The sequence below is a fragment of the Lycium ferocissimum genome, chromosome 2, assembly GCF_029784015.1.
Source record: "Lycium ferocissimum isolate CSIRO_LF1 chromosome 2, AGI_CSIRO_Lferr_CH_V1, whole genome shotgun sequence".
NCBI lineage: Eukaryota > Viridiplantae > Streptophyta > Magnoliopsida > Solanales > Solanaceae > Lycium > Lycium ferocissimum.
The window spans coordinates 62458912-62511256 of NC_081343.1; the positions used below are offsets into that span (position 1 = coordinate 62458912).

At 34.5% G+C, this 52345-nt stretch overlaps 5 protein-coding genes across 6 annotated transcripts; 3 read left to right on the forward strand and 2 right to left on the reverse strand.

The window, feature by feature from the left end:
* Nucleotides 1–2120: 2120 nt before the first annotated feature.
* LOC132046640 (caffeoylshikimate esterase-like) lies at nt 2121–8094 on the forward strand. The gene is made up of 8 exons (XM_059437332.1): nt 2121–2818; nt 4638–4667; nt 5414–5537; nt 5645–5791; nt 6121–6251; nt 6336–6473; nt 6752–6850; nt 7663–8094. Exons 1-8 carry the CDS (start codon nt 2675–2677, stop codon nt 7876–7878), a joined length of 1029 nt encoding a protein of 342 aa, XP_059293315.1. The 5' UTR covers nt 2121–2674; the 3' UTR covers nt 7879–8094.
* A 798-nt stretch (nt 8095–8892) lies between these two features.
* LOC132046643 (protein ABA DEFICIENT 4, chloroplastic) lies at nt 8893–12230 on the forward strand. Its single transcript, XM_059437340.1, has 6 exons — nt 8893–9251; nt 10178–10409; nt 10869–10969; nt 11249–11377; nt 11461–11549; nt 11951–12230. Exons 1-6 carry the CDS (start codon nt 9201–9203, stop codon nt 12099–12101), a joined length of 753 nt encoding a protein of 250 aa, XP_059293323.1. The 5' UTR covers nt 8893–9200; the 3' UTR covers nt 12102–12230.
* Nucleotides 12231–13352: 1122 nt separating this feature from the next.
* LOC132046644 (uncharacterized) lies at nt 13353–21181 on the reverse strand. 2 transcript variants are annotated; one of them, XM_059437341.1, is made up of 11 exons: nt 20685–21176; nt 18920–19112; nt 18728–18813; nt 18379–18463; nt 17981–18059; nt 17723–17853; nt 17528–17614; nt 17213–17316; nt 16493–16623; nt 13999–14109; nt 13353–13695 (listed from the first exon to the last, which is right to left on the reverse strand). In XM_059437341.1, exons 1-10 carry the CDS (start codon nt 20741–20743, stop codon nt 14000–14002), a joined length of 1065 nt encoding a protein of 354 aa, XP_059293324.1. In that variant the 5' UTR covers nt 20744–21176; the 3' UTR covers nt 13353–13695; nt 13999. The 2 variants fall into 2 exon arrangements, with proteins under 2 accessions (XP_059293324.1, XP_059293325.1); XM_059437342.1 differs by lacking the exon at nt 13353–13695 and adding an exon at nt 13702–13836 and having other exon boundaries at nt 20685–21181.
* Nucleotides 21182–29607: 8426 nt separating this feature from the next.
* LOC132046646 (uncharacterized) lies at nt 29608–34473 on the forward strand. The gene is made up of 8 exons (XM_059437343.1): nt 29608–30155; nt 31018–31062; nt 31220–31349; nt 32597–32678; nt 32766–32814; nt 33111–33208; nt 33860–33998; nt 34131–34473. Exons 1-8 carry the CDS (start codon nt 29814–29816, stop codon nt 34290–34292), a joined length of 1047 nt encoding a protein of 348 aa, XP_059293326.1. The 5' UTR covers nt 29608–29813; the 3' UTR covers nt 34293–34473.
* A 531-nt stretch (nt 34474–35004) lies between these two features.
* LOC132046647 (mannose-6-phosphate isomerase 1-like) lies at nt 35005–38811 on the reverse strand. Its single transcript, XM_059437344.1, has 5 exons — nt 38147–38811; nt 37704–37871; nt 36749–36961; nt 35648–35914; nt 35005–35459 (listed from the first exon to the last, which is right to left on the reverse strand). The coding sequence occupies exons 1-5, from the start codon at nt 38516–38518 to the stop codon at nt 35151–35153; spliced, it is 1329 nt and encodes a 442-aa protein (XP_059293327.1). The 5' UTR covers nt 38519–38811; the 3' UTR covers nt 35005–35150.
* Nucleotides 38812–52345: the final 13534 nt, after the last annotated feature.

The window sequence follows — 52345 nt, forward strand, 5'->3', positions numbered from 1 at the left end:
TTCTATACTGTTCTTGCGCGTGTAAGATTGCATCTTGCTTGAAATCACAACCTTTGGCAGACAAAAGTGTTGATTTCCACATTGACAATTACTTAAAACTGCAACTATATCCCTCATACAACGTAGCAGAGCGGTTCCAAAACTCTCATTTCATCTACATTTCCCCTTCCACATGGAATGATAAACATTTGTTAGTCTACGAAAGAAACTTGACAAAGAGAGAGAGTAATCACCTGAAGGGAAGTTTCATAACCCATTCAGATATTGCAATTTAGTCGACCAGGTTTGGGACAAACAAGTTGAATCATAGGATTATCTGTGACACAATTCATCATCAAAATCATAAATTAATCGGCAACAAGGAAAAAGCAACGGTCCATGACTCTTGAAGGTGGTCAGTAGTAATGGGAAAAAGAGAAGGAAACAAAAATTAATTTTCCTTAAAACAAAATTTTAGCTAAGAGCATGTTTGGCCTAGCAGCCAAAAACTGTTTATTTTGAGAAGTACATTTCAAAAAAGTACTTTTGGTGAGAAGCAATTTGTGTTTGGCTAATTCATTTGAAAGATGCATTTGAAGCAAATTGTGTTTGGCTAATCTGCTTAACAAAGTGTTTTTGAGTATCAAATTACGAAAAAGGACAATTATCAATGAACATTTACTATCAAGATTATTTTACAGAGACAATTTATTTTAAATATCTTTTATGAAAGATTTAATTATGTTTATACTTTTTTTTAATCAAAATTTTCAATTAATATAATACATATATGAATCAAAAAAAATATTAAATATTGATATAACATCAACACGATGATTTAAATATACTAAAAATCTACAACCAAAATAAAATTCAAAATCATTCCACAAATTACAAAAGTCTATTACATACGTGAAAGCTAACTTTATACTACAAATAATTTTTATTTAAAAAAAAGAATTATTAATTAAAAATTAATGGATTAATGAGGGATATACTTGGTAACATGTATTTATGGTAGGGATATGGTTTTCTTGAAAAAAATTATTTTTTGCTTTTGCTTTTTTCGAGAAGCAGAAAAATTGCTTCTCTCCAACTGCAGAAAAATTGCTTCTGCTTCTACTTAAAAGCAGCTTTACTAATTGGCCAAACACCTCAAATATCCCAAAAAAAAGTATATATTTTTTTCCAAAAAAAGTATATATTTTTTCCGAAAAAATATTTGTGGCCTCAAAACCGCTAGGCCAAATAGGCTCTAAATATGCTTGCCTAGGATTAAGGTCCTTCTAAGAAAAAAAAAAATCTTCATTAATTAATTATAAATACTACTATAATTTTAGGAATCAACATTAATTAAATAATTAAAGATCAACGTTCTATGATTATAGTATTAAATAATGGAAAAAAATTTATGGGTCTGATTTGGAATTTTTCTTTTGGAAGTTTCGTGAGTTGATAAGCAATCTTTTATTATGGATTTCAAATTAATTACGATATTTTAATATTTGATTAAAATATGTAAGAATAGTGAAATATAGTATATATTTCTTAATTTAATTTTACTATTGGATGTGAGTAAATTTTTTATTTCTGTATTCTATATATTCCTCTTTATGATAATCTTGTATTGCTAATTTTTAGAAAAAGCCAATTACAATTTTACTAATTATATGAGAGTGTTTTTTTTTCTTTTTTTCATTTCTTCTAATAGTCAAGATTTTGGTTTATCTGGTCAAAGAAGGCATCCTTTTCCTATATATATATATTTTTTTTTTACGTTTTCATCTTGGAGTCTCAATTAATGAGGAAATTAGTTAAAAGGATCTTTACAAAAATGAATAGATATGAACGATTCTGACATAACACATAGGTAATTTGTTATATTTTATATAGGATCATTTAATTAATAATTAATTCCTATTGGGTGAAGTCTTTTATTTCCTTTGGAGTCCCAATTAATTCCTGTTCAGGAGAAGCTCTCTCTATCAAAAATATTTTATTGTTAAAATTAAATTCTGAGATCTTTGATTAAGTTAAAGAAATTCTATTCATCCCGACAATTAGTAGGCGAATCCTTTCCTATATTAAGCCCAGGCATGCCCGATCTTAGACTCCTTATCCTTCGCCAACCTCTGAATTGGTCAAAACACACGAGAATAGTGACAACGCGCATGCTTAATTGTTAAGATTATATATGCCAATTGGAGTAATGTTCCTTTTAGTACTTTAATACTACGATTCTTTAATCAAAGGGACATCATATATCAACCTGATGTGCGACCAATCACTTTTAATTTTCTTAATCTGTTTACTAATCACATGGGCTGAAAAGTAAACAAGAAATAAAGAAAAGACATCTGATCCCACACCCTTCAAACATTTTCTCGTCAAAGTTTTTTTTTTGGGGCGGGTATAATTCTCGTCAAAGTTGTAGTATATCCTAATACTTCTCTTTTTCTTCTAAATTGTACACCTTCTAGAAGTTTGTTACATGATACATTGTGTTGAATTGACTACTGTATTGTAGTAATATCTTAGCCATGAACCCATGAAAGCTTTATAAAGGCCACTTATCAGATTCTATGTGCATTAAAAATTCTTCCCCCCTTTATTCAGTTTCTTTCTGCGAATTCTTTTTTTTTTTTCTTTTGGGAAGCAGAAGGGCCATTTGAGTGGGGAGTGAGAGAGCTTTGTAATGGGGAATCAGGTGAAATTTCCAGGTATAAGTGAGGAGTTGCAGAAGATATTAGATGCAGATATGGACAACGTGGAGGCCAGGCGTCGTGCGAGGGAGGCATTTAAGGATATTCAGCTTTCAATTGATCATATCTTATTCAAGGTATGTCTTGATCTTGCTTTGTCATTGTTAATACAAGAGAAAAAAGATGTAGAATTTTAGCTTCAAAGTTTGAGTTTTGCTGCATATAACTGATTGATATTCATGTTTTCTCGATGGGTTTTTGTTGGGATCGAAATAATAATGCGCCATGCGGAATCTAACAATTACAAACCTTGAACGACGATAAACAACAAAGAGAACTATACTAAAAGAAGCATTTTATTTTAAAATGGTTTGGTCAATTGACCTAAATATAAGAAACTAATATAATAGAAAATATAAACTATGGAGAACTAATCTCCCCGTAAACAAGACTCTTTTAATAACTACATTGTGGATGCTATTGGGTGGTTGTTTGAGAAGGAAAAATCATCAATTTATACTTCTACTCCAAGAAAGGATAAATATAGAGAAATCCTTTTCCACCAAGAAAATTAATTCTAATTATGGTAGAAAATCAGGGCAAACCCCAACTGTTTTGTATATGGTGCAAACTGCAGAACTGCTAAGGGACTGAAGTATTTGCGTGGGACTAAATAAATAAAATGGTTCTTGTTCAATAGACTGCAAATATTATTTAACGTTCTACCTTTAAGGTGCGTTTGGCATGGAGTTTTATGCCGTGAATTATTTTACCCTGAAAAATCTTTTTTTAAAAGCATTTTCCAAGGCGGAACAAAGTTTTTGGTGATATATGGTAATTTTGCAGGGTGTAGGATAAGGTATGAGAATAGTGGCTTGACATAATTTCGAGTATTAAAGGCTGATAGAAAAAACCCTTAATCGAAGTAAGTGACATGGAGTAAGATCTAGGATATTTGTAAAGGAAAATTACTTCCGCCAATAAGCGCGTGAAGTCATTTCCACTCTTTTATTGGAAAATAATCTGCGGAGAATTTTTTTTCCAGAATTCAAGATAAGTGAACAATAAGGAAAACATTTTTGGACAAAAATGCTTTCAGGCTCCATACTGCACACACCACCTCATGTAATCCACTGGCGGATTTAACAATAGTGCAGTTGGAGTGCTAATAGCTTTTGTGGATTTGCTTATTCGGCGGGGAGTTATTGCTAGTAGATCATCTCAATGGAAGAGATTCAACAAGTTCACTATCACGTGTGAATTCACTTTGGACAACTGTTAGCAGTTCAAGGGCATTTCAAGATTGATAATTCCCTTTTTTGTCAATTAGTTGTCAATACATTAATGGCACATTTTCCCTAAATCCAGGCAGACACTTATTTGTTGCTTTAAGAAACTGAAAAGACCGTTAACAAAATTGGCTTTTTCCGTCCATCAGTTTGGATAGCTATTAATTCTGTTCATCAATCATCATACGGTTCCTGAAAAGGTGAAGGGACAATTTGTCATATTCTCGTAAAATAAGCATTTGTCCGGTTAAATTGTTTTATGTACGTCATCTTGCAAATGTTCCTTCTATTGTAAACTTGTTATGTCGTCTTCATAAAGATTGTTCTAGCTTTTGGAAGCATTGACAGTTGATACTTGTATAAATATTTTACCTTTGTCGTCTACTGTAATGGAGGAATGTGCCCAAACGGGCGTGATATTCTACATGGAAATAAGTTTTATGCGCTTCAACTTTGCAAACGTACCTTCTACCGTAAGCTTGTTATGTTGTCTTCGTAAAGATTGTTATAGCTTTTGGAAGTGTTGACAGTTCAGACTTGCATACATATTTTACCTTTGTCGTCTACAGTAATGGAGGAATGTGCCCAAATGGGAGTGATATCCTACGTGGAAGTTATGTGTTTCTTACTGATTTTTTAATGATTGCTCCTTCTATCTTTGCACCAGGTGCCACATGCTGGATTGAAGATGGAGGAGGTAAAGCTTGTGCCAATATTTCCTTTTTTCTAATGTTGTTGGAAACGTGTTGATGCCGTATTGCCTAATTTTCCTTGCTAAACCGTCAATGTTGTTAGCTTGTTCTGTACTTTGTAGTGCAGCAAGTTATGGCTTCTTCCTACTTTTCCTTTTCAAATGAGAGATGATTTTAATAGCTCATAAAAATAAATAAATAAATAAATAAATAAATAAATAAATAGAATCAAAAACAGGTGGGGCTAATGCAAATTTTGTATTGGCTCTGCGGTTTTAGTAAATGCTATTTGCTTTTCTTCTTATTTGATGAATTGGGATTTACCGTAGGAATGCTAGGATTCCATAAGAAGAATTGAATTGGGACTTAATTTCCTTATTTAACTTTCAACCTTCTATTTTGATTATGAGACAATTTCTTACTTATATTGGGAGGTGAAATGCTTGGTTCATAATATTATAAGCTCCAAAGTTTATTACATATTATCAGTAATGTAAACATTCTTATATATCATATTCATTAAATTTCCTGCACGTTACAAAGGGGTTAGTTTGAGAAAGATGACTTGTTCCCTCAACGATGCTTTGAGTATTAGTGCTTTTCCCTTTGCTTGTACTAAGACAAAACGAGAAGAGTCTAATTTAGCGTACAAGTTATTGACATTTGGATGTTATAGCCATAATATTGATGTGATTTTCCATAATATTGATGTGATTTACATTGTATAATTTTTCGACATTCCATGGCACAGTCTTATGAGGTTAATTCTCGAGGGCTAGAAATCTTCTCCAAAAGTTGGCTTCCAGAGACACCTACCAAAGCTGTTATCTACTTTTGTCATGGTTATGGGGATACATGCACTTTTTTAGCTGAAGGTTTGTCACTTGCAAAAGCATTTGAAGTCTTAGACAAGGGTCTTTGACAAGTTAATCTTTTCTTTCCTCAAAAGGAAACTAATTGTAACAACTGTCCTTATCTGTAGGCATCGCGAGGAAATTAGCATCTTTCGGTTATGGAGTAGTTGCGATGGATTACCCGGGATTTGGTCTTTCGGAAGGTCTTCATGGTTATATACCAAGCTTTGACAAGCTGGTTGACGATGTCATTGAGCATTACTCAAAAGTTAAAGGTATGATGACTCAATTGATAACCTACTTCATCATTAAATGGATTTTTCTGAGAGGTTCAAGACTAATAATATGTAGAAATTGGATTCAAATTATCTTACATGTGAAGGTGTAAATCATATGAACGTACATTTTCATTTCCTTGTTTGTCAATAGAGCCGATAGCTCAGCTGATACTGATAGTCAGCTGACCGTACAAATGTTGGTATTTTGACTAGCATCAAGCAAGAAAAACCTGAACATGATGACTTGGCATTGAATGTCATAGCATTTTCTTGTTCTTCTTGACACTCTACTGGAGAAAAAATTAACAGTTAATAGTTGGTTGCAGAAAAGCCAGAGTTCCGCAATCTACCAAGCTTCCTATTTGGGGAATCCATGGGTGGAGCAATAGCTTTAAAGGTGCACCAGAAGCAACCTAATGCTTGGAATGGTGCTGTTCTTGTTGCACCTATGTGCAAAGTATATCTCTGGAAATGCTTTTCAATTCTTACTGATGCTTCTGGTCTCTGATTCATATAGAGTGATTACTGGTTTGTCATATAGATTGCAGATAACATGGTTCCACCATGGTTAGTGACACAAATTTTAATTGGCGTCGCAAAGTTTCTTCCAACACAGAAGCTAGTTCCAACTCAGGATTTGGGGGAGTTGGCAGTCAGAGATGAAAAGAAGAGAGAAATGGTACGTATTTCTTTGTTTCTGTAATAAATCAGCTTTAGCAGATGATAGGTTTTTGGGAGATTAGGAAATTGATGGTTAGAGGCTTATAGTGCTTGTGCCATGAATGCCGCATTACCTATCTCATTATTCATTAAGTGATATTCAATAGCTTCTAGTAGGAATATCATATGAATTATTGGAAATAATAATGACATGCACACGCAAACACACCTGCTTGAACATGTATGTACTGTGCCCAGTCTCTCATATAAGATGCAATCTGTTTCTTTTGTGTGCAGATGGCCTATAATATCATCTCTTACAAACATAAACCCCGTTTACAGACCGCCCTGGAGTTACTGAATGCGACAAAAGAGATAGAGAGACTACTAGAAAAGGTCTGTCGGGTGTTTCAACATTTCTTTGAATTAGCGTAAAATTTCATCACTGTATTAACTGCTTAAAGGTTGATATCTGAATCTTTTGCATTTATGGAGTTGCTCCATGATCGTCCTGTGTTTCTATATTATGAGGTTCCTATTGTTTCTTGATATTAAAACTGTTTTTTTGACTTTATAATTCATTCTAGCTGTTGTATCACCTTTTGCTCTTGTAGTTTAGGAAACACTTGTACTCATTTAGCTTGACAAATATTGCCGACAGCGGTCCATAACTGCGATTAACTTGCAGAACTTCTCTTTCTGCCAAAAAAAAAAAAAAAAAAAAAAAAAAAAAAAAAACAGTACTTCGGATGGGAAGGGATGAGTAATAAGAGCAAGAGTGTACTCACCGGAACATTAACTTGAGCTAATCCTTCCCAAAAGGGTGTCAAATGCCTCATTTTAACTCCTTTTTGTGCCTCTTATTAATAGAGAATCAAAGCTTAGTTGAGTTTCTTGGTTACATAGTTGATAGTAAACTTTCTTTCCTAATGGTGATTGTTAGTGCCTGTGTCAAGGTGAATTGAAGCAGTGAATTTGATGTCTCTGTTACTCTGCAACTGCACAATAAAAATGTATATGTTTCTACAAAAAGCCAGTGCTTTTAATAATGAAAAAACATCTGTGTTTTATAGCCTCATTTATACTGCTTCTGCCAGGGTCTTGGTAATAAGCAAGCATGATCAAATTTCCAAATTTCGTGCAATTTTACTTTGTAATCTTTGTATATCAAAATGTAATCTACATATTGATAATGGTATTATTTACAGGTCTCTCTGCCATTGTTAATCTTGCACGGAAAGAATGATATAGTAACCGATCCATCAGTCAGCAAAACACTGCATGAGAGGTCAAGTAGTTCGGACAAGAAACTGTTCCTTTATGAGGACGCTTATCATGCCTTGCTCGAGGGCGAGCCAGATGAAATGATACTTCGAGTTTTTGGTGATATTATTTCATGGCTGGATGAGCATACCATGTCCTAGCCGTTTCTTCCCTTTCGTGTTTTCAATGTTTAGGGGGTTGAAGGGGGAGAGCTGAAAGCAAGTATAGCTAATTTATCTTGTAAGATTTGCATTGCCTTTTATGTGATTTAAAGATTAAGGGCTATGACCCTCCTTATTCCTCCTCAGCTTTGGTAAGGTCCTTTGTTTGAGTTGTACATGAAACAGAAAGCAATGCAGTCATTCTGGCTTTATTTATCATTTTATTTTCACTATATTTTACCAAGCTTAGGGAAAAGGATGATCCAGAGAAAGAAGTAGGATAAGCCTGTCAGAAGTTTGACGAATGGAATGGAAAATCCAGGATTATGTAATCCACAATGTGTCCTTATAAATGGTCCACATTTGTCTTCTTTATTGGTTTATTTTATTTTTCTCTTGTAAAACTCATGCCATATAAGTGGACATTTAATGGATTAATTATTTTTGAAAAAAGTAAGTGGGAGAAAATATTAGTTAGCTCTAAAAAGTCCCTTTTCATGTGTTTGGTTCGGACAAAGGAATAATAATCCCCCTGGCTTGATTTTTAAACCAAAAAAGAAATAAACAAAAAATTACTGCGACTTAATTTGAATACTAATATGAAAGATCAAATCAGTTTAAAAAATTCAAATTCTGAAATTTTGCAATTACATTTTAAAAAGCGGATACTTTCTGCCGTATTCGTATTGCTTTCATTTTCATATCCTCTTAGTAAAAAAAAAGCCAATAGACATAGAGGAATGACCCTTTAGTGCGACCAGACAACTGCTCCGACAAAACAACTTCTGCATGTGCGCCGCTGTATCCCAATTTATGTGTCACGATTCAATTTTAGTGAATTCAGACATGAAAATTCTTTAAGTTTCTTGAAATAAATTTATGTATTTTAAAATTACATAAAAAGTTATAAATTATAATAATTAATAATTTAAATTATTTAACAGGCTTATAAGAAATTTTAGTCAAAAAAAAATTATTTGACTTTCGAAATTTTAACTATGCCACGTGAATTGGGACAGAAGGGGTGGACAACTTTCTGTCAAAGGGAGTTGTGTGTTTGGATTTGTTGAAATCCAGTTAGATTTGAACTTTGCCACTTTTCACCATGTAAGAGTAGATTTCAGTAGTGGAAGACCAATTTAGACCCCATTTCTTTCTTTATTCAAACACACACTGTCTTTTTCAAAAAGATAGTATTGTTTTCCCCCTGCTAAAATTAAGCTCTCATTACTTGAATTATCTTTAATTTGTATTTCTACATCGAATGAGGTGGCCGTTATGTTTTAATTCTTCTTCTTGTTCAATTCCCATACCCATCAACCATGGCCTTGTCTTCTTCTACATGCTTTTGTCACTCCCAATTCTCACTTAAGGTATGCCCTTTCTGCTTTCCATATCTTACTCTGTTTTGATAGCTTGTAATATATCTTCTTTATAAACAAAAAATCTTCATTTGGATTGGTAAATTGGTGTGTATTGCTCTCAAAGTGTCTTAATTGGAAGCTTTCCCAATTGAATGTAAATACCTGGTCTATATGTTATTCTGAGACACACTATTTACTAGTAGTACTGTTTGGTTAGATCTGAAGTTGCTCCAGTGCAATATGACTACAATGAAAATAAATTTTTCACATTTGAGAGCAGTTAAAATGTTAGTGAAGATTTCAGGTAGATAGTCTTGAGCTAATAAGCAGTCAGAACCAGAGATTACATGAACATTTCTATCATCTGAAGATAATTTTGGTATTAGGGGGCAAGAGAAAACGGGGTTGGGGATTAGAGGTGCATCCAGGATTTAAGCACTACGGGTTCAATCTTTAAGATTCTACCATTGAACATATTATATTTTTAAAATTATGGGTTCATAATATAATAGGTTCATATCTACTATTCGTTGCAATTTTAACGAATTTGCATTCTACGTCAAAACTCAAAAGTACTAGGCTCATATGAACTCAGTAACTTAAAGCTGCATCCGCCCCTGGTGGGAATGGGGGTGTTTGTGAAGAAAAGACCTCTGAAGAATGAAGTGCTAGTGTTTGGAGGCTAAGGGAATTGACCAATCTGGTACTGTTCAATTCTTGTGTGTGCATAGACTTGGGGCTCAAAACATCTTCCGAAGAATTTATCTATACTTGGTGATGGTAACAAAGAAAGAAATGAGGCTTTCCTACTCACTACAGACAGCAAGTTTTTTTTAAAAAAAAAAAAAAAAAAAAAAAAAAAAAAGCTACAATGAAATGCCAACCGTGCTAAACGATTATATTATTAGATAATCAATGTTTACTACTTGTTGTAGACAGACCGCTGGGCACCTGCTTTAACATCAAATATCCTAAGTAATATCAGGAGGAATGAACCTGCATCCTCTGCACTGAAAAGAATAAACCCTGACATTTTAAGTCAACAAGTTCGGAAACGAGGAATCAAGCATGGCAATGGGTGCAGTTTCCTCAGAGGATCAAGAGTAATATGTCAGCCTAAACTCCAAAATCTTCTACAAAGAAGAAGTCACAGGGTGTCTGCTATAGGTAATCTTTTCCTCACCTGCTTTTTTAGTCTTTATCATTTATCTTTAGATCTCAATTCATGTTTTGCTACTCTCTTTTTTTAGAAAATTTTTGGGAAGCAGCTATTTGATGTCTGAAATCTGGTTGGTTATTCATCTTAATTAACAGTCATCACATAATGATGCGCTTTAGGAGTTTATGACACCTTTCTACCAACACATCTGTTAATAGAAATAGTTTTGAAACATGATAAATAACATCAGCTACACAAAACCAACCTACTTTTTTACGTATCAGGAAGTGTGGCAAAGGTGTAATAGCTTTTGGTTTGTAGCTTCTGAGTAAGGTTGATGGGATAAATTGTCATAACCTTTTTCCATTTTTATATTATGGATGTCACAGATATTGAATCGAACATTTCAGGCATGTCCTGATATCACTATTTGGACGTTCGGAACAACTGATGTCTTATTTTTACAGGGTTGCCTAGTTCACAAATAGCCAGTAGTGTCTTTACGCTAGGAACAGCAGCCGTTCTTCCGTTTTACACCTTCATGGTTGCAGCACCTAAAGCTGAACTTGTAAGTTATCTCAGTTCTGTAAGCAATATTCTATTTTTTTTCATTTTCTGGAGAGTAAGCTCTCTGGTTATATTATCAGCTTAAAAGCTCTCGTCTATTTTTTAAATTGAAAAACATAAAAAGTTATACTTGTGAAGTTCTCACTCCTTATGTCTTGCACGAAAGTAGAACTAATGGGGCATGATTGCAGTTGCATTGATTTGTCATCTTTTTGCAAGATACATTTTTGGGCCTTTGCAAGATATATTGTAATAGGGCATAATTAAATAATTAATGCAGACCAGAAAATTGATGGGAAGCACCATACCGTATGTTGTGCTCGGACTTCTGTACGCATATTTGTTGTACCTCTCTTGGACACCAGATACAATTCGGCTGATGTTTGCTAGTAAATACTGGCTTCCGGAGGTTTGTTCTTGTGCTTAACAAATGATAGTTATAATCTTGTGCTGATTCTGTGATTTGGATTGTTGACATTTCATTCTGTTCAGCTGCCTGGTATAGCAAAGATGTTCTCCAACGAGGTGACGCTAGCTTCTGCATGGATTCACCTGTTGGCCGTAGATCTTTTTGCTGCAAGGTCTCTCTCTCTCTCTCTCTCTTGCTCTTTCTGTCTCACACTTGATTGTCCGACTTGGTTGAGGAAATGGGCATTGTTCCTTATATTGGGCAATCATTACCTTATAAACTAGTGTCTGGGGTTGAGTTGGTAGGTCCATCTTTTTAAATATGGTATCAGAGAGTTTTCCCTATTCTTGATCATATTATATTATCCACGCTCCACGTGTACAATCTGAAGCGAAGGGTATTTGGTTATCCCACATTAGTTGAGGAATGGGTTGTTGTCTCTTCGTATTTTCTTGGTCATTTCTCAGCTCATGAGCTAGCTTTTAGGATTGAGTTAGATCATTTTCAAAACAGTGTGTTTGTGTGATCAGTATCTTGTTAAACTATTCTAATGCTGCTTTTTATTTGAAACAGGCAGATTTATCATGATGGTTTGCAAAATGATATTGAAATGCGCCATTCTGTTTCCTTTTGCTTGCTATTTTGCCCCATTGGAATTGTTATTCATCTCCTCACCAAAGCTGTACTAAGTAGTGTAGAAAGAGCAGAGCCTAGAACTCACTAAGAGAAATTTAACCATTTTTGCCTGTTTTTGGCTAATGTAACTGTGAACAAGGTGTAATTGTATTCTAAAATCCAAAATTGCTTGAAGCAATTGAAATCGACTTACTTTTCAGCAAATCTTAAAAAATAATTTAGAAGGTGGAATATCAGAATTTCTTTCTTGAGTCTCCCTCCTATAAGAAAACCATTTCTTCTCTCATCCAACAACATATAGGATTCAAGATAAGAACTTCACCTCATAAAGGTTACCTATCCATGTCATCTTCATTTTCTGAAATGGCGATGATTTTGCATCTATAACTTCTCTCACGCAATACTCATTACAGTATTTCTGTGTTTTATCAGTGCAAAATGTTTGCTGCATTTATATGGATTCAACTTACTTGAAATTTGTGCGGAGAAATTCAGATAGAAGAAAAACACAGAACTGAAAGTAAAAAGAAAATTGAGTTTGGTTAAACACTAACAAAATAGTTATAACGAAGAACTGTGTGACAGAGAAGGAGCCATAGGAAGACCTTTATGGATTGGCCATCAAGAATTTGTAGTTGCTGGGATCTAAGGTCTGAGTTGCGTCGCTTATTGGCTAGCGTTTTTCTGCATTTCCAGAAAAGATTTGAACTACATACACTGACAGTGTGAAATGTCATTGAGAACAACTCTTTTACAACATTGGTGTAATTTTAACTGTTGTAACAGGACATCTAGAGCTCGTTTGGATTGGCTTATAAGTTGCTTATAAGTTGGATTGGCTTATAAGTTGCTTATAAATGCTTTTTTTTTTTTTGAGTGTTTTATTTAAATTTTTAAAAGCCATTTTATGCTTAAAATAAGCCCAAGAAAATAATTGAGCCTGTTTGGCTTAGCTTATCTAAAGCAGCTTATAAGTTATTTTCAGCTTATAAGCTAAAAAATATAAGTTGGGCTACCCCAACTTTTTTTTTTTTTTGGGCTTATAAGCTGCTTTTTTTAAGCCCATCCAAACAGGCTCCTACTGTGTTTTGCATGTTACTAACTCATATTTGCTATAATCGTTACCTATAATTAATTCAAGTGATCTGAAAGTTGAAAATTGTTATATAATATCCGGGTATAGAAGTAACTCTTCATAATCATAAAAGTTGGGAGAGCTCTTTGTGGCCGCTGAAAAATTGCTTGGGTCTCCTCCTGGGTTCATACTCATGCTCACTACCTTCTTGTCTCACAACTAGTTGTCCTCATTTTTTCATTCAAAATAATCAAAAACTGCTGGAGAAGAAAAAAAATTGAAGTCCATAAAATATGGGAAGGTACATATACTGTTTGTACAAATATTTCGCTAACCCTGTTGGTCAAATAATCAAATCATAACACAAATTCAATGTAGATGCAACATGGCAACCATCAATGGGAACGGGCACAGAACGTTTTTTTATATATATTCCTGAGGTGCTTTCCACGACTCCAGGCACTCGATGTTTGGGCGTAACATGGAAAGCACTGACTTTGTAAATAGTTTCAGGCCAATTACCATGACATAATGAGGAGTATACTAGAAAACATGTTCTCCTCATTTGCATCTCTTGTCAGAGTCAAAAGAATGAATGATATTGCACCTGGACAAACAAAAACAATGAAAGTTCATAAGGAAGCACCAGTATTCTCGTGACCAAGAATTGAATCTCACTAGTGCTCAACGAGGCGAAGCCATCAGAACATCTTTTTGATTATAAATTCTGTAGCTTAACAAACATTTGCTGCAAGTCAAGAAAATTTTCTTTAACCTCATTGGCTAAGAATCCAGACCACATTAACTTATCCAAAACCAGATCCTTGTGACCATCTTTTAGAAAGACATGGCAATAGCTGAACAAAGGCGAAAATAAATTAACTAAATTCTTTGAGAAATGGTTACTCACATCAAGTAGGAAGTGGAGACATTTCAGGTTGATCGTCCAAGATGCCATTGGAGCTTGAGCCTTGGAAAGAATCTCTCCTAGAACGATCCAAGGACGTAGCTTCATATATGCCTACAAAATTAAGAAGTGAGATCAACTAACTACTCAATTAATGAATGAGGTAAAGCAAATATCATGCAATACCATATGTTGATTCGACGAAAGAATTTATGACTAATGGTGACTATAAAAGCAACAAAAAGTATTGCAGGTTTACAGTACCAGTTTCTCCAAAAACGAAAAAAAAAAAAAAAAAAGTATTGCAGGTTTGACTGAACATCTCGACATAAAAAAAAATGATTAATCCACTTGAATTCTTCAAATTTTTCTCCAATGACTCTATGTTATACTCATTCCTGTGAGCAAAAACTATCACCCTAGTCGCTAGAGAAGATTTTGAGTAAATACATTATGACAAACAATTTATTTTTTTATTTTTTTTGATAAGGTAACAGCTGGAAACAGCCTCTCTACCTCCCAAGGTAGAGGTAAGGTCTGCATACACATTACCCTCGAGGACCCCACTTTTGTGGGATTACAGTGTAATACTAGGTATGTTGTTGTTGTTGTTTTTGATAAGGTAAAGTAATTCATAATGAGACACAAATTAGAAGAGATTACATAATGAACATGTTATCATAGTTAGGTCAAACTTTTATTTTTTGATAAGGAGGTCAAACTCAATTTCAATGCCAAGTCGATACACTTTTTGAGAAGCGATATTGGGATGGAATATCTCACACATCTGAGTTGGAGAGCAACTCTAGGATAGGCATATTAAATGCAGTTAATAACTCCATCCTGAACTCTCGGGTGTCCACTTACAAGCCTTTGCATGTGCTTATAGTCAGTCCAGCTTGTGAACTCTAACATTACAATAGTCTGCATGGATCTTTCTTTTGATTGCGTGAGATGTCTCTAAGAACTTGAATTTAAAACAATGCTTCTTAACCGTATCTTAGTTTAACTTTTTGGTTAAATTACTATTTTTTCTTCCAGTTACTGTGATATTTCATTATCATGTAAAATCGAGCGAGTTACTTGGACCTGCCCTCTAGTTTAAAGAATATCTAACACCTTTGCTTCATCTTAAAGTTAAATTGCACGTAGTTTCCCCAGCATCGATTCTGTTGGTAGATATGTTTGACCTTGAGATTGTCGGCAGAGTTAGTGATATGTAGCCCCTTATACCCATTGAAGGGAAAGATGACTAGTCATGAATTCAAATTTTAGATAGTTCATCCACAGAACACCAAATTTAAGTTAGTCAATGCTGGAACACCAAGTCAGCATTTTGACTAATAAGTAAAAGTGACCCTACGCCATAATACACTAGATCCCCATCATCCCTTCCTATATTAATAATCCGACCAATCTCTCAGATCCTTCTATTTGTAGTAATACTGCCAAACTTTTATGATGAAATTGCATTAATTCACTCCAAAAGAGGCAAGACGGTGTTGGCAAGAGTAGATACTACAAGCTAGCTACCAACAGAAGCCAACAATCTGTGAATATGTATCTCCAAAAAATCCAACATCAGAGACCTCTTGCCATTCCAATTCTTCAAACTCAAGTTTAAGCAAAAGATATGGCAATACTTTTTAGCAATCATCTGAAGTTTTCATGGTTAGTTATTTTCCAATCACAAATAACAAAGACCAGCCCTAGTGGGGACAGAGTGATAGCCATGTTGCCATTCAAAGAGAAATTTTTTACTGATGTCCAAGCTAAAAGACTTTAAATCACCTTTGAAAGTACTGAGAATAAATTGAAAAAACAAACAGAAAAAACAAAGTTGGAAGTTAATGCCAAAAGTGAGAACCAAGGTGACATTAATGCAGCCTAATAGGCTATGAATGTGCTGTTTTTGCCCCACATACCGCAGACTTTCCTCCAGATTCTTAAAAGTGAAAAGAAATATAACTCTCTCAAGCATTAATAACACATACTTAAAGATAGCAGGAATTCAGAAGCTGCTGATATACTGATCGAGAAGACAAAATTCACTCTTTATTTTAGGATAACAAATTTAGATGCTATACAGTTACTAATTCATATCACTGTTAAGCACAGCTGACAGTACTTCAATTTCCAAACCTTTCAACTTCCTGGCAGTAAGAGAATAAATAACTTCTTTCTTTTTTTTCTTTCTTTCTTTTTTTTTTTTTTTCTTTTTTTTTTTTTAAGAAGAACAAATAACTTTTTTTGTGCAAAGGCATTTTTCAGTTTTTGGATAAATAAGCAGAAACATTATCCATTTATTCAGCATGTTTAGGAGATACCGATGATTAAACTGAGGTTACAGAACTTATTTATGTTCTAACAATTCATCATTTGACAGATTAGATTAGCAAAGCAATCGGACATGCAGAAACAGCTGCGCAGGAACAAATTGGAAAAGATGAACCCACCCCCATCCCCCAAAAAAGAAAAAGAGAAGATTGCATCATACCAATTCCCAAGATGGCAGCACAAACAAGAAAACCGAGTAACGAGAAGTCCATTTTATATACTATCTCCATGACAATGATGCATCCTCCCGCAACCATTAAGTGCCTTGGAGAAGAGAAAACCATATGCAACCTACAAACGGGCAATAATGTAGAATTTCCATCTGAGACTGTCGACTTGCAGGTCTAGTGAAGAAATCAAATGAAATCAAAGAGTATACAAAGGAGTCAGAACAGCTAAAGCTAACACTTCTGATGAAATGATCTAACATACCCAAAGACATAACAAAGACCACAATATATGCATCTCTGACTGGAGCTCCATCAAAGACGATAAAAGTAATTACAAGCAGGGTGGGAACTCATTTACTCAACCATAGTTGTTCTTACCTTGCAATAGTCCACGATATAAAAAGTAAAGATGGAAAAATGAAATGCTGGCAGAACAGAGGGAAAAATGCATGCAAAGTAAGAAGTTATGAAGCAATGCTGACAGTTAATGGTCAATAATGGGCGTACACCACCAAGATAAAAGTTATGGAGAAAATACAAAAAAAATTCATATTCCTTCCACGAATAGAGATCTTCAGACAATCAGGTAAAATCGCTAAATATTAATAAGGTCAGATGAGGACCTTTACAGTAATTGCAATAGCAATCAGTTAAAGGGTTAGTAAACTAAAATGTCTCACAAGGATTAGAAAGAGATCACAAAATGTTACCTCTCCTCTGCAATGCTATCAATGTAAAATATCAATACCATCCCAAATAAGATGGTGCTTGAAAAAGCCCAAGCAGAAAACGGCAGCTCTACATTGTTAGATCCCTGAATATCTCCACACAAAGAGAGAAAGCAATTTAAAAGAAAAGAAGCAGCAGAAGAAGAAGACAAGAAGAAGAGGAAAGAGAGAAGAAAAGAATTAGGTTCCGTAACACCCTTAGAGCAGGGTGGACCAAATGTTCCTAAATTATGTTGAAAACATTAAAACAGAAGACTCTTCACAACATAGCCACAGAAGGTATCAAACTGTACTCACTATAATCATGTCCCACATGGCAACAGGAAACAAAAAGCACGTCGCAGAAGTAAGGGTTATGGCATGGAGTCGCCTCTTCAGTTGATTCTGCGCAAGTGAGATGAAAAATATTCAAGGTTAGCGTTTACTTCCTCCTTTAAGTACCAGAGGATAGAAAGTGGAATGAATCAAACAGCTTGATGGGACTACACAAACCTTAAGTGAGACCCGCCTTGCGATGACCCTCCGAAGTGCTGACAAGATTCCAGCAAGAATGGGAACTAGCATTTCCTTCATTCCTACAAGCTGTTCGGTCCCTGTCTCATCATCAGTGGCATTGCTAAATGGTAATTGTTTGTTAAGTTGGTAACTACATAAGAGTCTGCTAGCGAGAAATAGAGAAGGAAGTTGAAGAACGGAATGCTACTATAAAATGAGTTTTCTAGAGAGAAGGGTTCAATATTGAAAGGATATGAAATGGAGAATATGTAGCCATCGCCCATCCTTGTGATAAAAAGTAGAAAGATGCCAGCATTGCAAGGAGTCCACCAATCTGATGATGAGGGGGAAATAGCAACAAATTATCCACCCAAGAAATGCAGAGTGAAGTAGAAAGTTTTCCAATTGCTTTTCTTTATAATAAGAAAGAGAATTCTCAATTGCTTAATTTCATTTTCTACTATGAACATAACCGTATAGCTACTAGATCATAAAAAGAAGAATTTAAGTTTCCTGCTGTGTCCAGTATGAAAGATATGATCTCAACAAGTTCATGCTTTCGATAATCTGAGAATTATGTCACATGAAAGTATGAGGCTTTTTTCTAATTTCAAAGCAAATAAATTAATACAGTAGTTTAACAAGAAGTACACCTTTTTCCAAACATGGCCCCTCCTTCCATACAGTACCCCAGATAATACTCCTAGAACAGCACCAGAATACTCGCCCAATATGGCCCTGATTGGATAAGAATCTTTAATAGCGGGTGGAGGTACTAGATAATTAACAGAAGAGAAAGCTAATTTAGACAGACGACAAGGGTAAGACATAATGACGATATGCCAAAGAGTTGCTTTACCAAAATAACCTACCACGGGATTATGTATTGTACACAAATAGGATTAGTGCCAGAGTTACCGAACAGAAAAGAGGGGACAATGCAAAAACCTAATCCAAGACAGGAAAAAGGGGACATAAAATATCGCTCATCCTTGAACTTACCGAACAGGACCACAAGATTTAAGGCCCTTTCCCCACAAGATGAAGAAAAGAGCTGTTATAGCACCATTTACAACTGAAGGTACTACCTGTTGTAAAAAAGATTATCAGCCAAAAAAGCATAAGTGACAATGAAATGACCTTTCATTACCTTTTGACAATTATTAAAGGAAGAAAATGATAGCTTTACTAGACCTGTGTATTAGAAAGCGCCCTGCCCTTCCAAGGCTTTTGCGCTACTAGAAACCAGATGCATGATGGAAGAAGACAGCAGAACATAAAAAGAACAACTGAAGCCCCCGTCTGAGACAAATAACGGTACATGGAGTAAACTGACCATATTCTCATAAAGTTCCCAGCAATATGGATTATCTGCAAGGGTGTTTGCCTACAGTGCGACAAGTATATCAGTAATAGCTTCTGAGGAAACACGGAGCAGGCCTCACAGTACAGGAAGCAATACTTCACACACGACTTAAAACTTCCAGTGATAAATTTTTTTCATCAGGGTGATAAATCCACTTTTTCATCCATTTCCATTTAAAGATCAACAATTGATAGCCTTATTTACATAGGAGTGTTGGAAAACTTGCTTCACTAAAATTTTAGAACTCAAAACTAATGGTATAACAAGATTAGCCATCAACGCTTCTGACTATTCATGAACTTAGCAAAATTCTTGGGAAGCCACAATGAGGCGAACCATGAGGTCTTAGGTTCAAATCCCAGCGGAGGCAAAAACACTAGGTGATTTCTTTCTATTTACATATGCTTTGGTGGTAGAATTATCGGTACCAGTGTTGGTGTGATCCGATGGAATAGTTGAGGTATGCACAAGTTGCCCCGACACCACCTTCATAAAAAAAAAAAATCTTGGAAAGCCACGATTGGATAAAAAGACAGTATGTTCATTATGAAAACAAAGGTTGCATCTATGAAAACATAATATTGGTGTGCGAGCTATTGTACAGACGCTGGGTTAACCTGTGCGCACCCGAAGGGTAGCGGCTGCAGGTTCCCATGCCATCACAAAATTAAAAAAAAAAAAAAAAAATTTGGTGGAAGCATCAGCTCAGACAATTTTAGATACACCGTAACACCAAATTCTCCACCTGCTGTTAGCAGGATGTATTCCAAGATTTTTGACTTACTCTCTAGCATGTTTAAACTCAATCAGCTGATGAAAACAATGGCCCTATTTTGGTATGACATAAATGAAAGAAAACATTTCTTGGTGAAATCATTTTGCAATGCTTGATTGCCAAAATTATCAAAATTTTGTACTTAAGGAAAATTATACATCTGTCATAGGCTAAGTCATTTCCGCTCCTAACCAAAATTTCGCAGTTTGGTTACCACTATCAACATGTAACCATTGTTTCTGCTCTTTCCTACAAAATTATTATTACGAAACAAAGATGCATCATCCCAAAACCCCGACCATCTACTACTATTAAAATTTACCATCTTTATGCCTAACCAAACGCTAGAAAATAACTTGGAGATAACTCTAAGATAAAAAAAATTACGCTAAACAGGGTTATAATGTGCATGCTTCCAGATTTTGTTTGCCTCTGTAAACATATAAATTAATACGTGAAAAATTCAAATAATTAATTAACTAGTTAATACAAGGCGTAAATTGCACCTTGAATAAGCACATTTCTTTGAAACCCTCGAAAACCCAAAAAGAAATATCCAACGAAAAAAAGTAGCCATATCTTCGAACCATAAGGGGGTTAATTACCTGAGTTTTAGGAGTAGGTAAATTTACATAAACTTCGAATACTTCTCACGGATATTAATTTAAACGAATAAAGCATCAATCAGTATTAGGAAATGCCAAATCAAAATAAGCAAAATGCAGTGACTTGGAAAAACAATCAGTTAGTATTAATTCTAGAGAAAAACTATAATAAGGATTAAAATGCGTGTTTTTTGCGAAGGCTATTGAACATACCGCATAGTAGCAGGGTTAGATGAACCTCGATTTTCTGGAAGTGGCTTTGGAGACATCATTTTTGCAAATAATTATTATTATGTTTAAGCTTTCAATGAAGCGATTGAGAATAAACTGAGTTAAGTGGTAAATGCAAACTGAAGAAGAAACTGAATGCGAAACGATGAATGGAGAAAATTCATTTGGTTCGTTGAGTCCATGAAAGCCGATGTTGATCTCGCTAGCGCCTCGATCTGCTCACGTGGAGATGTGGGCTCAATGTTGTTGGACTTGGATAATTGGGCCAAGCACATTAATGGCCCATCTCTCATGTGAACTTCGTCGTTGGCCGGGCAAGTTGCACAGATAGCCTCTTGAAGGACCACTGGTTAAGGCATGGCTGAATATTACAAACTTCTTAATATTTACCCGATTTAGAATCAGTTTAACCTTCCAGGACTGAATTTCGAAAATCCGATTCTAAAGGTCGGAACTATCAAGCCTTCTTCAAGACGTTATGAAGTTTTGATATATTGCCTATACAATTCGAACTTCAAATATTTAGATCTAAGCTAGATTTAGCAATTTCTGATTTCGAACCCGTATGTCTGAATTTGAACTATCAAGCCTAACTTCAACTCATATATCTGATTTTGATTTTCAGTTTGGATAAAGTCTAACTTCAAACATACATTCAAGCTCGAAGTTAGGCCCCGCAAAGCTTAACTTTAGACTTGAAAATTTAATGTTTGCAAGTATATTAATCTTCATTAAGATCTTATGTATTGCAATTCTTTTTCTTTTGAATGTATTCCTTTCCATATGATGATCCCTCTTTGTTCATATAAAGAGGTCAAATTAAATTGATTATTATAGTAAGAGGTAAAGTATGTAACGCTAGTAAATATACAGCCAAAAACTACATTAATCTCTGTCTCAATAACGATAAATTAAAAATAAAAATAAAAAGAGGAGGAGGGAGCAAGTTGTCGCCTGAAGTTTGTTAACGCTGAATACAAATTACGGAAAAGGGTCATATTTACCCCTCTACTTTCAAATAAGGTTCATATATACCCTTCGTTATACTATTAGGTCATATATGCCCCTGCGATTATACTTTCGTTCAACTATACCCTTTATCCGTTAAATGTCTGTTAAAGGACTCAGATTTCAACACTCAAAATAACCCATAATCCCACCCAAACGAAGCTTCAACAATGGAGCAATATCAAAGTTCTTTCTTCAAATCATTTTGAGTGTTTCAATACAATGGAATTCACCTAAGTTGATGATTATCAACACCTAAACACACACGACTCTTCAAAAATCTGATTCTCAACACCTAAACACACACGACTCTTCAAAAATCTGATTCTCAACTTAGTATCGAACATTCAGATTTTTAACGATAAAGCTGTTCAAGAACACCTAAATATTAAATTACATGAAACAACTAGTTGCTCAAAACGTTAAAACAAGAATCTCAGAATCGCTAACTTCGCTTCATGATAAAGCTACAACCTTTTTCATGAAAAAATCGAAAACCTTGAATTTTTTCCTTTCTTTTCTAATCGACCAGACAAAAAGCAAGGAAATCTATTGAGATAATAGTCAAAATACCCCCCAACGTTTGACCAAAATGCCAACTACACACCTAACCTTTGACCTATTACCCCCCGAAATTTTTTTTTTTTCGCATTAAAATGCCCCTTTTTTTGTCAACGTGTATACCAATATGCCAACCCCCAATTATGAAATGGCGCTTGTCCACACGCGCGCCCACGTGTCACATATTTAATTTCGGCCCATTTTTTTGACCTGAACCCGACCCGTAGCCCTAAATTAAATCCCCAATTCTCTTATTCACAAAAACCTACAGCCTATCCCAAATTTCACGATAAACACCATTTTCAACCCCAATCTTTGTTTTCATTTTCTCAATACATATTTTCGTCCGTTCTCGTTGTCGTTCATTGTTGTTCATCTAGGAAAGGTTAGTTTCCTTACATTTTTTTTTTCTTTCAAAAAATGATACTAGGATTTTGTGCATATTGTTTGAAACTGACTATAAAAAACAAATTTTCATAGTTCCCTAATCGTAATCAAGACATTTATTATCATATTGTGTATATTGTTTGATTTTTTTTTTCAAAAAACGATGTAGTCTAGGGTTTTCGCCATCGTGCATATTATTATCATTTTTTTGATTCCGTTTGACATTAAGTTGAATTACTTGGTATTCTTTGTTTTTTTATTTTGTATTTAGGTAGTACATGGTCGATTTTGTATATGTAACCTTAAGATGGTACCATGGAGGTGTGTTATACTTAAATAATGGGGAGCCAATATATGAAGGTGGGGAAGTTACTGATATATTCAATGTCGATGTTGATATGTTGTCTTTTTTGAGTCGAGAGACTTTATTAAAGAATTAGGATACACAACTACTTGCACATTCGCATTAAGCCACCTCATCGTGGCATTTTGGTATACGTCGATGATAGTGATGAGGTTATTTTAAATATGACCGTGGGTTTGAACGATGGTGACACCGTGGAGGTTTTTGTCAAGCACATGGTTGATGGCGCTTGTCGACCCACCTTATTAGAATATGTTAGTCACGAGGACGGTGAGAATCTTGTTCCCTTTAATAAAGGGGTCACGACATAGGGGTCGATGAAAGACGTAGTAATGAAAGGGTTGTCGAGAGCCCTTAAATTGTCCTAATGCACCTTTGTCCTTTTCTACTCAAACTCGTGAAAAACACCTCCTCCTACCTCCTATACACCCGTCACATCGTCGAAACACACCACCCCATTCCTCTTTTACCTCAAATTTTTCTCGTTCCGTAAAAAAAAAACACCTCCTACCTATCCACACGCCGTTGCTCCCGAAGAAACACACACCCCATTCCTCTTTCCTTGTGGGCCGATACTATCTTTAAAATACACAGACCTTCCCTTCTACACCGCCGTTCATGAAGATCTTAAAGATGTAGGTCCGCTGATCCGATTCCTTAGACGAGGGTTTCGATTTCTCAACCGATGATAGTGAACAATCCGTAGATGACATAGAAGGGGAAGGTGAGGATGAATATGCAAGTGACGAGGTGACGAGGTAAGAGAGTCAAGGTCGAAAGGAGGATTGAATTTCGTAGGGAGAAAAAGAAGTGAGAGGGCAAACTCGACAGTCAAGAGGTTCCGCAGGTCGGGGTGTGGATCTAGGATTTGATGAAACTAGAATAGGTAAGGTTAGTGCGAGGGTAGGTTAGGAGGTGATGAACCTTACATTGATAGTTCCGTTGATGATAGCTTTGAAATAGATGAGGATGAGGTTGGGATGATGAAGAGGACATTGAATGTTTGGGTAAACTGCCTAAGAAGACAAAGGTTTACAAAAAGGAAGAATGATAAGAACAAAATCATTCATGACCCCACCGCCAAGAAAGTTGTATGGGTATGGTCTTTAAAAAGATGTTGATGAGTTTAGGAGAGCAGAAGAATAAAATATGCTTTTGTTAGAAAAGTGGTTAAAGTAGAAAAGTGGGTGAATGAGCCTACAAGGGTTAGGGTGAGGTGCAAGGATGGTTGTCCATGGTTATTGTATGCTAGGCTTGATAAAACCACAGATGATTTCCAAATTAAAACTTACATTCCAAAGCATACTTGCCTCCAAACTACAGTAAACTACTTGTGTAATGCCAAGTTTATTGTCGAGACTTATAGAAAGAGAATAACCGAGCAACCAAACATTAAAGTTGTTCATTGCAAGAGCTAATTAAGACAAAGTTTAATCTTCATGTTGGTAAGACCACGCTAGGAAGAGCAAAGAGCAAAAGTCCGAAAGAAATCACGGGAGATCACATTCAGAGTTTGGAAAAATCCTCGACTACGTGGATGAATTGTTAAGGACTAATCCTCGGTTCCACTTGTGTAGTTAAACTTCACGAACCAAATGCCGATAGTAGCCCGTTTTTCGCATTTTTTTTTTTTTTTTATATTTTTTTGATGCTTTGAAGAAAGCATTTCAAAGACCGTAGAAAATGTATTGGTTTAGATGGTTGTTTTAAAGGGTTTGTAGAGGACGACTGTTGGTAGTGTGTGTAAAGATGGTAATAACCAAATGTTGCCTCGGTACGGGTCGTGGTGGAGTATGAAAACAAGAGCACTTGGACTTGGTTTATCGAATTTTGAAGGAAGATTTGGCACTTGGAGATGGGACACATTTAACATTGATAATGATATGCGTAGGTATGTACACTAGAGATTTGTTGCAATTTTTTTCATGAAAAGTCATGTGTTTTCATCTATACTAACTTACTATTTCGTGGACTATTTGTTGCTATTCAAGATCTTTTACCTCGTTGTTGAACACGGAAAGTGTGTGCACATCTTAGCTAACTTTAGCAAAGATCGGAGAGGGCTACAAAGAAGACAAACAGCTTTGGAGAATTGCCAAAAGCACCTTTGAGTCTCAACTAAGGAGAAATATCGAGTTGCATTTAAGTTGCTTGGTCCAACGAAAATGATGGACAAACCGATGTATTACAACATAAATTATTGGTGTAAGGTCTACTTCAACACTAATGTAAAAGTAGATTTCAGTAGATAACAATATGGTCGAGTGTTTTAATGCTTGGATCATGGCTACGCTGTAGGAGTAATGCATATTTACTCTTTGTTGCTCTCGTTTTGACAAACCGTTTGTAGATAACAATACGACCGTTTGTTTATTCGCTTAACCGGTAGGCACAAAACTATAATAACAACTTTGAGGAGATTAGGGTGAAAATGATGGCAAGGATTGGAACATTAAGTGGAGTTTGTAAACACTTGGAAATGTAACTACTCTCAACGTGTACGGGTGTTAGAGGAAAATGCTACACTTTCAATGCAATGTAACATGAGTTTAATGGAGTTCCGGTTTTGAAATTAGGGAAGGACTATATCAACACACCGTGGATATTTCTAAAAAATGTAGGCATGCAAGTGTGGCCTAAAAGGCATCCCATGTGCACATGCTTTAGCCGCAATTCGGTTCAAAAGGTATGATCCACTTGGCTACATTGACCATCGCTATAGCAAAGAGACTTACATAAGAACATATGAGCATGTTCTTCAACCGATCCACAAACATGGAAATGTGTGTACCTGTCGTCTCTACTCGCCGAACAGGTGGCTCCACCGGACATAAAAAACATGCCTGGTAAGCCTCAAAAGACCAGAAGGAAGGAGCGAGGTGAAATTCCAAAGTCTGGGAAGATGCAAGAATCGGAATGGCCATGACTTGAAGAATCGCCATAATAGAGGCCACAACAAGCAGGTGTCCAAAGACTCGGCGGCACACGGACGGAACCAAAGCAAGCTCTAGCGGTGGAAGGGCCAACACATCACAACCACCATCTTCAAGAAAGGTCATGGGGAGACCAAAGAAACCACCAACAAAACTAGTACCGTTGAAAAGAGGCCAAGAGGAAGACAGGAACCGCCCAAGCAAGAGGAAATAACTCGGCAGAAGAACGAAGTTCATGTTTCATGTTCGTCCCCGCAAGAACTAGTGCACAGCCCCATCGCTAAAAGAGGAAGAGGAAGTGGCCTAAGGGCACCATATAAAAGGCCTAGAGTAATGGGAATGGGTGTTTTCCAGGCAGAAAATGGGTTCAAAAGAAAGCTTAATGTGAGTGCCTTAATACGCACAAGTGTTCTTTTATGTGTTGTTTCCATTACTAAGTGTTATTTTATGTGTTGTTTCCATTACTAAGTGTTATTTTATGTGTTGTTTCCATTACTAACTCCTTGGTATAATTTGCGTGAACAGCCTGGTATGTCAAGCAGCAGGATTATGTCAACTAGTAAAGAAAAGGTGACCGGATCGAAGCACATCGGCGACATTGGCCATGCCAAGTGCAAATAGTGTTCAAATGGAGAGGCAACGAAGCAATCACAACCAGAAACTACAAGAGATACAGGAGAAAATGGCAAAAGGTAGAGGTAATCGACAAACCCAAGCCAAGAAAGCACTCGTTCACAGGATCCAATGTACCATGGAAAATATAATTATGATGAAAATGTCCCTCAGCTTCTTAAATGTACACATTTATGGATTGACATTTTAGTATTTTGTCTTGTTCGTTTAATCAAAACAACATATTAGTATTTTGTCTTGTTCGTTTAATCAAAACAACATTTTAGTATTTTGTCTTGTTCGTTTAATCAAAACAACACTATCGGTAGTAAATGTTTAACGTGTTCCAATTCCATTTCAACTTGACATAGTCGCGTTAAACGTGTACAAATTCAAGAAAGGGCATGAATTTAATATGGTCAACAAAGACGATTAAAGGCACTAAATACGACATGGTCAAGGACCATTAAATGACACTAAATCCCACATGGTCAAGGACCATTAAATGGCCTAATAATTCGGTTGAAACCATCTATATAACACAACATACACACACACACACCATATCACACATTCACCACACTAAACTACAACAACAACATCAACGTGCAACCAGTAGCAAGCACAACAAACACAACAACTAGTGCACCAGCAGCAGAGCACAACAAACACAACAACATATAACATCTACATCATACCAAAAGAAGATGCTAGCTTTCTTTGTGAAAAAGTTAACCGCCTTACGTGCAAAAACCGATGATTTTGTAAGTTTTTTTATATTTGTTATTATTATTTGATTTACGTGAAAACCGACGATGTAAACTTTCTTTTTGTTTATTGAAGATACTTCCACATGAACATCATGACATTTTTCCAACGACAACAACGCATGCCGTGTTAAAGTATCAAGATGACACCGTTCACAAGATGACGTTCGTAATTGGGAAAAAAGCTCGTTTATGCCAAAGGGTGGAAGGCATTTATAGATTCAAAAGGTTTGAAAGAGGGAGACACACTAGAGATTTGGGTGTGTAAATGTGAGTGTGGAGATGGCATAGGATTTCATGTATTTAAAAAAGAGATAGAGATCATAAATATTGATTAGTAGATCTCTATTATTCAATTGTCTATGTTTAACATGTCCATGTATGCTACTATTTTGATTAAGACAATGATTAATGTTATGTGGATGTGATTTTGATTTTAATTTTAATTTCGGATAAATACTTCAAAACACCTTAACATCAAACTTCTTCATTCATACATGATAAAATAGATGTATATGTTAGAAAATTTTCCATAACAAAAGGCAAACAAAACATAACATAGCCGAGACACTACCACCACTACCACTATCTATGGCAATTTGATTTTTCCATTGTTTGAATTGCCACTACGGAATACAAAACTTATGAACACAACAACAACACAAACAACAAAACAAAAAATGAAATTCCTATGGAACCTACCCCCTTTAGTCTTCCTTGTGTCTTCTTTTTTTTGGTCCATCAACCTCGACCAAACCCATGTCAACACTAACCGAATTATTATCGTTAATAGTGATCTCATCCAATTCCATCTTCAAACTCCGATATTCGCACCAATTCCTTCTCTAAATCTCTAATTTTGTTAACCAATTTTGGGAGGATAAATTTTGATCTTGGATCAACTTCATCTCTCGTCCTCCAACGAAAAAACTTGCATTTTTGAGCCGAAAAATAGCAAAACAGCATAATTTTACAAATTTAATTTTTCAATAAATCAAAAAATGGGAGCAAGACCATACACCATAATAGGGACAAGACCAAGATCTTCTTCCGTGGTTGTTTTTAGACCAAGAAGTTTGCATTTGCAACAAATTCCGTGTTGACATTGGACCGCGGTTCTAAGCATAGGATCACTCTCATCCATACACAATCGACCAAGGTCAATTTTTTCCATAACAAACCCTAAGAAATGAAAAATGACTAAATATGAGCAAGAATCACTCAAGAAATTTAAAACAATAAATTTCACATGAACGAAAATTTAAAGAGAAATAAATGAGAAATAAACCCTAGCTAACAAACCTCTTTCCAACGATTGGAGCGATTAAGGTGTTGATTTTTAGAGGTATAACGATTGGAGTGGTTGAAGTTATGGAAATTTTTGCTTTTTAGACAAAAAAATGGAGATGGGTATTAAATGGGTGAAGAAGAAGATGAAGTAGCTTAGTTTGGGTGTAAAAATGGATGAGTTCAAATTAATCTACATGGCATCTACGCCGGCCTGCTGGCGCCAAAACACGTCACATGCTCTTTTAAAGGCTATAACGCGCCACCGAGCGGTGTATTCACGCTCTTGTCCACACGCAAACAAAAAGGGCATTTTAATACCAAAAAAAAAAATTTCGGGGGGGGTAATAGGTCCAACGCAGCGTTAGGTGTGTAGTTGGCATTTTGGTCAAACGTTGGGGGGTATTTTGACTATTATCTCGAAATCTATTCCCAAAGCACTTCCTTAAAAACAAATAACAAGAGAGAATAGAGTAGAGTGCTTGATCGAGTAGCTGAAGTGGCCAGACTTATAACAAATGGACAGCAGAGTGTTGTCTCCTTCAGTTCCATTTGACATACCTATCTTCAAATTCAACCGGAATCCAAAGAGAATGTGCGAAATTGCAGCTTGGGTCGGGTTATAGGTTTTTTGGGCTGTTGGCCGGGGCAAAAATGATCTGGGTTTTTAAAATTAATCTCAGCCCTCCACATGTCTATTTTAAGATTGGGACCCGGACATTTAACGGATAAGGAATATATTTGAACCAAAGTATAATGGTAGGGGTATATATGACCCAATAGTATAACGAAGGGTATATATGACCCTTATTTGAAAGTAGAGGGGTAAATATGACCCTTTTCCGTACAAATTAAATACTCCTAAAAGAAACAGGTAAAAACGGCTATCGCGTGCAATGTTCACCCGTTTCGAGGCCACGCAGAATTTACCGCTATCTTATGCAATTATTATCACCTCTGTAATTAACTAATCTTCTGCAGACAATCATTTTAAGATCGAAAGTACTTTTGTTAAACGAATTATTACATAATCAATCAAAATCGTACTTGAGAGCGATGCACGCTCTTGTGTAATTGTGGGAAAGAAAAAAGGGAGGGATAAACAGATAAAATAAAAGAAACAAAAAAATTCCAAGTGATAAAGTGAGACAGAGGAAAAGGGGTAACAGATTAAAGATTCTAGTGAGAAACAATGGCTACACTCTGTACGTTGATTCTTCCCAAAGTTCCTCAATCCAGAGGAACAACAACAACAACTCGTGCTGTCCTAACGAGGGATTACAAAATGAAGGTTCCTTATGAACTGAAGCAGGGACAATCTCGTCTTTTTCACAAGCTTCCCTCTGGTCTAAACATGGAAGTTCTCTTCCAAAAAGGACTACAATGCAGTGACCCAGATGATGAATTTACTAAGAACCCACCATTAGTATTTGTTCATGGAAGCTTTCATGCAGCTTGGTGTTGGGCTGAACACTGGCTGCCTTTCTTTTCCCAAAACGGATATGATTGTTACGCCCTCAGCTTGCTGGGCCAGGTACTCTATGTTAAATCTTGATACTTGAGTCTCATGGTACTTGAGCTATTCATAATTTCTTTTTCTTTTTTTTTGGTTTCCCACCTATTGTCCGGTACCCGCATTGGAGCCCGACTATATCCGGATTCGCTCCGCGTAAGGCCCTATTCAAGGGGAAGCGCTTCCTGGCCCCTGCCAAGGATTTTTCCATATCCAGGGCTTTCGAGACTTCTGGTTAAGGGAGGAGCAATGGCGGTAGCTATTGATAATTTCTAGAATGTGTGACTTGAATTTCTAAATTAAGACAAAGGGAATCAAAGAAAGGTCTCAAAACTTTAAATTTGATATTTTTCGCTCAAGAAAGATAAGATTTTCATTTATTTTTTTTGGCCAGCACTAGGTCTGTTAGAGAATAGTTTCATCATGTGAAAGCCAGAATATGGTGAATATTATATCTTAAACTTTCTTTTTAGACTGTAGGTTTAACCAAGAGGCTTAATTTATTTTTGATATAAGGTTTAATTCGATACTGATGATCAATTAGTTGACTCTACCAATTTGTGATTCTGATTTATTGATCCAAATAATGTTTATCTTAGAAAAAACATTCTGACAAGTTTGAAAGAAGTTTAATCTCAGTAAAAGATAAGGGAAAGGCTATATTTGATTCAACCAGTTCATAACTGCCTATATAAATTCTTGCTGGCTTTAAAGTACTTTGGAGCTATGATTTAAATAGATCCCACTAGTTATTTGGCAATGATATTTCATTATTATCGAATGGTGAAATGGCTATGGAACCGTATCAAAGTAGCAGATATACTTTAATTCTTCTGAAATTATTCAAAAGTTAAATATATTTCTACCTTTATGACATCGCCAGGGAGAAAGCGATTCACCTGCTGCCGCAGCTGCTGGTACTGTCCAGGTATTTTACATTCTCTTAGTTTAGAGATTCTAGTTGAGTGTTAATTGGACGGTAGGAAATTACTAGATTAATGACCTTGAGCTGAACTGACATTCATAATGATGTTTCTCTGAATGCATCAGTGCCTTCTAATTTTGTGGTTTGGTGCTTTCAGTAGACACATGCAGGAGATATTGCTGACTTCATCCACAAAGAGATCAAGTTGCCACCAGTCTTGCTTGGACATTCATTTGGTGGGCTTATTGTTCAGTATTACATTGCAAATATTAGAAGTGAAGCAGTAAAAGTATTCATGTTTTCTTTATTGTTTTCTAAATTGAGGCATACTACATTTATACGATTACCTGTTAGCTCACAGATCTGTTATACACTCTAGTTCTTCAAAAGGAACAAGGTCCACGCAGGATCTTAAGAATGGGGGGCTGGTTTTAATAGAGGTCTTTGTTTACTTTGGAGGTGTGGTTTGAGACATTTGGTTGTTAGGCCTTGTTTGGTCAAAGTGAACTACTTCTTACTCAAAATGTTATTTGTCTTTAGCAAACTCTTAAGTTTTGCAAAAATAAGATGAAATCAGGACCAGTCTGGATACCCCGATCCATATACGGATCCCGCACTTTCTTAACCTAGCTGATTAAAAAAAAGAACCAGAGCTGGTGCTATTTATATCTTTTAATCAGGAGATTGGTTTAGTGCAATCCAGGTAATCCCTCTATGGAAATTCGTTTGAGTTGTAATTTAAGACTGAATGACGTCATACTAAATTCAGATCATAAAAGATTTGCCGAACCACATAAAGTTGAATGGCTTCAAGTTTGTCGTATGAATTTCACTTCTTCAGGAAAGCATGATGTTAGGTAATGCAGTCCATTAGTCCATTCTGTAAGCAGCAATTGGTCCTATGTTGAGTGGAAAGGTTACAGAGGATTCATAAAGTCGGCCCAACTAGCTTGCTGTTGAGGCGTAGTATATTAGTAGAGCGGCACTCATTGTATTAAGTCATCATATATCTTTTAGCTTTATGGTTTGCTCTCGTTAGACATTGGGCTGCACAGCTCTGTGTTGTGCTGCCACCTTCTTGGTGCCCACATAATTAAAAAAAAAAAAGGGCAGCCCGGTGCACTAAGCTCCCGCTATGCGCGGGGTCCGGGGAAGGGCCGGACCACAAGGGCCTATTGTACGCAGCCTTACCCTGCATTTCTGCAAGAGACTGCTTCTGCGGTTTGAACCCGTAACCTCCTGGTCACATGGCAACAACTTTACCAATTACGCCAAGGCTCCCCACATAAATTTACCTCATTATACTTACCTATGGAAAAAGGGGTAGAATTTATGGGTTCGTTAATGTGTGACATTGTAGGCCTAGGTTTCTGGGCAATGAAATATCATTTTAGGTGCTTACTCAACTTGTATCATAAAGCACACTGACCGTTTAAACTGTTTCTCGGACATCTCATATAAATGAGAGCAAATCCAGTTATTCCTTAAAGTGGTTATTTTTCGTCTAATAGACTTTTTTCTCTTTTTGGTGCTACATGATCTGATTCAGAAACGAAAAGCTTATTCCCCAGTCTTGCTGGAGCTGTGCTTGTTTGCTCAGTACCCCCTTCGGGTAATAGGTGACTTCCTGTACTGTATAAAACTTGTTTGCTATACGAATTTTTTTTCACAAACCCAATGACTTGTTTCCCTTTTATTTTATTCAGTGGTTTAGTTTGGCGATATCTCTTCTCAAAGCCTATTGCTGCTTTCAAGGTTTGTCTATTTAGTTTAAAGAAACACTTGACACACTTATCTCAACTATGAATTATCAAGGTAATTGCCTTTGATTTACAAAGGCATACAAATGCATGTTTGAAGCCATTTGGCTCTTTCTTGTTACCTGCTTTTAATTTTCTCTCTATACTATCAATGGTAAAATCAGGATGTGGATATGTCCTCATTAAGTACACAAATTGTCTGCATTCTTCTTCTTTCTTATTTTTTTTTTTTGGTTGTTAATGTCTGCATTCTTGTGATTTTCAAATTGGGGAATGTTATATTTCGAGCAGGTAACTTGGAGCCTGGCAGCCAAAGCTTTTCAAACATCTTTACCTCTTTGTAAAGAAACTTTTTTCTCAGCAGCAATGGAGGGTCAGCTGGTTATGCGGTCAGTCAATGAGAACTTAGATGATTATTACATTATTAATTTGGATATCAAATAAAAGAAGAAAATGAGTTACAGTAGGAGAAACCATTTTGTATAAAAACACATTTCTATGTTTGCCTGACAGTTTGTTGAGAATTTTGAAGATGTCTATGTGTACTATTGGACAATCAAAGATGACCAAAAGAAGCTAGCTTTTGAACATGCTACCCATTTGAGTTATTCCTGCCACTCTACAAAATATCTCTAGCTTAAACTAAATCTTTTCCTGGTCGAATTGTAAAGCCCTGGTAACTGATAAATATACTATTCTAATGTCAGCTTGAGGATTCCTCCTTTCAACAATCCATTGATGGGAATTTCCTGAGTTAATAATAGTCATTGACTTTGATGTGAACGTTTGTTCTATGGAGTTCGTAGGTTAAGTTAGTATGCTTGTTGATGTGAACGTTTGTTCTATGGAGTTCGTAGGTTAAGTCAGTATGCTTGTTTGAATATCAATCTTGATAGTTTAGTTTTATATTAAACAGCATAAGTGATCTCCCTATGCATCTTGTTCCAAGCATTATGTGTTGGAATAATACCTTGATTAAATCAAATATGTATACAACATCATTTTATGGCAACATTTGCCTTTTCTTTTCTCCTTTTTAGTTACCAACAGCTAATGACTGAAAGCTCAAGGATGCCATTGTTTGATCTAAGAAAGCTCAATGCGTCTCTTCCTGTCCCTCAACTCGAGGATCCTGCATTTAAAGTACTCGTAGTGGGTGCAAAGGATGATTTCATTGTGGTAAGTTTTTGGACAATTATGGGAAGTATTTGTTAAGAAATGCATTGAATTTTGAGGCATTTTAAAAACTTTCTGTGAGAGCTAAATAGTCCTGGTGTTCCCGGAAGTAACATATGAATGTGATTCTCTCAGGACGTGGAAGGACTCAATGAAACAGGAAAATTCTATGGCGTCCCGACAGTCTGTATTGAAGGGGTTGCTCATGATATGATGATAGATTGCTCATGGACAAAGGGTGCACAATCGATCCTGTCGTGGTTAAACGGCTTAAATAAAGCTGGGACACAAATATGAAGGAAAATTTCCTCCATGTTAGTGTCCGAATATTGTTGACTAGTTGAGAACCACTGTTTTGGCCTTCAATGAAGACATGGAAAATTGAGAGGTCTAGAATAGGATTGAATTTGTAATTTATATCGCTTTTGGAGATCTATTGGATATAGATGCATCTAGAAACCAAGAAAACACAAACAGTAAGGTTCAGACGTTCAGTACCATGAAATTTTTTGTTAGAATATGATGGAAACCAGCAACTTCTTGATTTTTTATTTTGCTCTGATATTCATCAGCTGTTAAATCGCGTATATCCTTTACGTCATATAAGGTTTGGTTCCAAAATGGCCCATCATGAAAAAGAGACGCTGACATGGCTTGGGAATTCCATTTACTGTTTTCTTTTGAGCTTTCACTTCAATGAAAATATTGCCATTCCCTACGAGCGAGTGTGATTCAACTGCGGTGCAACTATTGTTCTGTATCCAGAAGAAATGAATGAAAGTGCCAAAAAGAGGAGTGGGGGCAGAGTCCAACAGACAATCGCATCAATAACATCAAAAATATATCAGCAAAGATTTTTGCACAACCAAAGATTAAGATTAAATCGACTGTCAGAAATACTAGGGAATTTGGCAACTACCAAGTCGTTACTAACCCCCTAGTCCCAGTTTACATACTTTGAGTACAATTCTTTTTCGTGTGTTTGCACTTATTCTCATCCTTACTATTCCACCCTCTCAATAAAGTTATTTACTTACAAAACTACATTAACTGAAGCGGCTATATACCTGCACATGCTAATAATACAGCTGGAACAGCCATTGTAACATGGAAACACAGTTTTATTAGCAAGCATAAGGGCTGGGGCTACAACTATCATTCTTTGAAAAATCTACTGTTTACTCCTGCTCTATAGAAGTGCAAACCAGAGGAGGTTGCAATGGTAATACTGGTATTTGCAGGTGCAAATAGGACATCACCTTCACCAACAATCTCTTCCGCCGATGTGGTCATTGTTCCCTCTCCTCCCATGACCACAAACATGGACGGACCAGGAGCAGATGGGAAGGCAACAGTTGAATGTGCGGGAAGAATGCAACGATCCACCTCAAATTCATCAAAAGGAGGGAGGTATCTCACTGTGTACGGATTTATTGTCGTACCGTGCAGAATTTCAGGGTTACCCTGTAACAGAAAACACCGATTCAGATCATTTCCAGGTGTTGTTATTTAGGAACTTCTTTTGTCTCAATCAAATTATCAAAGAGACAAATGATATTCACCTCTAAATGAATTTTTGTCTCAACTATATCACAAAGGTTAATAAAACGTGGAGAATGAAAGATTGCCTTCAATATTGACTCTGATGGTACCTGTCTATACGTGAGCATTGAACAGAGAGTTCTAACATCCCGGTGTTTGGGGGTTAGGCCAGCGCGTACCACATTGTCCGAGGTCGCCATGCATTCAATACACTCACCATAGACATATGCATGGGGTTCATTTGCCCCTAAATATAAAGCTTCACCCGGTTTGAGCTTCACATAATTAAACAAGAATGCAGCTAAAACACCAACATCAGCTGGATACTGCTTATCAAGTCTTAGGACCAGTTGTTCTTTGTCAGTCAGTTCCCTTGCCTAAAACATCAAAGTATCAGCAACTTCATTAAAAAAAAATTTAAAAAAAAAAAAAAAATTGAAACTAGCAGCTTCATAAAAAATGACAACGGACTACATGAGACCAAATTCAAACGGAAGGCGGATTTATTCTATTTCCCATGGTTGAGGGGCAAATCGGAGCCGGTCCACTAACTGTAAGGACATATTTTAGACCATATTCAAACGGGTGGCAAATTTATTCTATTTTCCATAGTTGAGGGGCACTTTTGGCCCTTTGCCCTAGATTTAATAAAGGAACGGGAGAAGTGCCGTACCTAAGGATATGGCCTAACAATCAATGAAATGGGTGAAAGACATTAGAGTCCAGAGTTCAAATCCTAGCGAGACAAGAACCGGTGCATAATTTCTTCCCATATGTCAGCGTCGGGAAAGTTGTATGGCACTTATGCTGATGGGAGATAGCGAGTACCCGTTGGCATAGTCGAGGTGCACAACCTATAGCTCAGTCACCTGGTGAGCCATTAATTCTTTATTCAACCTCCATTCTTTGTAGCTAATCTTTTCATTTCTCTTCCTACCTGTTCAGTTAATAAGAAATAGATCTATCCCACATTTAACTTTTCAAAAGCACCATTTGAGATGCAGATGTTCTCAATTACATACTACTTGATAGCCTACTTTTCTCAAGGATCATCTAAGCATATAAGTGTCATAAGAGAAAATAAGCATGAGATTCTTTTTTGGGGATAAAAACCAAAACTATGTTTAACTCTGTGGATAGGTAAGTTATCCTAAAAATAGAAGAATTTAGTTTTAGACAACTTGCTCTATCATGGAGCAATTAAGTTTTACCTTATTTTTAATGTTTAGACGACTAATCAGCTTAGCAAGCACTTCCGTGATCACATCCTTGCTAGCTAACATCATCTCCGTGAATAAATTTCTGAGCACTAACTTAACTTTCTCCTCTTCGTCATCCTCGTTCAAGTCCAATACTCGCTCCGCAAGCGCATCACCAACCACTTCAACAATCTCAGGTACAGTCTGAACAATCACTTTAAGCTCCTGGAAAAAAGTTAGCAAATTCAGCACCAACGTTTTTTATATCTAATTTTTTTTTTTTCAAACGCACCATCATCTCAAGCAAAAAACTAGGTTTTGCTTGTTAAAGAATAAGCCACATGATGCAGCATTAATACACCAGTGGCCAGCACCCACTTCTAGATCTTTATAGACTTGCTCCCACCAAAATTTGAAGTACAGATAATTTAACAGGAAGAGAATAATGAAACATATACATGTTACTTTTATACACATGTTCTAACTAGAGCAACCAGTAATTAGTCTTTTACTTTTATACACATGTTCTAACTAGAGCAACCAGTAATTAGTCTTTTAATTATGGAAGACAAAGAAGCTAATTAGGACCTTGACCTTTTTTTCATTACTTTATTCCAGTAGTTGGGAAAAAAGGTTCAGTTAATTATTAATCAAACCGGAAAGGCAAACAAAACAAACTTTCAATAATTTTTAATTAAGTGAGACAGCCCTACAGTCAGCTTAGAGTCCCCACCATGCTCTTAGAATGAATATTTTCCCAATAAGCTGGAGCCTGATAAATAATCAGATTCAAACATGAGGAGCTAGTCTCAGCCAAGTAATCAATAATGACTAAATATATCCAGTAAATCAAGTTACTTAACATTATTTGAATTTTTTTGCAGGGGATTGAATTTTTGATGCTTCTGATATATGCGCCCCCCCCCCCCCCCCCCCAAAAAAAAAAAAAACTAACACAAACAAGTACCTCAAGACTTGTGAAGCCACACAAGGCCTCAAATTCGGTCAAAGCCAAAGCCATCTCAGGTTTATGATTGTCATCCTTGTAAACGAGTGGCTGCTCCTTATGCAGAAGAATTGCCAGATCCTTGTCCGGATGCGCTTGTATAGACAAAGCTTTTGCAACAGAGAGTACCTATAACACAAAGCCTTCAATTGATCAATAACAGAAACATAAAAAGAAAAAAAAAACGGTTTTCCATCTAGTCAAATATCAAAAATCATAATTTGCCGACAACCCAATAGTTGTTTTACATAACTGCATAATAAAAGTCAAAACTTTGAGCAAATTAACCCCCTTCAAGAGAACATCAAGAATCATAATTTGCCGACAACCCAGTAGTTATCTGGCATTACTGTATTGACATCAAAATAAAAATCAAAACTTTGAGCAAATTAAAAGCAACGCACCTTGAAGAGAAATGGAAGTTGGGTACCCCACTTGGTAAGAACAGTATCACCAAGAACACTAGGGTTCTTTTCAATCCAATCTTTCAAAGTACACTTGTCTTTAATTCCACCACCATTAGAGTATCCATTATTCTCAGTTGTTCTTCCTTTTTCTTCCACAACGTATGACGGGCCAGAATCGTGAGTACCCATCCAAAACTCAGCGTAAGGCTGGTTTTCATCAATTTTGGCACCAGAATTGAGTTTATATAGTCGTGCAACACAAGATTCCTTTGCGGGACGGCCCCAATCGTAGTTCTTGACAGAACCGGTTAACCTGACTAACCCCTTAAAACTCTCTTCCATTGTTGTTGGCACAGGCTCAGCCTCCATGGAAAGAGAGAGAGAGAAGTAGAAGTATATAAAGAAAAGAGGAAGTTGAAGTTGAAGAAGAAGGAAAGAATGTATGGAATTGAATGTTGATTCTACTTTCCATTCGAGGGGTTGGTTTTTGAAGGGAAAGAGTTGTGGGGAGGAGGGAAAGTTGGGGTTGGACTAGGATTGGACAAAAATAGTGACGACGCTAGTGAGTAAATGAGTTGGGATTATTATCGTAGAATTGGGTCAGTCTTCTTGTGTACTGTTTGTTTATAAGGAGTAGAATCCAGAAAAAGAGAAATTTCGATTGCTGAAGGGTCACGAGCGGTGGGGTCGTCGCATGTGGTCAGCAGCAGGTGATGCCCTTTCGTTTTTTTATTTCTTTTCTTGGGTCCGGGTCCAAATACTCAGCAACCCTTACACGCGCTGCCCGATTTCGTTTGACATTCTGCAGAGGAAAGGAATAACAATTTATTCCTACCATTTTTCCTATAGAAAATCTAGTAACAAGAAGATTTAATCGGAAATATCGATAAATTCCTGCGGAGTCTACAATAAAAAAATGCAATTAAAAAAAAAATTAACTGCTCCAATTTCATCTCTATCAAATTTAAATATCAGAATAGCGGATATAATCATTGACTAATTTTGTACTACTATTTTTTTTTGGGCAATTCTGCTTTTGGCGTTGTCTTTAAATTTTGCGCCTCATATTTATAGTTTTTAAATTTTGCCTCTTATATTTGTAGTCTTTAAATTTTATCCTTCGTTTGGATACTTGAAGTTCTAGGTTCGAATCCCGCTCAGGCATAAAATAAAATAAAATATTCGCAAGGCAGGGCTGGGGGGAGTGTATGCCAGATCCGGCATAAAGTCCTTAAGTAAAAACTAAAGTTATGCCGGAGGGGGCATAACTTTTCCTCAAAGCATAGTTTAGTTATGTCTTATGGGGCAAAACTTTTCCTTAAGAAACTATGCTTTATGGGACAAACTTTTAATTAAGGCATAACTAAAAGTATGCCCCATAAGGCAGAACTTTTCCTTAAGGCATAGACTTTGTCTTGTAAGGTAAACTTTTAGTTATGCTAAGAAAAAGTTTTTCATATACTTTTAGTTATATCTTATATGACACTTTTAGTTAAGGCATAACTAAAAAAATACGTCTATGCTTAACTTTTCCTGCGTAACTAAAAGTTTACCTTGAAAAGTAAAAAATAAATAAAAAATATATGCCTCAAGACAAAGTCCGCCCTCCGCATAATCTCTTTAGTTTTTCCCTGGGGATTATCGGATCCGCATACACCGAGCGGGGGTTCGAACCGTAACCCCGTATCCAAAAGAAGCAAGAAACTTAAAGACTACAAATATGAAGAAAATTTAAAGACCACCCCAAAAGAAGGGCAATCCGTGCAAAAAAATGATTTTTTTTCCTCCCCAGTGTTCGGAATCCGCACAATAGGGCTCATTTTTTAGATAAGCACTCTCTATTAAGGCTTTTTTCATAACAAGTATCGAACTCGAGACTTCTGGTCAAGGGAGGAACAGTCTCATCCACTGCACCACATCCTTTGGCATACTTATTATTCATGCGAAAGTTGATTTTTTAATACTGTACTTTATGTTACCATCCGTTCCAAAATAATTATCAAATTTTTTTATTTCAATTTGACTAATTGTCGAATCTAAATTAAAATAGATTAATTAATATTTTTTAAATTAAAATTTAGATAATAAAAAACTATTGGTATAATTATTTTCCTATCATATAATAAAAAACCACATTCTAAATTATAAGTCAAAATTCATATAATTTAACCCTCGTAAAATTAAGCGGGACAAGTATTTAGGACGGAGGGGGTATTATAAATAAATTTACTTTTACTGTATAATTAATGAAGCGATTAAAGTATTAAACTATGAATACTAAAAACAAAACTTTACATTATCAGCAATTTATGAAAAGTTAAATAATGGAGGTTAACCTTTGTATTATCACTACTATATATTAGTGTTTTCAGAGGTGTTTCGGGGCGAGTTCCCAGGCGATTTCCTGAGCGGGGCATATCAAAAACGTGTTGGGACATAAATGAAAGGCGTAGATCCATAGGTTGTACGCTCTAAAATTTGGGACATAAGTCCCGGGCGCAAAAGCGTAAGCCCTGGACGTTAACTTTGATTTTTATTATTTTAAAAGTATATTTGCTATAAATTATGATTTTTATTATTGGTATAATGATATTTATACTTTATGTTATCATGTTTTCATGTTGCAGTGATTTTTTCGAAAATATATAAATAAATAAAGCAACTCTCATAGAAAATAACAGTGTCATAAATATATTTTTATAGATGATTTTGCCTGAATTGATATGATAGAGATTTCATAGCATTATATTCTTGAAGCAACTTTATCCATTTTTTGTCATTGCTTTTACACTTTTTGCCCTTCTCCTTATTTGAATATATAAATAAAAGTCAGTGCAAATATTAGTTAAGCTCGGGAAGGACTAATAGATCTGGTGATTGATTATGAAGTAAATGAAGATTTCAATTTAAAGATTATCTAGGCTATTATCATTTTTTGTGTTGTTACTTTTCTCAAATAATATTTATAATAATTTTTTTTATATTATTGGTGATTTATTTGTGTAATTTTAATGAAAACTTTACTTTTGCTTATTTTTTAATAATAAAATTATAAAATTGAAGATACATGAAACATACGCCCCGTGTCTCGAGGCTTACACCTCGTCCCATACTGCGTAAAATACCTCGCCTCGCGCCTCCATCTTTTAAAACATCGCTATATATATATATATATATATATATATATATATATATATATATATAGAAAATAACTTACTGTTTTCTCCAAGGATTTATGCATTCTATATGTTAGATATAATATGACATTAAAGCAGGTGTGCGACAAAATATGTGTATTAGTCATACATATAAGAAAAAGTAATTAAAGATAAAAGTGCTTTTAGCAGGCAACTTATACATAACAATTTATGTATTATTATAAAATCGGTTAAATATGATTTTCAGCATATTATGCTTATCAGACACTTTTAATCTACTAACTCAAACGGACTCTCAATTTATTACCGCTCCATTAACAAGGGAATAAGAATGACTAACTGGACAACATCAACTACAAGTTCATGAAATTCCAACTTCTTACTTGCCTGCTAGATTAGGCGAGCGTTTGACTAAATTTATAAGCTCATTAGACTAGCTTAGAAGTATTTTCTGCCTTATCTATGCGTTTGGTCAATACTAAAAGTGCTTATAAGTCAAAATCAGTTATAAGTTGATCATAACCGACTTATAAGCATTTTTTATTTGACCAAAGCTTTTACAGTTTTATCCCTAATATCTTTTGTATTCTCCAAACTACTCTCCTTAAAACATAACTTTTAATTATTTCTTTTCTTTATTTTGTAATTCATTCTTGTTATGATATTTATAAATAAATTTATATTTTTTAAAATAGATTTGAGGATATATCGGACATTTAAAAAAGTACTTACGAGTACTTGTAATTCCAGTGGTTTATTATTCGTTTCAACACTTCTATTAAAACACGTAACTATGTATTGATTATATCAATTTCGAACACTTAAATTGTTTTTCACCAACGGACTCTAGGTAATTATTTGACGCACAACCGTAGTTGATGTTTATTTCAAATCAAGAAATTTGACTTTAGCAATTAAAATTTAAAGTTAGAGCATATATGATTTAATCATTATCAAGTGGTAAATTTATACGGAAAGAGGCACATTTTGAGTGCAGATAATTTTTCTTTACTTTTTCTATTATTTGACTTGGGTGATACAATTCAATTTCAGGCTGGAAACAGAAATGGTCACAGGATATCACGTGACGTCAAATGTTTCTTGCGCTGACATAGAAGAATGTGCCTCTTGAGATCTGAGAAGCTAAATTTGCTAAACCAGAGAAAACGATAAGAAAATATGGTTGGCAAATTACTGGCATTTAAGCAGTGGACAAATGCCAAAGAAAATGTCAGTTAGAAGTTTGCATCAAATGCCGGTCGATGGATAGTACTTCTACTCCCAATTTATATGACACTTTTCGCTTTTCGAGATTCAAATTGCATGAATTTTGATCAACATTTTAACATAGTATTTTTTCAGCGAATTAATATGAGAAAAGTTAAAACTTATGATACTTTTTAGTTAAGCTATTACAACGCCTTTTTTCTAACTACTTTTTAGTATAAAATTAATCCTATCTAAGGCATGTTTATCACGTACCATGCTTATAATATTTGTGAATTGCGGTATAAATATAAGAATTAGGTTGCAACAACTTATTCTTTCTCTGTAATTACGTTGCAACAACTTATTCTTTCTCTGTAATTACGTTGATTATTTACCCTTAGGCCTTAGGCCAAATAAAGCCTATAGATGTACATTTTTTGGGGATGTGGACACCCGTGAAAAGATTTCGTAAAGATAACAAATTCACTATAAGTTAAGAAGCTTCATGCTGGATATTGTCTTTATTCAAATTAAAAGTATTCTATATCAATTGGATATTTTCTTTATTCAAATTAAAATTATACGACGTACATCCATATGAAAAACGTTTCGGGCCTACGTATTGATTTACATTTATCTTTCCTTACCCGATCGCCACCAATCATTGCTACCTCAGGGGTCGTTTGGTAGGACGTTTAAGTTATCCCATGTAGATGGAATTGAGTAGGATAAGATGAGATAACTTATCCCACCCTCTACATGGGATAACTTATCCCACCTTTTATCTCCATGTAAATGGAATTGGGTGGGATACCAAAGCAGTTATCCCAGCAACCAAACATGGGATAATTCTAATCCCATGGGACTGATAATCTTACTCACGAATTCCTATGTTATAAACGCTGAATTTAAAGTGATTGTAGTTTAACATATTTTAATTTCTTGTAGAGTAGTAGTTTTTTCATTCTTTTATATCCGTCTAATGATATTAGTAGTACAAAGTAAATGAAATAAACAGTATGCATCTAATTAAATGCATTCAAGCAGCCTTACTATTAAGGAAGCAAACATGACGTGCTACTATTGACGTACTTGTTTGGTTGGTGAATGAGTTCTATCAAGATTATGACGCGTGAAATTAAAGAATGACACATTTTATATATATATACTAGTTATGTGAGGCCCGGTCAAGATATAAAAGTAGATATTTTAACTAAAGAAATATAATTTGTGTTAGTACAAGTGTACAACAACAACAACCATATACCTATCATTCATTAAATGTGGTGGTTATATAAAGAAACTTTCGTTTCCATCGCTTTAATATTTTAACTTCCATTTTGATGAAATTATTTAATTCAAATCAAATTTGGAACCAGAACTTGACATTATAACTTATGTATCCTAATTTTCAAGTTATTTAGTTTAAATAAATAATCTATACATAGTTAATGAACTTTTGAGACAAATACATAATTTAACTTGTCACGACGTTAGATGGATGCTTCTCTTAATCGGGATTAGGGGTTCGAACATGGATATGGAAAAAAATCTTTGGAGGAAGCGCTCCCCGAATAGAGGCGCGATGCGGTGCGAATTATCGGATTAATTGGGCTCAAATGCGGATATCGAAAGACCAATCGAAAAATCAAAGAACGTGAAAAATGAGGTAGGAGGTTCGATAGGCTTTTGAAAAGTAGACTTTAAAAACAAAAAAAAAAATTGACTTAAATAAATAAGATTAGGACCTAAAAGTAATTAATTAAAAAGTTTTAAAAAAATTTGAAAATTATTGTGAACTACACAAGTCTTAGGGTTCGATAACTTTTGAAAAGTAGACTTTAAAAACAAAAAAATAAAAAAATTGACTTAAATAAATAAGATTAGGACATAAAAGTAATTAATTAAAAAGTTTTTAAAAAATTGGGAAATTATTGTGAGGACTACAAAAGTCCTCACATTTGCTCTTATATAATATAGTAAATATATATATATATATATATATATATATATATATATATATATATATATATATATATATATATATATATTATTATTGTTATTATTATTAGTAGATGTTTGATTTGCTGAACCAAAAACAAAATAAATAATATAAAACATGTGTTTGTTTTTACATTAAATAAATTGGGTAGACTTTTATTTTCAATTTTAATTTGACTTTTTTAATGGACATTGGGAGAAGTTCTTTTGGAAAATGACACTTTTGCCATTTTAATGTTTTATCCTGGAATCGGTAATCCTAAGATTATTATCCTATTTATATTAAGTGTGGTATAAAAATACTATCACAATTATGGAATAAATAATTCAAAAATTGCTAATTTGGAACTATAAATTCAAACAAACATAGAGAAAAATAATCCATATTTTATCCCTATCCCACAAACCATAAGGGTCAAAGCAGTTCATAGTCTTCATTAGACCAACAATATTCTGACCAAATAGATAGAGCATCTAATTTTGAAAATTAGTTACTTTGTTTTCGCTTTGCTAATTAAGTAATTTGTTTGGTGAGGTTTCACACAGAATAAAGAAGTTGACAAGTGCATTTTACCAACCAGAGTTCTTGACTTTCGACATTCTAAATCTAACTGCTCCATTCAATTTAACCTTCAAAATGACATGTTACTGCCAGACTCGAAGATATCTCCATTATTGGTTTATGTTATTTATATGTTATATGACTCAGCCTAAATATTATTCTCACCATCACAATAAAAAGAGGTGCAAATTGAGAATATTTTATCAAATTGTTAAATTTTATTAACATCTACTATATTTCTGAGTACATCTAGGATGTAGAAATTGGATATTGATACTATGCACACATCATCATAAGCTGAATTTCTTTTTTAATCATGCGTTGAGATGCATAGGATCACAAAGTGTGAGTTTATAAGTAAACTAGTGAATATGTCCGCGCTTCGCGCGGTCATAAAAATAAATTAATAATTTAAAGATTTCGTAATCAATTTCAAGAAATATTAGTTTCAAGGCCGAAGAAACAAAAACGATATTGTGACTACAATGATGAATACTTATATTTTTACATTATACAATCATTTGGTAACAGAAAATTTGTTGGTAAAAGTAACAAATATTACTAATAAAGAAACACTTATATGACAAAACTTTGATGCTATTCATCCTTAACAAATTTGTGTTAGCCATTATCTTCGGAGAATTATGAAGTATCTCATATAATTAAATGCACCGGTTTATGCGGTTTACATCCAGAGCATTTCCATCTAACCTTATCGTCTGTTTTTTGCTATATAAGGAAAAGGAAGAAGACTTTAAAAATGAAAAAAGAGAATAAGTAAAAAGTTTTAACATATTAGGCAAAAAAGAGAAAATAAAGTAAGTATTTTTTTCTTTTTTTCCCGTTTATTTCTCTTTCTCTCCCTCTGGTTCCTAGGTCACTGAGAGAATCTCCTTTGTTTTGACAAATTAAATGAAAAAGAGAAAATTTTGTACTAACTTATTTTCCCCCCTTTTTCTTGTGTTCCTCTTTTCTTCTCCCCTCCAACTTGTTACTTCCTCCATCACTAAGATAAATTCTCCTTTTTCTTCTTTTAATTTGCCTTTATAACAATTTCTGATAACATATGTAAATAAATATACCATCTAATATAATTAAATGCATAAATTTATGCAGTTTATATCCGGAGTGTCTCCATCTCACCTTCTTCAATTGTCTTATATGCTTTTTCCTAGCGCCTAAATTTCAAGCTATAAACTTCTGCCTTTAGAACCTGAAAAGCAACCAAATAAATGTTAGCATGTGTTTGTGGAATTTATGCAACACTTGTTCTATCACTAGCAGTCACAGGCCCCAACATGATTAATTTGGTTACTCACTTTAGTTAGTCTTTATGGTTTGTATATTTTACAAAGAATACTGCGATTCTTCATAGTGAGCCTCCATATTTTGTTTCTTTTCCTCTTATTTTTCCTCTTAATTTCTCAATTGTTGTTAAAATTTGTCTAATTTTGGTTATGTCCACCTTTTTTTTTATATTTAGTAAGTTGACAATTCAAATATCCTACATGTTAAGTTTATAATCACAAGATTCAAAGGATATTTTATTATATTATCTGATTTTTAATTTAGAACCACAAGATTCAAAAGTCTATCTTTATTTCTTAAACCGTGTAATAAGTCAAACTTAGATACCTAAATTGAGACAGAGGGAGTATATGCCAAATGAAGGAAATGAAAGGACAATTGAGGCACTGCGTTAGATCTAATTAACAAAGAAATTTGTAGAATAAACTCACCAAAATTAGTAGCAAAACTCTAATTTAAACAGGAAAAATTAAAAGAAAATCTCAAATTCAGAGTACTAACTATATGAACCACTAAGCAGCCTAGAGAAAAATTAGATCGAGTAAGTGAAGACCGGAGAAGTAGAAGAAAGGCTGAGAGACTACCGGAATAGTGAAGAAGAAAGACATTACTTACTTTAGTTAGTCTTCATGGTTTGTATATTTGCAAGGAATACCGCGATTCTCCTTAGTGAGTCTCCATATTTTGTTTCTTTTCCTCTTATTTTTTTCCTTAATTTCTCAATTATTGTTAAAATTTGTCTTATTTTGATTATGTCCGCCTCTTTTTATATTTAGTAAGTTGACAATTCAAATATCTTACATGTCAAGTTTATAATCACAAGATTCAAAGGATATTTTATTATATTATACACATTTTTAATTTAGAATCACAAAATTCAAAAGTCTATATTTATTTCTTAAACTCTCTGTCTAGTCAAACTTAGATACTTAAATTGAGACACAAGGACTATATGCCAAATGAAGAAAATGAAAGGACAATTGAGACACTGCGTACATGTGGAGACTTAAAAAGTAAACACACAAGAGGTAGAATTAATGTTAAACTTCTGAAATGTACACATGTTAGTCCCGCTTAGAGTACAATTTCATGTGCTTTCTATAATAGAGTAACAAAAGGAAATGTAGAAGTAAAGAAATATGATAACGTAAAAGTGGAATACACGTGTACAGAAAATAGGTGGCAAACCAAGTAGTAGTACTTGTTAAATAAAGTGAACCCACAACTGGAAAAAAAGGAAAGAAACCAACCCACAACTAGAAAAAAAGGAAAGAAACCAAGTATAATTAAAATAAGTCCAAATTTAATGTACAACTCAGAATGACTTTTTGTACAATTTGTCAATGTTATGTTCGTCCTCTTTTGCCACTTATAGTCCCGCTTAGAGTACAATTTCATGTGCTTTTCTATAATAGAGTAATATAATGAAGTGTAGAAGTAAAGAAATATGATAACGTAAAAGTGAAATACACGTTCTAGAGAATAAGTGGCAAACCAAGTAGTAGTACTTGTTAAATAAAGTGGCAAACCAAGTAGTAGTACTTGTTAAATAAAGTGGACCCACAACTGGAAAAAAAGGAAAGAAACCAAGTATAATTGAAATAAGTCTAAATTTAATGTACAACTCAGACAGCTTTTTGTACAATTTGTCAATGTTGTGTTCTTCCTCCTTTGCCACTTATATGTAATACTAGCAAACTATGCCCGTGCGATGCACGAGGCCCAACACGATTAATTTGGTTACTCACTTTAGTTAGTCTTTATGGTTTGTAGATTTTGCAAAGGATACCGTGATTCTCTTTAGTGAGTCTCCATATTTTATTTCTTTTCCTCTTATTTTTCCCCTTAATTTCTCAATTGTTGTTAAAATTTGTCTTATTTTGGTTATGTCCGCCTCTTTTTATATTTAGTAAGTTGACAATTCAAATATCTTACATATCAAGTTTATAATCACAAGATTCAAAGGATATTTTATTATATTATACATGTTTTTAATTTAAAACCACAAGATTCAAAAGTCTATATTTATTTCTTAAACTCTGTCACTTTAATTAGCCAGTCTTTAAGGTTTGTATTTTGTAGATAACTTTTAAAAACATTCTAATTGTTGTTATATATAGCAACATATAAAAAATGAATTTTATGTTCCATTACTTTAGTTATAGTTAAAAAATGATGGAATTAAGTATTTGAGATGGAAAGAGTCGGACTTTTTTCTCATTGTCATGACAATGAAAGTTGTTCATCGATATTAAAAAAAAAAAAAAAAAAATTAGTAAGAATATGAGGGGAAATTAATATTTTGATTCCAGATTTTTTCTTTTAAATTCTTTAATATCTTATATGTATACCGACAGGTTGATATCCATCTCAATTAACTAACTGTTCATATTCAAACATAAGAACCATTGTTGTATATATTGGATTTTTTAAAAGCAAAATTAATAAAATATTTTTATTAAATTAATTAAAAAATATGTTAATAAGGGGTAAATTAGTTACATTATAATTTTTTATATTAACAATTATAGATAAAAAGAATTGTTACAAAGAAATCAAAATTAAGATTTAATTAATTTTATCTTGGTTTTGTAAATGAACAAGTAATTTGGACATATATTTTTAGTAATATGGCCAAGTAATATGGGACCGAGGGAGTACTTCATTTATTAATTATTAAAGAACGTGAAAAGTCAAAAGTGAACAAGTAAAAGTGCACGGAGGAAATAAATATGTGTCGGAGGATTAAAATTGAAGTGCGTACGTGTATAGATGAGAAGAGAATAAATATTCAGTATCATGACATATGCCCACGTGGGATAAAAAAGTAGTTTAGTAATGTGGCCAAGTAATATGGGACGGAGGGAGTACTTCATTTATTAATTCTAAAGAACGTGAAAAATCAAAAGTGAACAAGTAAAAGTGCACGGAGGAAATAAATGTGTCGGAGAATTAAAATTGAAGTGCATACGTTTATACATGAGAATATAATAAATATTCAGTAGTCAAGTAATATGGGATGGAGAGGGTAAGCTGAGAATGATTTAATTAATTTTATCTTTGTTTTGTAAATGAACAAGTAATTTGGACATATATTTTTAGTAATGTGGCCAAGTAATATGGGACGGAGGGTTTACTTCATTTATTAGTTATTAAAGAACGTGAAAAGTAAAAAGTAAACAACTAAAAGTGCACGGAGGAAATAAATGTGTCCGAGAATTAAAATTGAAGTGTGTACGTGTATACATGAGAAGAGAATAAATATTCAGTACTATGACATATGTCCACGTGAGATAAAGAAGTAGTTGGTTAAAGTGTACAATTTATATAACTTTTGGTACAAGCATTCATTCTTTGTGTTAAAGTGTACAATTTATATAGCTTCTGGTACAAGTATTGAATCTTTTGTGTTAGTCCTCTTAAGACACATATATTTTTAGTAATGTGGCCAGGTAATATGGGACGGAGGGTGTACTTCATTTATTAATTCTTAAAGAACGTGAAAAGTCAAAAGTGAACAAGTAAAAATGCACGAAGGAAATAAATGTGTCCGAGAATTAAAATTGAAGTGCATACGTGTATACATGAGAAGAGAATAAATATTCAGTACTATGACATATGTCCACGTGGGATAGAGAAGTAGTTGGTTAAAGTGTACAATTTATATAACTTTTGGTACAAGTATTGAATGTTGTGTTAGTCCTCTCAAGACACTTATATATAATAGAAAAGACTATACAATACAAGTGTTTGTATTTCTAAAAACAAATACAAGAATTAAGCTAGATTAACAGAGAGAATATTATGCTTGTGTATGCAAACCATCACATAAAATAGCGAGCAAATGAAGGATAAAGAATAATTAAAAGATGGGAAACTTACATAAATAACTATCTTAAAAGGTCCAACTTACTCTCCATAGCAATCTTTTCTAATTTACCATCCGTAGCTAACATTCAGCTTTATTTGATGTATTTCAGTGATTTTTTTTGCTTTAATGTATTTTAGTGATTTTTTTTTTTTTTTTGCTTTAATGTATTTCAGTGGCTTTTTTTTGATGTATTTTAGGTTCTTTTTTTTTGTTGCTTTGATGTATTTCAGTGGCTACACTGTGTACATTCAAAATACATTTGAAGCCAAATACATTCAAATTTCCATCTATTTGAAACACTGTTCATATATTCACAGTATTTGAATGGATTCAAACAAAATTTCAAATACATTGTGTACATTCCAACTACATATGAAGCCAAATACATTCAAATTTTCGTGTATTTGAAAATACTATGTTTGAATGGATTTCAACAAATACATTTAGATACAAGACAAAAATACTCAAATACATGACAAAATACATTCAAAAACTGTGTGTTTGGCTTTTAACAAATGCACTCAAAAATACAAGACAAATATATTAAAAAACAGTGTGTTTGTGAGAAGTTTTGTTGTTGAATGTATTTGTATTTGACTTTTAACAAATACACTTAAAAAAGTACAGGATACACTCAAAAATACAAAATAGGTCCGTTTTCGCCAATGTTTTGTTTCGATTTTCCGGCATTGAATTTGAAGCCTAGCACTCTGTCATATGTGGCGGCGCGTGGATGGTACTTGCCAGCTTTGGTTTATCCGGATGAGGAGATTTATTATCCTTCTTTGTGGAAGAGAGTGAATCCCGGACTTTTTTCATGCTTGTAGAAACAACAGATTTATCTTACAGCACTTCCATTTGGTAAGAAATCGTGATTGAGTTTGGTCTAACATTGACTATATCTAAATGTCCTGTAGTTTGGTTGTACCTGTGAAATTTATGCTATTTTTCCACATGACAGGTGTGAGATCCGAGAAAGAAAATGTTTGAATAGATCTGTAGGAATACCTTCAGATCTGTGTTTATGCCTAGTGGAGCAGCTGTCTCCGGTGGTGGGGTAGCGGCGGCGCAGGCCATCGTGGTGGTGGTTATGGTGGCGCAAAGGAGAGAAGGGGAGGGAGAAAGTTTGTTAGGGTTTTGAGAAATGAAAAATCTGAAATGGGTAGTGAGTGGAATAGAGAAAAATATATGTATTTGAGTATGTATTTTTGATATAACTACCAATTATAATTTAAAAAATTTAATTAGCTACTAAATATAATTAAATGAAAGGGTAGTTAATATTAATAATTAGGTCTCAAAAGAAGCTACAATGAGTAAAAATTCCTTAAAAGATAGTCACGTATAAAGAGAGTAACGGGAGGGAAAATGTATATGTTTAATGAGTATGGAAAATGGAACTTAAAAGAAAAGAGAGAAGAAAACCAATGCAAAAAGAAGAAATAAGTCGTTTCAGCGAAGGAGGTAATGTGGCAACGTTTCGGGAATAAGTTTTAAAGCGGTAATGTTTCGGCAAAAGGGTGTTGAGTTTCTCTTTCATTTAAACGTATTAAAACGCAAAGAGAAATCTAAAAAAATGCGAAAATAGATAAATACAAATCCCGTAATTCTGTGATGCCACGTTAGCACACTTTTGTCCTGCTTTTATATATATATATATATATATGATTTTAATAGTAGTTTATGAGGGATAAATGAACTATCAACTCACCAAAGCTACATGATTAATTACTAAAAGACATGCATTGTTCGATTTTAATCAAAAACTTAACCGATTCATAATATTCAATTTCTTTTTTTTTTTTTTTTTTTTTTGGATTTAACTTGAGAAAAGTGAAACTTTTTTTTTTTTTTTTTGAAAACTTATAAAATCTTCTTTTTTTAATTTATATATTTTAGGCATAGCACATAAACAGACCCTTAAAATTGGCCTCAACTGACAAGTATGCCCTCTAAATTTGGGTGTGCGCGAGTTACACCTCAACTTGTATAAAATTAAATACGTAAACACAAATGCTGATGTGGCATTGATGTGGCACTGACATGGCCCTCTAAAATATATGTGCCATGTCAGCATTTGTGTTTAT

Coding starts and splice junctions, on each gene's coding strand:
- LOC132046647 (XM_059437344.1), bottom strand. CDS start 38,518: ATGGAGGCTGAGCCTGTGCCAACAACAATGGAAGAGAGTTTTAAGGGG. Junction 35,915..36,748: donor GTCTAAACATTAAAAATAAG/GTAAAACTTAAT, acceptor TTGATGTTTTAG/GCAAGGGAACTGACTGACAA. Junction 35,460..35,647: donor CAATGCTCACGTATAGACAG/GTACCATCAGAG, acceptor TTTCTGTTACAG/GGTAACCCTGAAATTCTGCA.
- LOC132046644 (XM_059437341.1), bottom strand. CDS start 20,743: ATGATGTCTCCAAAGCCACTTCCAGAAAATCGAGGTTCATCTAACCCT. Junction 18,060..18,378: donor GGGGCCATGTTTGGAAAAAG/GTGTACTTCTTG, acceptor CCTCATCATCAG/ATTGGTGGACTCCTTGCAAT. Junction 14,110..16,492: donor TGCTGCCATCTTGGGAATTG/GTATGATGCAAT, acceptor TTAATTTTGTAG/GCATATATGAAGCTACGTCC.
- LOC132046646 (XM_059437343.1), top strand. CDS start 29,814: ATGGCTACACTCTGTACGTTGATTCTTCCCAAAGTTCCTCAATCCAGA. Junction 30,156..31,017: donor CCCTCAGCTTGCTGGGCCAG/GTACTCTATGTT, acceptor TGACATCGCCAG/GGAGAAAGCGATTCACCTGC. Junction 33,209..33,859: donor GAGGGTCAGCTGGTTATGCG/GTCAGTCAATGA, acceptor TCTCCTTTTTAG/TTACCAACAGCTAATGACTG.
- LOC132046640 (XM_059437332.1), top strand. CDS start 2,675: ATGGGGAATCAGGTGAAATTTCCAGGTATAAGTGAGGAGTTGCAGAAG. Junction 6,474..6,751: donor ATGAAAAGAAGAGAGAAATG/GTACGTATTTCT, acceptor TTTTGTGTGCAG/ATGGCCTATAATATCATCTC. Junction 6,851..7,662: donor TAGAGAGACTACTAGAAAAG/GTCTGTCGGGTG, acceptor TATTATTTACAG/GTCTCTCTGCCATTGTTAAT.
- LOC132046643 (XM_059437340.1), top strand. CDS start 9,201: ATGGCCTTGTCTTCTTCTACATGCTTTTGTCACTCCCAATTCTCACTT. Junction 10,970..11,248: donor CAGCACCTAAAGCTGAACTT/GTAAGTTATCTC, acceptor TAATTAATGCAG/ACCAGAAAATTGATGGGAAG. Junction 11,550..11,950: donor GTAGATCTTTTTGCTGCAAG/GTCTCTCTCTCT, acceptor TATTTGAAACAG/GCAGATTTATCATGATGGTT.